The sequence below is a fragment of the Artemia sp. Qi Xiang Cuo genome, chromosome 12 (assembly GCF_049724085.1).
Source record: "Artemia sp. Qi Xiang Cuo chromosome 12, ASM4972408v1, whole genome shotgun sequence".
In the NCBI taxonomy this organism is placed as follows: Eukaryota; Metazoa; Arthropoda; class Branchiopoda; order Anostraca; family Artemiidae; genus Artemia; species Artemia sp. Qi Xiang Cuo.
The window spans coordinates 15,109,799-15,181,887 of NC_142805.1; the positions used below are offsets into that span (position 1 = coordinate 15,109,799).

At 35.5% G+C, this 72,089-nt stretch overlaps 1 protein-coding gene and 1 pseudogene across 1 annotated transcript; both read right to left on the minus strand.

Moving 5' to 3' along the window:
* Positions 1–6,661: 6,661 nt before the first annotated feature.
* On the minus strand, positions 6,662–9,564 carry LOC148945820 (uncharacterized; annotated as a pseudogene).
* Positions 9,565–26,481: 16,917 nt separating this feature from the next.
* On the minus strand, positions 26,482–53,798 carry LOC148945821 (uncharacterized). Its single transcript, XM_089098350.1, has 3 exons — positions 50,157–53,798; positions 30,235–30,405; positions 26,482–27,785 (listed from the first exon to the last, which is right to left on the minus strand). Exons 1-3 carry the CDS (start codon positions 50,197–50,199, stop codon positions 26,710–26,712), a joined length of 1,290 nt encoding a protein of 429 aa, XP_088954476.1. The 5' UTR covers positions 50,200–53,798; the 3' UTR covers positions 26,482–26,709.
* Positions 53,799–72,089: the final 18,291 nt, after the last annotated feature.

Genomic DNA, 72,089 nt, shown 5'->3' on the forward strand with positions numbered 1-72,089 from the left:
ACAATCTAGCTTAAAACGAAACCAAGTATTTTGCTATTAAAGTATAAATGAAACTTCAAACGAGCTGAAATTAAATAAAAAGTCAGTGCGAACAAAACGTACAATATATATTAATGTAAATGAAAAAATAAATCTTAAAACGAGTAAAACTTAAATTGAATATGCAAATAAAGTTTGAATCGAATAAAAATAACTACAAACAAGAGTTTGGGTATCGTCTCACTGCAGAAGCCTAAAACCTACTGCGTCATTTGCGCTTTACTGAAAACGAATTATAATACAAATGTTTTCTTTTGCACTTAATATTGAAAATAAATACTAAAATTACAGTAAAATTTTGAACTGATGAGCTTTTAGCAATTAATATCATTATGCATCAAATATTCAGTTTAATTTATTAGTTCTTTTCAAGATTGGTCAAGACAAATATAGTTTCACTACAAGCAAAATTTGGATACTGCCCCCTTCTTTAACTGTACAAACCTAAAGCCTTCTGCGTCATTGGTGCTTCACTGAAAACGAATTACTCGTATATTACAAATTTGTTATTTTCCAGTTCTTACAGCATTGAAAATGAAAATAAAAACTACAGTGAAAAAAAACTTGAACTGATTGATCTTTCAACAATTAATATAATCATATATCTAATATTCAATTTGATTTTGTTTATACTTTCCAAGACTGTTCAAGACTCATAAAGTTTTGCCATTTTTTTTAACTGTGCCATTTTTTTAAACTAATCGTGCTAGTTTGTTATGAAAACATTCTATGGCTTCTAGGCATTTCTATTTGAGTGGAAAAATGCACCTCAAACTTTGTGGAGCATGTATTTTCTTGTATGAAACACCAAAATATAATAAAATGTCAAGTTTCGGAGTGTTTCACCACTCGCAATCAAGTGCCATTGGTATTTTTGAATCCGCATGGTCAATTTACGGGGTGGAGGGTAGGCTAATTCTCGTAGAAGCCCCATTCCGTCGTGGTATGGTTGACATTTTCAACACCTGGCGTCCGGACTATCTTATAATCTACCAAGCATACAACTACCCCAAATCAGTATCAATAAATAAATGAAACCCAAAACGATCAAAAATTAAAATAAATATTAGAGTCAAATTCAAAACGAGCATAAATTAATGTGAGCATGGTTCAAAACCCCTATGCTTTCTAAAAGCCAGAATATAATTTGTACTTTACTGAAAAAAATTCAAATGAGTTTACTGAAAAAAAAATGTGCATTGTCAATTTAATATACATATGCTGATATTTATTCCCTAAAATCTTAATTAATTTTTGATTTCTTAAAGTTACAAAATTGAAAATATTTCAAAGAATTTTATCAATGAAGTGACGATTTTTGTTGATGAAATGGCGGTTTTTGTGGAAGTGACAATTAGTGATTGTGATCGATTTTTGTCTATATCAGTAAAAAGCTTTACTAGTTAAATAGTTTTCATTAATAGTTAGAGAGGCTAAGTCCCAAGGTCGAACCATAAAAGGAACAGGGACTGAAAAGACTGTGGGGTTCACGATTGCCCAAAGGTCTAGCCACATCTGAACAAATATATAAACATGGTAATATTGGGGGACCCCATATGTGCTATTCACAAACTCTAATTATATTCTTTTAGTATCTGTTTAAGGGAAGGCCGAAAGAACATATATATGTCACGCGAAGAATAACGTATTCCATTGCGAATGTATTCTGCTTTCAAAGTGCCGAGATCGTAGCTTGCAAGTCGGAGATATATTGAAAAAAATTAGGTAGTCAACGGAAGTAATTCCGTGTTTAGACGTACCGATTTTGCATGAAAAATCGATCGTTTTCCAGCGCCATCGCTTTCGAACGTGACCATAAGAAATCAGCCAATTTTTGGCAGAGAACATGAAATATTCGTAAGTGGCAGTGAGAAATTCACAGTAAAATGTTTCAAAATTTTATCTTTCTTTTTTTTTCCTAATTAATATATGATGGGTTATAGAGAAGCTTGTAGCCTTGAACAAGGGTGATCAAGTCAGTAATCTTGTTTACATAATCTAAAATTTAAAATTTTACTCTTCAATCGGCCGATTTCTTCAAAATCTACGAGCGACTAGGAACTTGCTTTAGAAGAAAGTCGGCCGATTTTTTATAAAAACTGCCGTTTTTATAGCCGAATAGTCAATTATCGATAAATAATCAGTCCGTCTAAACACGGCCTAGTAACGGATGAGTAGCATAGATCAAAGATAATTTAAAGGGAAGATATTGCACTGACCATTTTGGATGGCTCCGGAAAGCGTCCAGAACTCAAAATATCAAATCATAAGGTGGTGACGACCAAATCGTAGTAAGTGACGAAGATTTCAACTACAGATGGCTGTTGTCTTTATCCGAACTTTATAGATAAAGTATAGACAGTTTGAAAAATTCGTAATAAGTGATAAATATCCAAGCGAAAGATAGCAGTAATTTCGTGTGCCAATGGACTATATGGGAGTTTAATAGTTTAATTCTCAAGCCCGATATATTTTCAAAACAGTTTCAGTTTGATGCTCATTGTAATGTTCTTGAGTTCAATCCATCCCTTTCTTTTGATTTTTCTTTTTCTGCACAAACATATACGATTGTTACTATGTATCTGGAGCCTAGTAAAGAGCGAACCTCGGCCCATGGTTACCAAAAGTTGAATAACATTCTTTAAAAAAAATTTGGAGCGAAAATATATTCTTATTACACTGATTCAGGAATGGTGACTGTTCATATTTAACATAACATTTTCTTCGTCATGAAAAGAAATCTTCCAAATTTCGCAAAAAGAGCCTGAAACCCCCCTCTCACGTCCACCATTTCCCCAAACACATCCAATCAAAATTTTGAGGTAGCCATTTTGCTCAACGTAGTTGAAAATTCTGGATATTAGGTTTTTGGGAGGACAACCCCCTCACAGCCCTCAGGGCAAGAGTTGTAAGTTATGCCCTGGGGGGCATATAAGGTTTTTATAGAAAGGGTTGTCATAGAAACTTCAAAAAGGGCTCAGTCGATTGGAAATTGAAAAGGCTAGTGCCGTTTTTGACAGTCGGAAGTGATTGGAGGGCAACTAACCCCCCTCTGACGCCCACCGTTTCCCCAAGCGCATCCAATCAAAATTTTGAGATATAAATTTTTTTCAACGTAGTTGAAAGTTCAGGAAATTTGGTCTTTGAGGATGACAAGCCCCCCCCCAACCCTTGGGGCAAGGGTTGTAAGTTATGCCCTGGGGACATATAAGGACATATAAGGACCCCAGCACGGGTCGCATTTGACTTCGACCCCACCCTACACGGATGGAAACGACCCAGAGGACGCCCACCCACTAGGTGGAAAGACAAAGCCGATGAATTCCTCACCCAAGCCCACATCCCAGTGGAGGAAGCTGCGATCCTGGCAAGTGATAGGTTCACCTGGAGGCACCTGGTCTCATCGTTCTCTACGCCAAACCCTCGGCAGGAGCCTTAAGTCAAGTAAGTCAAGTAAGTTGTCGTAGGAACTTCAAAAAGGCTCATTCGATTGAAAACTGAAAGGGCTAGTGCCTTTTTTAATAGTTTAAAGTGATTGGAAATCAACTAACGCACCTCTCACGCCCACTGTTTGCCCAAACACACACAATCAAAATTTTGAGATAGTCATTTTGTTTGACGCAGTTGAAAATTCTGGAAGTTAGGTCTTTCAGTATGACAACCCCATCACAGCCCTCAGGGCAAGGGTTGTAATTTATGTACTGTGGATATATAAGGTGCTTATAGAAAGTGTTGACGTAGAAACTCAAAAAGGGCTCATTCGATTGGAAATTGAAAGGGCTAGTGCCCTTTTCAATAGTCGAAAGTGATTGGAAGGCTTGACATTCTTATAGTAAAGAGCGATGTGGGTACAATGTATATTATATTTTTATTGTTTAGACCAGGGCACTTCGTATTGAAGGAGTTGTCATAGAAACTTCGAAAAGGGCTCATTCGATTGAAAATAGAAAGGGCTAGTACCCTTTTTAATAGTTAAAAGTGATTGGAGTGCAACTAATCCCCCTCCCACGCCTACCCTCCCAATCGCCCATTATGTTTAAAAACTAAATGGTGCCTTAAGATTAAATTAAAATGCACTGTGTTAATGCTAAATCCCAAAAAGGCATCTCAGCAGTATCCCAAGAATCACTGAGGGTATTCTATTCAATCTTTTGGGGTTACTTCTGCTCTTAAAATTTAACCAAATCAAAATAAAAAGTGTATCCAAGCTATCGAAGAAAGTAAACAGATTTTTTCTATGAATGGTATCAAGTTTTGTATTTCAGGTTAACTAGAGGAGGTATGAAACTAAATTAAATCCTACTATTAGTGTCCGGCTTTTTAAAAGGGCGTATGCTGTTAAAAATTGCTGAAAAATTTTCTCCAGCATACAAATAACAGGCCAAACTATAAAGTCTTAAAAAAAACGAAGAGATTTAAACTATTATTTTCTTTTTCCCAGAAAAGACTATGTCAATATAAAAAGAGCAGAAATTAATTAAGAAAAACTTTTTCCACAAGAGTTTTTCAAAGCAAAGTAAAGAACTCCATTAAACCAAAAATGATCAAAAATAAAGTCAAATAATCTTCCAAGCGTGAAACTACCACTAGTCAGCATCGATAAATACATGAAACACAAAACGAACAGAAATTACAACAAATAACCGAGCATAACTCAAAACGAGCAAAAATTAAAGTGAGTAGGGCTCAAAACCCCTATACAATCCCAAGGCCAGAATATAATTTGCACTTTACTGAAAAAAATACAAATGAATGTGCATTGTCAGTTTAATATACATTTACTGATATTTATTAATCGAAATGTTAATATTATTTGATTTTTTAAAGTTATAAAAGTAATAACATTTATATTTTTTTCAGGCTGATTACCCAAAATCCAAGCCAGATTGGATCTCTATATGTGTTTACTGTTTTTGTCTTTTTGTACGCCGGTTACGCCAGGATACTGATTGATGGATATCAGATTTATTACTGATTGATGGATATTATTGATGGATGATTAGATCCAGATGCGACCGTAAGCGGGCCTTTGGCACTACTAGGAAGGGAAGACCAGATCGTGATTCTGTTTCTTCAGAAGATGGGATGTTCCCATTATGGTGGGTCTCCTATGGACGGCTTTAAAAAAGACGATATTTCAGATCGGTAGATATAAAAAAAGGAAAAATAAAATGATAAAAAAGGATAATGATCTGGTAAAAAAAGGAGAGTAGTCTAAGTTTGTGTTTTTTTCCTGCTGTTTTTGGGAAAGTGGAGATATTATTTTTTTTCAAGTTCTGATATTGCGATATGCTCTTTGTAATGCTGCTTAGTATGGTCTTATTTAGATAATCACAAAACTTATCATTCGTAAAAAAAAAACTTTATATTAGCATATCACATCTATGTTTGGACGCCATGTAGATCTTAAAACACAATCTTCATTCTTTCTCATTAAAGCATAGAGCTAGACACATAGTAAACTAAACCTAAATTAAGCCTAAAAAAATAATATTTACGAACCTTTGTTCTCCATACCCCATGGAAAAGACAGATGTTAACAACTCTTCAAAAATACATCAAACTTCAAATGCGTCGAATATGATCAGGGTTAAAAGTACAACTTCTTTTACTACAAGGATTATGTATAGATTCTAAGAAGATATCAGAAATGAAATTAAAGAAAATTGTGGAAAACGACATAATTAGAGAAAATAGTTTGTAGGCGTCAACTAGTCCTGAGTATGCTATAAATTCAACTACGGATATCTTGTGCTCTAATGTGCGATTTTACACGAATAATATACTTCTTGTGTGATTTTCTTATGCTTAATAAAAGGAATTTTCAAGAAAATAGGAATAAAAATGCTTTAAAAAAGGCAAAAATCTTTTACAAGTGTAATTAAAAATATGTTAGCAAGCTGATAAATATGCATTACTTTATATTAGAATATCACATTTATGTTTGGACGCCGTGTAGGTCTTAAAACACAATCTTTATTCTTTCTCATTAAAGCATAGAGCTAGACACTGAATAAACTAAACCCAAGTTGAGCGTAAAAAATTAATATTTTACGAACCTTTGTTCTGCAAACCCCAAGGAAAAGACGGATGTGAACAACTCTTCAAAAATACATCAAAATTCAAATGCGTCGAATATGATCAGGGTTAATAGCACAACTTCTTTTACTACAAGGATTAGACATAAATTCTAAGAAGACATCAGAAATCAAATTAAAGAAAGAATTTTGTAAGAGAACATATTTAGAGAAAATAGTTTGTAGGCGTCATCTAGTCTTGAGTATGCTGTAAATTCAACTACGGATATCTTGTGCTCTAATTTGCGATTTCACACGAATAATGTACTTCTTGTGTGATTTTCGTATGCTTAATAAAAGGAATTTTCAAAAAATAGCACTATATTTAATAAAGATTTTTTAAAAGGGCACAAATCTTTTGCAAGCGTAATTAAAAATATGTTAGCAAGCTGATAAATATGCATTGCTGACATTTAAAAGTGTTTTCATATATATTGCTGACAAAATTTTCCTGATTAAACAAATTAAATATACAGAAAAGTTTTTCTCTCGCATCAATTCTTTGATACTTTGTATCAAAAAAGTTTTGTGAACAAACAAAACCCTTACACACTGACATACAAAAATGGTTTTGCCACAGTGTGAGTTCTTTGATGATTAGATAGGGTACATTTTCGGCGGAATTTTTTATCACATCTATAAGATTCGAAAGTTTTTTCTTCAGTATGAGTTCTTTGATCATTAGATAGGGTGGATCTTAAGCTGAATTTTTTCTCACATCTATCACATTCGAAAGGTTTTTCTCCAGTGTGAGTCATTTGATGACCAGATAGGTGGTGTTTTTCTTGGAACGTTTTCTCAGATATATCACATTTGAAAGGTTTATCTCCGGTATGAATTCTCTGGTGATAAGATAAGCTGTAGCTTGAAGTAAAAAATATCTTACATACATCACATTCGAAAGGATTTTCTTCAGTGTGAGTTCTCTGATGATAAGATAACCCGTAACTTGATGTAAAACGATTTTTACATATATCACATTCAAAAGGTTTTTCTCCACTGTTAGTCTTTTGATGACCAGATAGGTGGTGTTTTTCATAGAACGTTTTCTCACATATATCACATTCAAAAGGTTTATCTCCGGTATGAGTTCTCTGGTGACATTATAACCCGTAACTTGAAGTAAAACACTTCTTACATACATCACCTTCAAAAGGTTTTTCTTCAGTGTGAGTTCTCTGATGATAAGATAACCCATAACTGGAAGTAAAACGCTTCTTACATATATCACATTCGAAAGGTTTTTCTCCAGTGTGAGTCTTTTGATGACCAGATAGGTGGTGTTTTTCACGGAAGGTTTTCTCACATATATCACATTCGAAAAGTTTATCTCCGGTATGAGTTCTCTGGTGATAAGATAACCCGTAACTTGAAGTAAAACATTTCTTGCATACATCACGTTCGAAAGGTTTTTCTTCAGTGTGAGTTCTCTGATAATAAGATAACCCGTAACTTGAAGTGAAACGTTTCTTACATATATCACATTCAAAAAGTTTTTCTCCAGTGTGAGTCTTTTGATGACCAGATAGGTGGTGTTTTTCACGAAACAATTTCTCACATATATCACATTCGAAAGGTTTATCTCCGGTTTGAGTTCTGTGATGATGGGATAACCCGTAACTTGAAGTAAAATGGTTCTTACATTTATCACATTCGAAAGGTTTTCTCCAGTATGAGTTTTCTGATGATTAGATAGGGTGGATTTTTTGCTGAATTTCATCTCACAAATATCACATTCGAAAGGTTTTTCTCCAGTATGAGTTCTTTGATGAACAGATAGGCAGTATTTCCTTCGGTCTGTTTTCTCACATTTATCACATTCAAAGGGTTTTACTTCAGTATGAGTTCTTTGATTAACAGAAATGCAGACTTTTTTGGCTGAATTTCTTTTCACATCTATCACATTCGAAAGGTTTTTTCCAGTATGAGTCCTTTGATAACCAGATAGGTGGTGTTTTTCATAGAACGTTTTCTCACATATATCACATTCGAAAGCTTTATCTCCGGTATGAGTTCTGTGATGATGGGATAACCCCTAACTTGAATTAAAATGTTTCTTACATACATCACATTCGAAAGGTTTATCTCCGGTATGAGTTCTGTGATGATAGGGTTAACTTGAAGTAAAATGTTTCTTACATATATCACATTCGAAATGTTTTTTCTTAGTATGTGAAACCTCCTGTTTTGTCATATCATTTTCAGTAGGAATGTTGCTTGGCACCTGATGTTGACAATTCAAATTCATTTTTTCCTTTGGACACATTCTTGTAAGACCTGGCATGCTGGATAATTCACATCCTTCTTTGCTGATACCATTATCATAGAGCGTTGTAACTGGGAAAAGTAAAATAATATAAAATTCACTAAAAATAAACACAAATTCTTCTATTTTTACCCATTATTTTATTTGGTATAAAACTCAGCTCTTAACAGCTCTAACCTTACACAGCTACCATAACTTTAATTTTAATTACTTTTACCTTGGTTACAAATTTATAAAATCCAATTTGAGGCATCATTTATATTACAGTACAAATTCTTTGTTCCTTTTTTTTGTTTGGTGTTTTAAATTCTTAAGAAAGGAGACTTTAATAAATTATCTTAACAGTGGGTTTGTATAAAAAGCATTGCTTTACTGTATTATTTATATGCTACATTAATTTCCTACTTTTACCAACTATGGCAGTTTCTTCAAATATAATAATCGAATAATTAATTTTTTGTATTTTTGTTACACAACATAATATTCTAAGTAATTCTACATTACATTCAAATAAATTTTCAAGGTTTGTCAAAGCAAACAAGGCTTTATCGTAGGAGCAAATAACCGATTTCTGATAAAACTCTTCTTAATTCAATCTTCTGAAAAAAAGTCTATTTAACATTTCTGAAATATTTTAGTAGCATGACTTTATCACTATTTTTACTACTAGAAATGTTGGAACATTTTTTTTTAAATTTAGGCATTTCTGACGATAAAAAAGCTAATTAAATATTTTATATTAGTAGCCTGAAAAAAACAACTAAAATCTCAAAGAACTTTATCAAGCTAATAAAGTCAAGGTCGTAATCCGCTTTCAATTTTGGAAAAGTTAAAATTTATGGAAAACCCGTATTTCATTTAATTCTAAAATCCTCCTTGCAGCAACAAGGCTGATTCCACTCCATATACATTATCCACTTATTTCGTGACATTGTTGCCATAAAAGCAAGTAAAACCGAAGCCGTGGTTAAAAAGAATGCCATGACGTAGATAGTTTTACTACTGATGACGGTCACTGTATATGTGACCGAAATATCTGGTATTTTTGTGAATTTCTATCATCACTGTCTATTAAAAGGATTTTATCCCTATTTGAACTTTTATTTATCAGAATGCCATGAGTAGGGAGAGACACACTGGCATATTATTTTTATCTCTCACACTACTTGTACACATGTCCATTGTACCCAAAACAACAGAAAATATCTCATATGTTTTAAATTGTCAAATAGTTCTGGAATTATAAAAGCTAGAAAAAAGTTAAAAAAAAATTAGTATATCGCTTTATAGAGGCATTTAATTGGGATGGACAATTTTATGTCCTAGTTGAAACCATCCTTGGGTATTATTTACTATTTTTTTTTTTTTTATGCAATCAGTGCGCTCAGATTCAACAGACACAATTTTACGCCCCAAAACAGATTAAAAAAAAAAGTAATATATACCTTTTCATTTCGAAAAGCAGAAATAGAGAAGATCATCAAACCGTTCGTGGTAACGAACTGGAAGTAAGGAGCAACCTGGCTCAATAGTAACCGAAACTCTAAAAAACGGAATTTTGATGCCAATAGATACATTAAAAAAATTTGATTTTTATGCTGATTTCAAATATACAAGTTTCTTTAAGTTTAGTCTTACCTATCAAAAGCTAAAAGCCTGAGAAAATTTCCCTTAGTTTCGAAAAAAGGGAAAAAGACCCCCTCAGAACATAGCATCTTAATGAAAATCACACTTTCGGATTCAGCGTATCAGAGAACCCTACTGTACATATTTCAAGTTCCCTTCTGCAAAAATGTGGAATTTTATATTTTTTGCCAGAAGAAAGATCACGGATGCATTTTTTTCAGGGGGGATAGTATTGAACCAGTGGTTAAAACTGTCACGAGAGGGCTCATTGGTACGGATGTTAAAGTTTCTAGTGCCCTTTTCAATTGACCAAAAAAATGGAGGGCATCTAGGCCCCCTCCCCCGCTAATTCTTTCCCCGAATTCACCCAATTCAAATTTTGAGATAGCCATTTTGTTCAGGACAGTCGAACAATTTAATAACTATGTCTTTGAGGATGACTTAATCCCCAGAGTTCCCCGGGGGAAGGGCTGCAGGTTATAAACTTTGTCCATTGTTTACATATAGTATTGGTTATTGGGAAATATAGAGACACTTTCAGGGGGATTTTTGGTGGGGGGAGGCTAGGAGCAGGGGCTTAAGTAGGAAGATCTTTCCAAGGAGGATGTTTTCGTGGGGGAAGGGACATTGCTATGAAGAGGGTGCCGAATTTGCCAGCATTTTTTAAAAAACGATCAGAAATTAAATAAAGAGAAACTAATTTTTTCAACTAAAAGTAAGGAGCAATATTAACTTAAAACCAACAGATATTATTGCATACATAAGGGGGTTTGCCCCCCCCCCCCCCATTAAATGCCTCGCTCTTTACGCTAAAGTTTTCTTAGTACGTTAAAATGAGCTACTTATTCTAATTAAACGGCCTTTGTGATTCAGGGGTCATTTTTAAAGAATTGGACCAAAATTTGAACTTTAGTGTAAAGAGCGAGGTATTGACTAGGGGGCAGACCCCCTAATATACATAATAATTTTGTTTGTTTTAAGTCTTAATATTGTTCCTTACTTTCAATTGAAAAAACTTGTTTTTTTTATTTGATCATATCTGAATTTAATCCTTTATCCTCGTCAATATTCGACTCCCGTTTAAGATGGTCAGCACTAAGTTTACAATCTGTAGAGATGTCAGGGGCAACAGCAAAAAGATTGGCTTCATGTTTCATTAATAACATAGAATATGTACTTCCAATAAAATCTTTATCATCATTTGAGGATGTATCTTCAGGTTCTACAAAAAATCAGAGTAAACATCATATAAAAACACTTAAGAAGTTTGTTACTTATAATACGTTGAAACACATTATAAATATTTAAAATGCCACAATTTTAACAGGGTACTCTATGGATGAGTAAAGATGAAATGGACCTTCTTGCATCTAAAGACCTTGTAAATATAAGAGCAAGAAGGGTTGCAAAGAGAGGACGAGCTTAGTAAATTCTTTCAAAACGTTTCTTCACTATGATTGAAGTAATAGCTACTCATTAAAAAAGAAGAAGCTTAAGACATAACTGGAAAAAAAAATGGATGAATGACTCACTATTTGATTGAAAAATAAATAAAGGTGCAAAATAAAAAGTATACAATTGAAATCATCAACGTCAAAATGATGTATTAAAGACTTTATGCCCCCCCCCCTACCAGCAAAAAAATCATTTTTATTTTGTCGCTGATTTGTTCCTTTTTTGGTATTTTATGATGTTTTAGTTTTTGCTCTGAGTCAATTTGTCATCTTTATTTTAGAACCAGACTCCTTGAAGAGATAACCAAAAAACTTCTTATACAATGTATCTTCTTTTTTTTAATATATCTTATCTTGTGACCATAGATACGAGAGTTTCGACAAGAAAAGTTTTTAATATTTATGGGTTTAGGTTTAAAGGGTTTGAAGAAAGAGAATAGAAAAAAAGGATAAGAAAAGTTTAACTGAAGGTGAAATGCTTGACATACTTTCAAATATTATAGCTTTTTTACGATTTTTAATTTATACCTCTCCTCAACTACCTGTTCCTAAAGTAAAAGTAAAAGCTATAAGAAATAACTACAAATTTTAATAAAAACTAAAAGCTTAGCAATAACGAGAGCAGTTCGATCAGTTGAAGCAAGGCTTCTGAATACCATGACATAATTTGCACTTTAATACTATTCCTAAAACATTGTATCTTTTCTATTTTGACAGACTGGATTAATTTAAACTCTTTTGATTTAGTTCAACTATACAAGCAGAACTATTAATAGTGGCAGCCTTGAAATTTTCAATTTAACACCCTCAGTTGGCCTTGTGATATTCATGAGAGGTTTTAATGACAACCAGCATACACATATTGCCATATGATTTAGTTTTGAAGTAACATAACCTTTCCGTGAAAGTTTCTACTTTATACCTTGTTGTATTCCTAAGATATTCGGCCTGGATATATTGACGACCTAGATGCACGGCAGAAGTAGTGGTAGAAGTAGCGGTAAAAGTCACAAGCCTTGAGATTTTCAGATACACTATACACCTCTTTGATAACCCACACGTAAATAGTTTGTCTCCATTCAGTTGAACACCGCCCTTGCCATTTTTAGAAAGTTAAACTAATATCCTTAGCATTAGCACTAGCAGTAGGCATAGCAGCAGAAGCAATAGTATGATCAATTGGACTAGTAGCCTATTAGTGATAGCAGTACTTGTATTATTAGTAAACAGTGTAATAGTATTCATATTAGTGCTTTTTAGTCTGGTGCAATATCCCCGTCTCATCCGCTGATAGTTTCATCTTAATACTTTAAGCCATTTTTTACATATTACTGGTAAGTCCTGTTGATAAGCAGCATGTACATAATATGTTTAGCGTAGCCCAACATCCCCTCAACAGTCCCTGAAAGTTTCGGATAAATTTTATTAGCCTTAGTAATATTAGTACTAACAGCAGGTACAATTACAACTAGTGTTAGTATACACATAGTAGGTTTTTATTAGATCAACATACCCCTTAACCTGCCATGAAAGTTTCAACCTAATACTGAAAATCATTCTTATTATACTGCTGATACGGCCTTTTGATAGCCGTCATGCAGATGTTGTGTTTCAATTTAATTTAACATACCCCCTGAAAACGTCTAACACCCTTAGTCTTATTTGAAACGGTAGAAGTAGTAGGAGTAGTATTCATACAGCGTCTTTTGGCTAGTTCAATGTCCCGCTCATTAAAAAACATCCACCTTCGACGATGTGAACAGCAGAAAATCCAAAACAAACCCTCTTGGGATGTAGAAAAGAGGAGACACTCTTGGGTTCAAACGCAGGCCCACCTTCCTGGGGAATCCAGCACCCATTTTCAGTACACCACCCCTACTATGACACATCTCAGAAGCCTCTTAGATCCCCTCCCTCCTCCTCCCCCACTTCTCCATTTTCATCAACAGCCAATCAACAACCCGTTCCTATCCTATTCCCCCTCCCCTTTACCCCTTTCCCTGCAGAAGGAGAAAATTGTTGGTGACTTCAGTTTAAATAATCCTGTTGCTGTTCCAGTCGTGATAGTGGGCAAGAAATTCCAAAATAAACCTTTTTCCCGGGAGTTTCACGACAAACGTTACGTATTTCCTTCCTTCCTTTACAGCAACGTCGAAAGTTTAAATCTAAAGAAATTTTCTGAACCTCAGACCACGGCTCAAATGCTTGGCTCTTCCGTTATCTGTGTTTCCAAGGTCCACCAACAAGATTTTAATTTATTGAAGGTTCCTAACTTTGCTTCTTTTATTAAACTTCGGCCTGATGACCATCCTCTTGGGAAAAAAGGAGGTGGAATTGTGACCCTCGTGCATAAGATTTTAAACCTCAGCATTTAAGTATACCTTTTCTTGAAGATAATGATGAAATTATTTGGGTCAAAGCCCAACCTAAGCGACTCCCTAGGCCGCTCTCTGCCGTAGCAGTATGCGTTTTCTATTATACACTTGGTTAGCCCGCTGTGGCAAGAAAGGCTTTTTGGGAGAAGCCAAAGGAATCGACAAATTAGGTTCAGAGAACTCACCCATATTTTGGAGTAGTAATGCTAGGAGATGCTAACAAACTCCATAGTAAATCGCTGGCCAGGTCACTTAACCTTAAAACTGTAGTCAATTTCCCAACAACTAAGGGGAGTACTTCTCTGGATATAATCCTGACAAATCTTTCGGAATATTACCAGAATCCAAGTAAACTAGCACCACTTGGTGGAAGTTATCAATATATGCTACATGGAACCCCTTGGAAAAAGTAAAAATTAAGTATTCAGTAACCGAAGTTACTTCAAGGCCGATCACTGACCATGGTCTGCTGCAATTCGGTGACTAGATAACTGGAGAAAACTGGATCGCGGTCTCTTCAGCTAAAGACTTGGATTCCCAAATTGAAAAATTCCATAATAAGGTAAATTTGAAATTTCTCGAGTGCTTTCCCGAACGTAAGACTAAATTCTGTTCTAGTGATAAACCATTCGTAAATCATAGGCAGCGCAATCGCGCTGCCTAAGTAAAGAACGATGTTGGCACAATGTATTATTATTTTTGTTTTTTTCTTTTTCCATACCAGGGCACTTCGTATCGAAGGAATTGTCGTAGAAACTTCGAAAAGGGCTCATTCGATTGGAAATTGGAACGGCTAGTGCCCTTTTTCATAGTTGAAAGTGATTGGAAGGCATCTAACACGCCTTCCACGCCCACCATTTCCCCAAACACGTCCAATCAAAATTTTGAGATAGCCATTTTGTTCAGCGTAGATGATTTCCCGATAGAAAATATGTTTTTGAGGAGGTGACTCCCCCACAACCCTCAGGGCAAGGAATTTAAGTTATGCCCTGGGGCATATAAGAACGATGTTGGCACAATGTATTATTTATTATTTCTTTCCTTTAGACCAGGGCACTTCGTATCGAAGAAGTTGTCGTAGAAACTTCGAAAAGGGCTCATTCAATTTAAAATTGGAGTGGCTTGAGCCCTTTGTAATAGTCGAAAGTGATTGGAAGAAAACAACATCCCTTCCAGGCCCACCATTTCCCGAAACACAGCCAAACAAAGTTTTGAGATAGCCATTTTGTTCAGCGTAGTTGATTTCCAGATAGAAAATATGTTTTTGAGAAGGTTACTGCCACACGAACCTCAGCGAAAGAGCTTTAAATTCTACCCTGGGGGCATATAAGAACGATGTTGAGACACTGTATTATTTATTATTTTTTCCTTTAGACCAGGGCCCAGGGCACCTTGTATAAATGAAGATGTCGATGAAGATTAGAAATGGGTTCATTCAATTGAAAGTCGGAGTGGTTTGTGCCCTTTTCAATAGTCTAAAGTGATTGGAAGGCAACTATCACCCCTTCCCCACCCACCATTTCTCGAAACACATCCAATCAAAATTTTGAGATACCCATTTTGTTCAGCGTAGTTGATTTCCAGATAGAAATTATATTTTTAAGGAGAAAACTCCCCCACAGCCCTCAGGTCAAGGGTTGTAAGTTATGCCTTGGGGGGATATAAGGTTTTATTGAAAGTGTTGTCGTAGAAACTTCAAAAAAGGCTCATTCGATTGGAAGTTCAAAGGCCTAGTGCCCTTTTTAATGGTCAAAAGTGATTGGAGGGCAACTAACCCCCCTCTCACGCCCACCATTTCCCCAAGCATACCCAATCAAAATTTTAAGATAGCCATTTTGTTCAACATAGTTGAAAGTTCTGGAAATTAGGTCTTTGAGGATGAGAACTCCCCCAGAGCCCTCAGGGCAAGAGTTGTCAGTTATGCCTTGGGGGCATATAAGGTTTTTATAGAACGCGTTGTCTTGGAATCTTCAAAAAGGGCTCATTCCGTTGGAAATTGAAATGTCTAGTGCCCTTTTTAATAGTCGAAAGTGATTGGAAGGCAACTAACACCCCTTCCACGCCCTCCATTTCCCCAAACACATCCAATAAAAATTTTTAGATAGGCATTTTGTTCACCGCAGTTTGAAGTTCAGGAAATTATACCTTTGATTAGAATACTCCCCCGACAGTCTTCAGGGCAAGGGTTATAAGTTATGCCCTGGGGACGCATAAGTTTTTATTAAAATATTTGTCGTAAAAACCTGAAAAAGGGCTCATTCGATTGGAAATTCAAAGGCCTAGTGTCCCTTTTAATAGTCTCGAAAGTGATTTGAGGGCAATTAACCCCCCTTTCACGCCCACCTTTTCCCCAAACACATCCAATCAAAATTTCTAGATAGCCATTTTAATCAACGTAGTTAAAAGTTATAGAAATTAGGTGTTTAAGGATGAGAACCCCTCTTTTCAACAGGCAACTAACTGGAAAGTTAGTCGCCATTTCCCCTATCACACCCAATCAAAATTTTGAGATATGCATTTTGTTCAACGTAGTCGAAAGTTCTGAAAATTAGGTCTTTTAGGATGATAACCCCATCAGAGCCCTCAGTGCAAAGGTTGTAAGTTATTCCCTGTGTGCATATAAGGCTTTTACAGTCAACATTATCGTAAAAACTTCAAAAGGGGCTCATTCAATTGTAAATTGAGAGGATTCGTGCTCTTCTTACCAGTTAAAAATGATTGAAGGGCAACTAATCCTTTTCTCACACCCGCCATTTCCCCAAACATATCCAATCAAAATTTTCAGATAGCCATTTTGTTCAACGTAGTAGAAAGTTCTGAAAATTAGGTCTTTGAGAATGACAACCCCTCTCCTCCCAGCCCCCAGGGCACGGGTTGTGAGTTATGCCCTAGAGGCATATAAGGTTTTATTGAAAGCATTGTCGTAGAAACCTCAAAGGGGCTCATTTGATTGGAAATTGAAATGGCTAGTGCCTCTTTTTAATAGTTGAAAGTAATTGGAGAGCGAATAACGCCCCTCTCACGCTCACCATTTTCCCAAAGACATCCAATAAAATTTTGAGATAGCCATTTTGTTTAACGTAGTTGAAAGTTCTGGAAATTAGGTTTTAGAGGATGACATCCACCCTCATAGCCCTTAGGGTAAGGGTTATAATTTATGCCCTGGGGGCATATAAGGTGTTTATAGAAAGCGTTGTCGTAGAAACTCAAAAAGGGATCATTCGATTGGAAATCGAAAGGTCTAGTGCCAATTTTAATAGTCGAAAGTGATTTTTATAGTAAAGATCGATGTGGGTATAATATATTATTTTTGTGTTGTTGTTGTTGTTTAGACCAAGGCACTTCGTATCAAAGGAGTATTCGTAGGAAATTCGAAAAGGGCTCATTCGATTGAAAATTGAATGGGCTGATGCCCTTTTTCATAGTCAAAAGTGATTGGAGGGCAACTAATCTCCCTACCATGCCCACCCTCCAATTTGGCCATTATGTTTAAAAACTAAATGTTGCCTTAAGATTAAATCAAAATGCACTGTGTTAATGCTAATTCCCAATAAGGCATCTCAGCAGTATCCCAAGAACGACTGAGGGTATTATGTTCTAACTTTCGGGGCTACTTCTGCTCTTAAAACTTAATTAAATCAAAATAGCGTAAGTGTATCCAAGCTATCAAAGAAAGTAAACATATTTTTTTTGCGAATGGTATCAAGTTTTCCATTTCAGGTCAACTAGAGGAGGTATAAAACTAAATTAAACAGTACTATTTGTGTCCAGATTTTTAAAAGGGTGTATGTTGTTAAAAATTGCTGAAAATTTTTCTCCAGCATACAAATAGCAGGCCAAACTATCAATCCTTAAAAAAAAAAAAAAAAGATTTGAAGTATTATTTTCTTTTTCCCTGAAAAGACTATGTCAATATAAAACGAACAGAAATTAATTAAAAAAAACTTTTGCCACCAAATTAGTTTTTCAAAGAAAAGTAAAGAACTCCATTAAACAAAAAAGTAGCAAATTAAACAAATAACCCAAAACGAACAGAAATTACAATAAATAACCGAGTCAAACTCAAAAATGAGCAGAAATTAACATAAGTTGGACTCAAAATCCCTATGGCTTCCCAAGGCCAGAACATGATTTGCCCTTTACTGCAAAAAATACAAATGAATTTACATTGTCATTTTAATATACATATACTGATATTTAGTAATCAAAATGTTAATATTATTTGATTTATTAAAGTTATAAATTAAAAACATATAAATTTTTTTCAGTAAAGTGCAAATTATGTTCTGGCCTTGGGAAGGCACAAGGGTTTTGAGCCCAACTTATTTTAATTTCTGCTCGTTTTGATTTTGACTCGGTTATTTATTGTAATTTCTCTTCGTTTTGGATTTCATTTATTTATCGATGCTGATTTGTGGTAGTTTCATGCTTGGTAGATTATTTCATTTTGTTTTTGCTCATTTTTTGTTTAATGGAGTTCTTTACCTTTCTTTGAAAAACTTTTTTTGTGGCAAAAGTTTTTTTAATTAATTCAGAAATAAAGCGACTGATAAAACATAAATTGCACCTAATACAAAAAAGTTAAGAAAACCAAGCAAAACAGCTGGCAAACCAAATAAAATGGAAAATCAAAGAGGCACAAGCAAATTACTATGAAAATGATATTGACCATCTTTTGGAGTCCAAACCTTCGTAGTTCTTCAGTAAAGTAAAAAGTCTGACAGGTAAAAGTTCTCAACCAGTTGACTTCCTGAAGGAAGAGCCTCTAGAGAAAACTGCAAATGATTTAAAATCCCATTTTGCTTCAATTGTGCAGTCTTGCCCCCCTCTTCCACCTGAGGCTCCTTCAGTAAATTTAACTACTCCTTCAGATGATAATTTAATTGCTGATCCGTAAACTCTCTTTGTCAAAAATAACTTCCGTTGCCCCTTTTGACATTCCAGTTGCTCTCATTAAAGCATTTGCTAAAGAGTTATTATTTCCCCTTCAGATAATTTTCAATAATATAACAAAAAGAGGATATTTTCCAAAGAAATGGAAGAAAGGGTTTATTACCCCCATTCCAAAGAAAATAACAGCTAATGATATCTCTGGTGTCCGGCCGATTACAGTTTCGTCAGTTTATAGCAGAATATACGAAAGCTTTGTTGCCACATGGCTGAAGAAATACCTTTTGAAAGTAACAGATCGAAAGCAATTTGGTAACATCCCTAAGTGTTCGACAGTTCATTACATCATTAATTTAATTGATTTTATTTTAAAACACCTGGATCAACCTGGGCAATGGATAAACTTATTTGCAATTGATTTTAGAAAAGCATTTGACCTTGTTGATACCAAAATTCTTTAGAAAACATGGCTGAAAAAAATATACCCAGCTTTATTATTAAAATCATCAAGAGCTTCTTAACAAATAGAGAGCAAACTGTAAAGTATAAAGACCAATTTTCCACTTCTCTGCCAGTTTTTTTGTGGAATTCCACAAGGAACTGTGATTGGGCCGCTGGGCTTCCTCCTCATGATAAATGAATTTGCTGCTGAGTTGGGGGACAGATGGAAATACGTTGACGACTTGTCCTTAACGGAAGTCGTATCTGAGGATTCGAAGACCAATGCTGCTGGTTTCATCGACCAACTTACCTCAGAGGCGGCTGAACTATACATGGTCGTAAATAAAGACAAATGCTCGGTTACGACATTTTCTTTTGTTCGGAAAACTCAACCGTCTTTTGAACCTCCTATCGCTTCCGAGCTAATAAGACATAAAATAATGTTACTTTGTGTGGTGATTTCTTCTAACCTCTCATGGTGGGGGAATACAAAGATAATTGTAAAAAAAGCTAACGGCGCAATCCAAATGCTAGTAACAACTGAAAACATTTTGAATTCCTAAGGACAAACCGAAACTAATATTTTGCACGTTCATCCGCCCCTTAGTTGAATATGCTTGTCCGGTTTGGCACTTTGCCCTTATTCAGGATGAAACTGATAAAATGGAATGAGTTCAGAAGAGATCACTGCAAATCATTTATGGCGGTTCCCCTCTACCTTACTCCTTTTACCTCAAAGAATTTAAACTTCAATCCTTTTCTTCCCGCCGAGAAAAAACTATGCCAAAGATTTGGCTCCTCCCTCCTCCAACATCCCATTTACCGATCATTCCTTCCCCCACCTTTTGTCCTTATAAGATCTCGTCCCCCCAGGGAAGTGAATGAGAAGGTTCCGCGACTAACCCCAATCCACTGTAAAACAATGCGCTACAGTAAAAGCTTTGAACCAAGCTTTGTGAAATATTACAATAATCTCTAGTGTTTTTATTCTTTAGTTTATTTTATACTGACGAAGTTTTATCAGACAATTTTATTCTCAATCTCAAGTGTTTTTATCCTTTAGTTTACTTATCCTGACGAAGTTTTATTAGACAACTTTACTTTGCTATTTATGACTAAGAGACATCATATTTGGGCTTCGCCCACGAGAGCTATGTCTTGTTTTTGAATTAAATGAATTTGAATTTGAAATGACAATCTTAAAATTTCTGTCAGATCCATTTGGGGAAACACTACGCGTGGGAGGGGGATAGCTGCCCTTTCATCACTCTGACTCTTAAAATGGACACCAGAACTTCTGATTGCCAATGTCCGAAGTTTATGTGAAAATCCCTCTTTTAAAAGCCTTATACCCCCATGGCATAACTTACAACCCTTTCCCTGAGGGATGTGGGGGAGGGGTGTTCATCCCCAAAGACATAATTCCCGGACCTTTCAACTTCACTGAACAAAATGGCTATCTCAAAATTTTGAGTGGATGTGTTAGCAGAAACGATGAGTGTGGGGGACTGGTTGCCCTCCAATCACTTTCGACTATTAAATAGGGCACTAGCCATTTCAATTTCCGGTCTAAAGTGCCTCGGTCTAAAAAAAAAGAAGAAAAAGAATAGCCTACATCGAACCCGCATCACTCTTTACTTAGGCAGCACTTTTGACCTGCCGATCGTTACACAAAGAGAAGCAGTATTTTTCAACGGAAACTAAGAAGCAACATAAAACTCAATACTCTTTATGGTTTCATTAATTTTATTTTCTTTTTCTTTTTTTAGCATAAGCTTAAGTGTGTAGAAAAGCCATCCAACTCAATAATTTCGGTTCGTTTTAAGTTTTAATGTTCCTCCTTACTTTCAGAAAAAAAAAATTTAATCTAAAACAGAAATAAAGTGAAAGATTTAAAGCCGAACCGGCCAGCTATAAAAATAAAGAAGAGAAAACTCAAGATGAATATAACAGACAGGATTACAGGCAGTAGAAGGATAATAAAAATAAATACGACACTGATATTTCACCTGTATATATAAGGTGTCTTCAACACAAAGAAGCAAAGATAAAAGCTAAACTAAACCAAAATTGAATAAAATCTAAAACCAAGAAATAAAAAAAAAACAATATCTAGGTATACCTTTTGTTGCTAGTGTGATGGAGCACCACGGAAGCCCAATAGAACTGCTTTAATGAGAACACTGAAACGACTGGATAATATGAAATGAAATATTTAGTTGCTAAGTAATCCTCTTGCTTGCTTGTATGCTGCAATTCTCGTTGGTTTGTATTTATTCTATTCCCCTGGTGATTTTGTAAGTTATTATTACATTTATACATTCCCTTTTCAGAAGAATGTTATAAATCTCATCAAAATTCATGAATTCAAAAATTAGCAAAAATATTTTTTTTTATATTTTATTTGCTTCCCTAACCCACTGTGTCGAGGCTCTAACGTTAGAAATGGCTGCGGCAATGTCAAATTGTACGTAATGATCAGGTGGTGGCAAATGTGTTCTGCCAAAGCCAAAACAAACGTGTCAGAAGGCTTAATAAATTTTAAAGCTTTATCTATTGAGTTAAGCTGCTCAATATATCGTTAAACAAACTGTTGATGGGTTCGGCCAATGTAAAACCTTTCACAAGAACCAGAAATATTATACACACCACTACCCAAATTGCCAGGAGTTCGATCATTTCCAGATTTTCAAACATTGAAAATGGTCTAATTGCCACAATGCCTTATCAATGTTGTATTTGTGTAAAATTCGCTAAAATTTTTCACTAAGACCAGGTATATAAGGTAAAGAAACATAAATTTTTGTCAAATTCAATTCAGAAGACGGTGAAACTGCAGCTGGTGAATTATTATATGTAACGTGTCTATATCTATTATTTCGTTTATGAATTTAATCGGATAATTATTACAAAATAAAATGTTTTTTAAATAGAATAATTCTGAATTACGATATTCCTGGGAAAAAATTCAGTTTTAGTTTCAATTGCAGTTGTTGATGAAACTGCAGTTGTTGTTTTATAATAAATTTTTGTCAAATTCAATTCGGAAGACTGTGAAACTGCAGTATTTGTATTATTAGGTTGGATGTGTCAATTTTCTAATATTTTGTTTATGAATTTCATCGGATAACAATTGTGAAATAAAATTTTTTTTTTAAACACAATAATTTTGAATCACGATATTCCTGGGAACAAACTGTAAAAACCTTATCCACTGATGAAATTACAACTTCTATTTTTACTGAAACTGGGTGGCACGAGTGAAACTTCAGATATATGTCGCTATGTGTTGGTTTTCTATATATTATGAAAAGCAGATGGTTATCGATTTTAATTAACAAAATATTAAGAATTGGTAGTCTGTTATTTCCTTCAAACTCAACTGTATATTTAGTGTATTTATCAAGGGTATTAAAGGGTATTTATTCAAGAAAACAATTTAAGGATTCAAATCCCTATTTCCAAATACAATCTACCTCATCCAGCAATTTACCCCAAAAATAAGTAAAATGTATAAAACCCTGTATAGCAGGCATTTCAACAAATTCCACGAAAAGGTTTACCCACGGAGGTTAGATGACCATTTGCTTTTCACTAAATATAGAAAACCTAAACATAGCGAGAGACATCTAAATTTCTATATCAAGAATTGCAGCATTACAAGCAAGCAAGAATATTATTTCTCAACTAAATTATTGATTTCATATTATTTTATCCAGTCGTTTCAGTGTTCTCATTGAAGCAACTCTGTTTAGATTCTGTCGTGCTCGATCACAGCAGCAACAGCTATACCTGTAGATATTGTTTTTTATTTCAGACTAGTTTAGATTTTATCATTGTTTTTTTAGCGTTGGAGACGCTTTGTTTTATAAAGGCAAGCCATCCGCGTTGTTTTAGTTTGTCTTTTCCTTCTACCGTCTTTTGTTCTATTTGTCTTCTTCAGCTTGAGATTTCTCTTTGTTTCAGAAATAAAGAGTTTGACAGAAAAAGGCTGGTCTTAGATTCAGTTTATTCTTAGGAGCGGCGATTTTGGCACATATTCTACGACGGTGCAAGCAACTTTCATTTTACGAAGTATTTTTTATTAGGGTGAAATCCTGGAGTTCCCGGAGATCCTATAGACGACTTTAAATAAAGACAATCTTTCAGATTGGTAAATATAAAGAAAGGAGAAACAAATTGATAAAGAAAAAGGATAATGATCTGGTAAAGAAAGGAGAATAGTCCAAGTTTGTGTTTTTCCTGCTGTTTTTTGGAAAGTGGAGAGATGACTTTTTTTTAAGTTCTGATATTGCGATATGTTCTTTATAAATGCTGCTTAGTATGATCTTATTTAGAAAATCCCAAAACTATTACCAGAATAAAAGCTTTGTATTAGCATATCACATTTTAGTTTGGAGGCCCCTTAAATCTTCAAAAGCCATCTTCATTCTTTTTTCATTAAAGCTTTAAGCTAGACACTGAATAAACCTGAGTTGAACTTAAAAAATTAACATTTAAAGACCTTTGTTCCAGCGGCGTCATTTCATTCTGAACTAAGGGGGGGGGGGGCTAAGCAACTTCTGTGGGTCCCCCAAAGTGGCCAGATCACAGTTGTTTAAGAGCAACGTTCCTTCACAGTGGTTAGCCCAGGCCTCTCCCCAAATCAACTAATAATAGTAAGAAGCAATTTAAAAGTTTTTAATAAATACAGAGAACTTAAGTTGGAAAGTACTTCACAGTTTATTGGAAAACTGGGAACCATTAAGGTCTCATTTTTCCAAAAATACCAACCATAGTCTCAAAATCCAATGATTCCACACGATATTTCTTTACTAAACACCAACATCGGATCACTGAACCTTTTGTCGCCCATTGTTGACCTTAAATAGGTTTTAATCAGGCTTAATTTAAAAAAGAATCTCATTACAAGCCGTTGTGATAGGCAGAGTAACGAAGATTTGTATAATTTTTAAAACTTCAGAATATGCTATCAACACTGCCTTCACAAAATTGTGAAGTTCGAAGAAATGTTTTGACCAATCGCATGAACAGTCGATATATCTTCTCAAAAGATCCGATTGTAAGGCAAACAGCGTTGTGTCAATACAAACTTCTTTCTAATGCGCTACCACAGTCGCCAGTCAGCTCGTAGCGAGAAAGTGCGACAGATCAAGACCTAATGCAGATTGACTCTAACAGTGAAAAAGCATTCGTGAAGCGGCTTTCAAACTCACAGCAAAATCTGTCTATCACAAGAAAATAATCCCTTCTGAAAGCATCGTTAGTTGATTCTTCCACTTCAGCATGGTCACTTTTTCTTAAAGTCGACACGGTTACAAAATCAGGTAGGCTGGAAGCTTTTTACTGTGCACGCTTTGGTCCTTTTCATGAGGAACCAGAATTCTGAAAATTTTGCAAAAGGTCTTCAGTGAGGCCACACTCACGAGAAAATTCTTTCGCTTTATGAAACATTACATCAAAAGCTTTTTCAGTTTGCAATGTCAATAATTTTATCGCTCGTAACTGCAGTAAGACCAGTAGCTCTAGAGAAAACTAGGTCTACCGCCTACAGTTGGTCAAACAAAGATATTGTGGCAAAAAAAAAAAATTCCGCTAGATGAAGTGTAAATACTAACTCAAATGTCTGAGGACTGGTTGCGAGTCTTTGGGCCTGAACCCACGTCTCAAGAATGTTTTGGTAATTGATGAAACAGTCAAGATACAGTTGTATCTATTCAGTACTTTGTTCACCAATATATATGTGTCTATCAACCTTGCAGTAGATGATTTCTCAAACTGAGGAACAGTTATGCCAGCGGCTTTCTGAGCATTAACAAAAAGTTGGTAGTGTATATTGCTATTTGCGATAAAGCAATACAGCTCTTGAAGATTGGAGGAGAAAGATGCCATTTGTCTCAAGTTCTAAATACAAGCACCTAACACAAGATTGAGTTTATGAGCACGGCGGTGAATGTAAATAGCATGCGGTGCAACTGCTTTAAAACCAGCTTCCATACCTGAATGTGGCTACTCCTGACACTGGCTTGATATTTTCATAGAAAAAGACAACATATTTGCCCCCCCCCCCTCTAGATGTCAAACAGTAAATTCACCCCTCCCCCCATCCAAAATTTTCTTGAATTGACACCAATTGGTAGGTTTCTTATTTGTTTGTTTTTTCATGTTTTTCTTGACTTTTTTACAAGTTGGTTCAAGCCAAGTCCCCCCCCCCGCCATTGATAAGGCCTATCAATTTTGAAGTAGAAATATTAGTCTTTGATTGTTGGTACAATTTCTCTTTAACTGTCCTATTAACAAATTTTGTGCTTTTTCCATATTTTCATTTTGTTATAATCTTGGGTATGTAAGATTAGGTACTGTCCTTCAAAATTTTAATCGATTCTTTGAATTGTCCTTTTAAATACTATATTTTGTCTTATCCTTCCTGAAATCATAAAAAATAAATGGTCTGAAATTTTCACTTTGATTGTCTCAAAATTCAAAAAGCTAAATTTCAAGACAATTCAGAACAGATTCAAGAACACACTCAAAGAAATAAAAGAGTACATCATACGCAAATATAGAGGAAATTACTGCCCCAGAATCGCGTAACTGAGATGTAATATTTTGTTACAGATTCTGGGTCACCCTCTCTTATTGTAATGAAAGTCAGACACCGTGGCTTGTGCAACAAGACAATAAAAATGTGCCCCAAAATTTGAACTAAGAATGCCAACTAAATATGTTTTGGAATGAAGCTGTCAATTAACTGTTGTGAAGTACAGCTATATTAGAAAAGGATTTGTTTTAAGCGAAAACACGGTTTGTTAATGCTCAAGATCACATCAATATAATTCTGACTACTGATTTGGGGCCACTCCTAAAATCAGAGGAGGGCTTTAGCCCCAGCTAGCCCCTCCCAAATGACGCCCCAGCTTTGTTCTGCAAGTCCCATGGAAAAGACAGATGTAAACAACTCTTCAAAAACACACCAAGCTTCAAATGTGTTAAATATGATCGTGGTTAAAAGCACAACTTCTTTTAAAACAAGGATTAGCTATAGATTCTAGAGATATCAGAAATGATATTAAAGAAAAAATTGTGGAAAACAAAATAATTTGGAGAAAATAGTTTGTAGGTGTCATTTAGTTCGGTCATCTTGACTTCGGTCTTCGGTTATCTGAAATGAACTTCGGTGTTTTGAATCTTCAGTTGAATCTGAAATTCAACTTCGGTTATCTTGTGCTCTAATGTGCGATTTCACACGAATGGTGGACTTCTTGTGGGATTTTTCCTATTCTTAATAAAAGAAATTTTCAAGAAAATAGCACTATATTTAATAAAACTGTTTTAAAAAAGGCAAATCTTTTACAAATGTAATTAGAAACACGTTAACAAGCTAATAAATATGCATTGCAGAATATACTAAAGTGTTTTCATATATATTGTTAACAAAATTTTCCAGATAAAAAATTTATTAAGAAAGTTTCGTGAACATACAATACCCTTACACACTGACATACAAAAAGGGTTTTGCCACAGTGTGAGTTCTCTGATGATTAGATAGGATGGATTTTCGGGTGAATTTTTTTTTCACATCTATCACATTCGAAAGGTTTTCCTCCAGTATGAGTTCTCTGATGACGAGACAGGGTGGACTTTAGGCTGAATTTTTTCTCACATCTATCACATTCGAAAGGTTTTTCTCCTGTGTGAGTCATTTGATGACCAGATAGCTGGGATCTTCGGCTAAATTTTTTTTCACATCTATCACATTCGAAAGGTTTTTCTCCTGTGTGAGTCCTTTGATGATAAGATAGGCCGGATATTTGGCTGAATTTTTTTTCACATCTATCACATTCGAAAAGTTTTTCTCCAGTGTGAGAACTTTGATGCCGAGATAGGTCGGATATTCGGGTGAATTTTTTGTCACACCTATCACATTTGAAAGGTTTTTCTCCAGTATGAGTTCTCTGATGACGAGATAGGGTGGACTTTAGGCTGAACTTTTTCTCACATCTATCACATTCGAAAGGTTTTTCTCCTGTGTGAGTCATTTGATGACCAGATAGGAGGGATCTTCGGCTAAATTTTTTTTCACATCTATCACATTCGAAAGGTTTTTCTCCAGTGTGAGTCCTGTTATGATTAGATAGGTCGGATCTTCGGCTAAATTTTTTGTCACATCTATCACATTCGAAAGGTTTTTCTCCTGTGTGAGTCATTTGATGACCAGATAGGTTGGATCTTCGGCTAAATTTTTTTTCACATCTATCACATTCGAAAACTTTTTCTTCAGTGTGAGAACTTTGATGATAAGATAGGTCGGATATTCGGGCGAATTTTTTGTCACACCTATCACATTCGAAAGGTTTTTCTCCTGTGTGAGTCATTTGAAGACGAGATAGGTGGTATTTTTTGCAGAACGTTTTCTTACATATAGGACATTCGAAAGGTTTTTTCTTAGTATGAGAAACCTCCTGTTTTGTCATAACATTTTCATTATGAATGTTGCTTGGCACCTGTTGTTGACAACTGAAATTCATTTCTTCTTTTAGACACATTCTTGTAAGACCTGGCATGCTGGATAATTCACATCCTTCTTTGCTGATACCATTAGCATAGAGCATTGTAACTGAGAAAAGTAAAATAATATAAAATTCACAAAAAATAAATCACAAATTCTTCTATTTTTTACCCATTATTTTATTTACTATAAAACTCAGCTTTTAAAATCTCTAACCTTACACGGCCACTATAAATTTAATTTTAATTACTTTTGCCTTGGTTAAAAGTTTATAAAATCCAATTTGAGGCATCATTTATATTAAAATACAAATTCTTTATTCCTTTTTTGTTAGGTATTTTAAATTCTTAAGAATGAAGACTTTAATAAATCTTCTTAACAGTAGGTTTGTATAAAAAGCATTGTTTTACTATAATATTTATATGCTATATTAATTTCCTACTTTTACCAACTATGGCAGTTTCTTCAAATATTACAATAATCAAATAATTGTTTTTTTGTGTTTTTGTTACACAATATAATATTCTAAATAATTCTACATTACATCAAAAAGAATTGTCAAGGTTTGTCAAAGCAATCAAGGACCGTAGGAGCAAATAACAGATTTCTGATAGAACTCTTCTTAATTCAATCCTTTGAAAAAACGTCTATTTAACATTTCTGAAATACTTTAGTAACATGACTTTATCACTCTTTTTACTACTAGAAGTGTCGGAACTTTTTTTTGAAAAATTTAGGCATTTCTGACGATAAAACAGCTAATAAAAAATATTATATTAGTAGAAGGAAAAAACGAATACAATCTCAAAGAACTTTATCAAACTAATAAAGTCAAGGTTGTAATCCGCTTTCAATTTTGTAAAAGTTAAAATTTATGAAAAACCCATATTTTATTTAATTCTAAAATCATCCTTGCAGCAACAAGGCTGATTCCACTCCATATACATTATCCACTTATTTGGTGACATTGTTGCCTTAAAAGCAAGTGAAACCAAAGCCTTGTTTGAAAAGAATACCGTGAGTAGGGAGAGACACACTGGCATATTATTTTTATCACTCACACTCCTTGTACACTTGTACACATATCCATTGTACCCAAAACAATACAAAACATCTCATATGTTTTAAATTGTCAAATAGTTCTGGAATTATAAAAGCTAGAAAAAGGTTCCAAAAAAAAAATTAGTATATCGTTTAATAGAGACGTTTAATTGGTATGGACAATTTTATGCCCTAGTTGAAACCTTTCTTGCCTATTATTTACTAAATGTTTTTTTTTATGCAACCAGTGCACTCAGATTCAACAAAGACACATTTTTACGCCCCAAAACAGGATCAAAAGAAAAGTAAGATACACCTTTTCATTTGGAAAAGCAGAAATACAGAAGATCATCAAACAGTTTGTGGTAACGAACTGTAAGTAAGGAGCGACCCGGCTCAAAAGTAACCAAAACTCTAAAAAACGGAATTTTGATACAAACAGATAAATAAAAAAATCTGATTTTTATGTTGATTTCAAATATACAAGTTTCTTTAAGTTTAGTCTTACTTATCAAAAGTTACGACCCTGAGAAAATTTCCCTTATTTTCGAAAAAAGGGGAAAACATAGAGCCTTAAAGAAAATCATACCATCAGATTCAGCGTATCGGAGAACCCTACTGTACATATTTCAAGTTCCTATCTGCAAAAATGTGGAATTTTGTATTTTTTGCCATGGATGCGTTTTTTTTCCGGGGGAATAATATTGACCCAGTGGTCCTAGACTGTCACGAGAAGGCTCATTCGAACGGAAATTAAAAGTTCTAGGGCTCTTTTTTAAGTGACCAAACAATGGAGGGCAACTAGGCCCCCTCCCCTACTCATGTTTTTCCAAAGTAACCAAATCAAAATTTTGAGATAGCTATTTTGTTCAGCATAGTAAAAAAATCTAATAACTATGTCTTCGAGGATGACTTAATCCCCACAGCCCCCTGGGGAAGGGCTGCAAGTTATAAACTTTCCCCACTGTTTACATATAGTATTGGTTATTGAGAAGCATAGAGATGTTTTCAGGGGGGATTTTTCTGGTGGGGGTGTGGGGGTCAGTGGGAGGGGTTACGTAGGAACATCTTTCCATAGAAGAAGTTTTCATGGAGGAAGGGATATTGCTACGAAGGGGGCGCCGGATTTCCCAGCATTATTTTAAAAACGATCAGAAATTAAATAAAAAGAAACAAATTTTTTCAACTGAAAGTAAGGAGCAATATTAACTTAAAACCAACAGATATTATTGCGTATATTAGGGGGTTCACCCCCCAGTCAATACCTCGCTCTTTACGCTAAAGTTGTCTTAGTACTTTCAAGAGCTATTTATTCTAATTAAACGGCCTTTGTGATTCAGGGGTCTTTCTTAAAGAATTGGAACAAAATTCGAACTTTAGCGTAAAGAGCAAGGTATTGATGAGGGGGCGAACCCCCTAATATACATAATAATTTTTGTTCGTGTTAAGTTTTAATATTGCTCATTAATTTCAGTTAAAAAATTTTTTTATTTATTTTATCATATTTAAAGCATACCTTTATCCTCGTCAATAATCGACTCCCGTTTAGGATGGTCAGCAATAAGTTTACAATCTGTAGAAATGTCAGGGGCAACAGCAAAAAAATTGGCTTCATGTTTCAACAATAACATAGGATGTGTACTTCCAAAAATATCTTTATCATCATTTGAGGATGTATCTTCAGCTTCTACAAAAATTAGAGTAAACATCATATAAAAACCCGTAGCAAGTTTGTTACTTACAATGCGTGGAAACGCATTATAAATATTCAAAATGCCACAATTTTAATAGGGTACTCTATGGATGAGTAAAGATGAATTGGGCCTTCTTGCTTCCAAGGACCTTGTGAATATATGAAGAACAAGAAGGGTTGCAAAGAGAGGTAAATTTAAAACTAAACAATTTTGCGAACATAATAGCCAATATAGTAAGTTCTGTCAATACGTTTCTTCACTATGGTTGAAGTAATAGCTACCCATTATAAAACAAATCGTAACCTATAGTAGAAAGAAGCTTAAGGCATGACTGGAAAAAAATGGATGAATGACTCACCATTTGGGTGAAAAAAAGAAAAGAAAAAAAAAATATACAATTGAAATCATAAAGGTCAAAACAATGGATTAGAGACTTCATGCCCCCCCCTTACCAACAATAAAATCTTTTTTATATTGTTGCTGATTTGTTCCATTTTTGTATTTTATGACCTTTTAGTTTTTGCTCTGAGTCAATTTGTCATCTTTATTTTAGAACCAGACTCCTTGAAGAGTTTATCAAAAAACTTTTTATACAATATCTTCTTTTTTTTAATGTATCTTATCTTGTGAACAAAGACAGGAAACGTTCGACAAGACAAGTTTTTAATATTTAAAGATTTATGGTTTAAAGGGTTTGAAGAAAGAGATGGGAAACTAAAAAAAGGATAAGAAAAGTTTAACTAAAGCTGAAATGCTTGACATACTTTAAAATATAAATGTTTTTTTTACTATTTTTAATTTATGCCTCTCTCCAAAAACCTGTTCCTAAAGTAAAAACCTATAAGAAAAAACTACAAGTTTTAATAAAAACTAAAAGTTCAGCATTAATGAGAGCAGTTTCATCATTTGAAGCAAGATAGGACTGACACACCCATGCTTCTGAATACCATAACATAATTTGCAATTTAATACCATTCCTAAAACATTGTATCTTTTCTATTTTGACAAACTGGATTAATCTACACTCTTTTGATTTACTTCAACTATACAAGCAGAACTATTAATAGTGGCAGCCTGGAAATTTTCCATTTAAAACCCTCAGTTGGCCTTGAGATACTGATGAGAGGTCTTATTGACAACCAGCATACACATATTGCCGTACGATTTAGTTTCGAAGCAACATAACCTTTCCGTGAAAGTTTCTACTTTATACCTTGTTGTATTCCTAAAATATTCAGCCTGGATATATTGACGACCTAGATGCACTTCTATTTTGATTTAGTTCCATTGTTGTAGCAGAATTAGTGGTAGAAATAGCGGTAAAAGTCTCAAGCCTTAAGATTTTCAGATACACTATACACGTCTTTGATAATCTACATGTAAATAGTTTGCCTCCATCCAGTTCAAAACCGCCCTCGCCATTTTCAGAGACTACTACTACTAACAACTCACCAAGCCGCCTCAGGTCAACACAGCTACGCACGCTCCTCCTCCGTCCCAATCTATTTAAAGCCTCCCTTTATACTCCCGCCCACAAAGTTCGCATTTCCTTTAAATCTTTCTTTATTACGTCCTTCCACGCCAGACGAGGACGACATGCTTTCGGTTTAGCTCTAGACGGTTGGCCGAAAAGAACAATCTTCGGCAATCTGTAGTCCTTTATCCGCACGACGTGCCCTAGCCACCTCAACCTTTCTTTCATTATAGCCCTAGAGATCGGTATTGAACCACATTTTTTGTATAGCCTATTGTTTGAATTACGGTGAGTCAGCCGGGTACCCAGAACAATCCTTAGGCAATTTCTCTAGAAAACATCTAGCAAATCTTCATCCGCTTTTCGGAGCGCCCATGCCTCAGAGCCACATTTGACCACTGTCATCACTATAGCTTCCAATATTCTAATCTTGGTTTGCAGACATATCTTCCTATTCTTCCAAACTTTTTTTAACCGTGAAAAGACACACTGAGCCTTGGCAATTCTACTTTTAACATTTTTACTGCTCCCACCATCTTTACTAATAATACTACCAAGGTAAGAGAAGCTGTCCAACTGATCAATCTTTTCATTACACAACTTCACCTTTTCATCTTCACTTATTCCTAGCCTTAGTGACTTAGTCTTCTTAACATTAATTTTGAACCTTATTCTAGCACCCTGAACTCGCAAAACCTCTAAAACTTCATTCATTTTGCTCACACTTTCATCTAGCACACTTAAATCATCAGCATAATCTATGTCCAGGGGACTTTTTCCTCCCCATTTGATTCTGTGGTCTCCCCTTCCCTTTTCTGGGCTCCTTAAGACAAAGTCCATCAGAATAATCAATATAAAGTGGGATAGAACATAACCCTGCTTAAATCCTTATTTAATACAAAACCAGCTGCTAACCTCATTTCCTACCTTAACCGCAGCAGTGTTGTTCTCGTACATAGCACTAATCACTTTAATGTATTTTTCTGGTATACCATACAAGGATAAAACCTTTACTAAAGCTCTTCTATCAACAGAATCAAACGCTTGCTCATAATCTATAGAACTGAGGACCAAAGCTGTTTGAAAACTCAGGCACTTCTCAGTTATTAATCTAAGGGTGGTGAAAATTTGGTCGACACATCCCCTACCTTTTCTAAAACCGCACTGTGCTTCTCTTAAAGCTTTGTCTACGGCATCTCTCAGTCTAAAAAGTATCATATTACTAAGTAATTTACTCCCTACAGAGACCAGACTAATCCCTCGATAATTATCACACTCACTTTTATCACCTTTCTTATAAAGTGGCTTAACCAAGGTTTTCCTAAAATCGCTAGGTACTTCCAATTTTCAAAAATCATATTCATAATCTTCAGTAACTTGTCTCTAACCTCACAACCACCATATTTAAAAACTCATTTACCACACTATCAGCACCTGGAGCCTTATTATTTTTTAGTCCTTTTAGTACTGTCGCTAATTCCTCCTCACAAAACAAATCTTCCTTCACATCCAATGTATCACAAGCTTTTTCATTTTCCTCTATATATCTTCCTTCAACACTATCTCGGTTAAGCAAATTCTCAAAATGTTTGGCCCATCTCTCTTTAGTTTTTTCCTTATCACTAATTGCGGCCCCATTCATACCTTAACTGGGGCAAGTCCGCATTGACTACTCCCTCTCAATTTATTAACATCCCAGTACAATATTATACTGTACCGTGAGTAAAATGTGATATATTTAAAATACAAAAAAATAAAATCTTTTTCATTCTAAGGATAATTCCGACTTCCTCTAATTAAGTTTAAATCTCGTTTCAAAAAAGAAAAGTTCTTAATCAGCAAAAAGAAAAACTTCCTTTTAGTTTCAGCCAAACCTCGGCGCTAATCGAGGGAGACGGTTTTGAATTTCGCTAAGACATTTGGTAATAAAAAAAATCACTAGATACAGAGAGTTCACAGGAAGCTTAAGTTATAATGTTTAATCATCAGAAATATTTAAAACAAATTATTGGACTGTCAGTGAGCATAATGAAGTGAGTTTGCAAACATAATTACAAGGTAGCGGCCCCCGCCACAGGACTTGGGCCAATCGCGAAATACCTAGTAGAGCGCAGGATCTATACTCATGCGATATAGTTAAGAAAAGTGTTTTTCGCGGGATTATTATGTTCATTATTATTATTGGCATTCAGGCATTGCAATTCAAACTATTAGAAACATTCTTTATCAGAACTATTATGCAGTCATTGTAGAGACTTGGTCATTATTATCTCTGCTTCTATTTGTCGTCAATTGAAGTGAGCACTGTTGTACACTTAAAATGTAAGTCACAATAAATCTATTGCTTTTCTATGTGTTTGTTTCCTTTTATATGTCTGTATCTAATCGCACGGCAGGTAATTAGTTCGTATGCCTCCATCGGTAGCGCTCCCAGGAATCTGATTTCTACATAACATTAGAGGTAATTGATTTCCAGATAACTCAAGGAAAAGAGGTTACGTTTATATAGCTACATATTTTGTTTTCTCGCTTTCAGCGGGTGGCGCGTTCACCCGTTAACATTACTCCCCATTTCTGTGGCGCAGGCCACGATGGCACAATCCTTAGCGCTATAAGTGGCGCTATCGAAGAACTTATAAGGTGTAAATTCACAGCTTTTAAGCATAATATTACATTTGACGCGGTCAATCTTTATTACCACAATTAACAGTCAGTCTATTTTTTATCAGTAAATATGGCACGTTCAGAAGTTGAATGATCAATTGAGAACTAATTTGGCTATAAGCTTTTTAATTTAGATTTAATTATGGGAAAGATACAAAAATATAATTAAATTGATTACGTCTATTGCCGCTAAGCAATTTTGGTATATCTGTTTAGAATATCTCATAGGAGATAATAGACTCCCCCATAATAGGTTAAGTGAAAAAATAAATTTATTTTGAGTTAATTCAAAAGCAAAAGTGTCAGAAGAATTAAGCGAACTATTAATGGCGCAAAAATTGGTTGCGAAAATTTTAGAAATAGCAAAATCTATTCCGCAGTACGATGGACAAGCAAATATCGACGAATTTAATATCCAATTGGCCAAGTTTGTAGAATTAACAAAAACAGAGCTAGAACCTTTAGTCGGCATGCTCCTATTAAGATTAAAAGGCCAGGTCTTAACCTTTCTAAAGCAAATTGAACATACTATAGGTGATGACGCCACCCTGCAAATAAATACGGTGAACAAATTGTTAACGGCATTTAAAGATAGATCTATCGAAACCAGTTCTACAAATAAATTAAAAGACGGAATGGTATGCTTTGACCATTCACAAAATATAAGAGAATATCTTGATAATATACGGATTTCAGTAGAAGCAAAATGCGGAAAGGGTTCAGGAGAACTGTATGAAAAAGTCACACTAAATACCTTTTTGCAAGGGCTACCCCCAAAACTATATAGAATGGTAATATCCAAAAATATTCAGACGTTGGATCTTGCAGTTCAGGAGGTAGAGCGACTGATTTAAGTTGATACAATGGTGGCTAATCGCAGAAAAGTAAAAATAAACTGCCTAGGCAAGTCAAACTCAAACCCGACCTTCAAGGGCGAACAGGCATCTCAAATCTTCCTTTCAAGGGATTAATTTCAAGTGCCACAAAGAAATAAAGAGCAAGAGTCTGTTAGGAAGAAACCAGTGCGTTTTCAGCCTGTAAAAGAAACTACTTGTGAAAATAACACGACAATAATAAGTTGCTATATTTGTAATCGACCTGGGCATATCGTGAAGGAGTGCCGTTATGTCCCCCATCGCACACAAAGGATCGCCATTGGTAGAACGCAAAATTATGGTAGCTATTTGTTCGGAAGAACAAGTTTTAGCACCAGCGTTACATCAGTGTACAGCTATGAACGACTATGGCAATCGGTACTTTACAACGCGTGAAAACCCAATTTTTGTAATCCTCCCCACAATAGACAAAATGATTATATACCTGAAACCCCAAAATACTGGCCTAACCAAATTAAATGTATGAACGGCTTATCGAAATCCCGAAAATTTGCCGACGGGAAATACAAATTTTTCAAGCCGACGGCAAATAGTTAATTGGCCGGCGGGAAATGAAAATTTTTTCAAGCCAACAGCATGGCAGTCAGCGCCAGCAGCCGGCACAGGCGCAAGAAATCCAAACTATCGTAATAATACATGGCAAAGGCAGACAAATTTAAATCAATCAGATATGCCTACGGAATCTCACATCTCAGAATCTCTATTGCAGACACCGACGTTGGAAATAAATCCACGGGGAAACGCGTCAGGCCCCTCAGAAGTATAATTTGGACCAAGATGTCGCCTAAATTGCTCTATGAGTCTAAACCAATAGTAGTACTGTCTTGTAGTGATAGCAATAACAATTTAACTATATTTAATGATTTTTTTTGTAGCAAGTGTTTTCTTTAAAGCTTTGATTGACTCTGGTGCCCCGTTTAGTATCATAAAATCATGCGTATTTAATATGTTGCCTCCGCATATTAGGCTACAGAGGAATCAATTCAACTAGCATGACAGGGTATAAATTGGATGCAAAAAGTTCAATTCGCGTAGACGTGAAGAGGGATAATTGAATTTTTCCGACAAATTTTATTATATGCAATAACTTTCCGTACGAAATCATTAGAGGCACAAATTTTTTAAGGTCTAATAGAGTACTATTAGACGTGGCAAACGAAAGGCTTGTCTATCCGGCTAAGGTAGAGGAAGGAATTTCTACCTTAAGAAACTGTAACAGAGGTTACGAAGAGAACATAACCGTAAATAAAATTTCTGGCTGTATAATGTCACAGTCTTTCTCTCATAAAGTTATTCAAGGAAAACAGTGCCTAATCAGGACGTTTTTAAATTGTTCTCAGAGACATCGTAGAGACAAAGAGAAATTAAACAGTAAATATATTGAATCCGTAAAAATTAAAATTGGAGATGCGCGGCAGCAAAGGTCGAATGAAATCAAGACAATAGTGGAATTATGGAAAAAAGTAGTGATCCCCAATGCAGCTAAGGCAAAGCCAATGTTATTAGCAGATAGCGCCGACCTTAATTTAAGAGACAATAAAAAGAAAGAAAGATATTACGGATCTGCGATACAGAAAACAAAGATACCTCCCAAAACAATGCAAAGAATTCAAATATCACAGATGGTTGAACCAGTAGAAAGCAAATCTGAAATTTGGTTTGCGACCTCGTCAAATGAAATTCCTGAAAATCTGTTATGCGAGGAAAAGATTATATCTTACGACAAAGGAGAAGGTTTTATTTGGGTAACTAATAACTACGAAAATGATACAATTACAATAAAAAAAGGGAACCTATTTAGTGCAAATCCAAGTTATCTCGGAAAATGATTTAAATAGATGGGAAAATTCCAAAAGAAACCTAGTAAATGGCATTAAAACCTCAAATAACAAATACCCTCTAAATAAATCGCAATTCTTAAAAAAATTCAATATGGATCATATTAAGTACTTAGATCTTAAGAAAAAATTACGCGATTTACAAAGGATTTTGAAAGATGTTTTTTCAACATCCGATGATGACATCGGACTGATACCATTTCATGAACAATCAATTTTAACTACTGGTAATCCTGTAGCGAAACAGCCATATCGTGTGCCGTATAAGCACAAAGAGTGGTTAAAAAATAAATTTATGAATTAGAAAAAAATGTAATTATACGCCCCAGTATAAGTCCGTATTCTGCAACAGTGGTCTTGGTACCAAAAAAGAATAGTGATCTAAGACTTGTTGTTGATTATAGAGCCCTTAACAATCAAATAGTTAGTGATAATTTCCATTACCAAGAAAAGATGAAATTCTTGACTCTATCTCGAGCAAAAACAAAATCTTTACTTCTTTGGACCTCACCAAAGGCTACCACCAGGGGAAAATAGCCGAAAAAAATGTCTATAAAACTGCGTTTTGTCCGACCGATTGGGGTTCATATGAATACTTAAGAATACCTTTTGGACTTAAAACAAGTTCAAGCGCGCTATGTAGACCCTTATTACACCTGTTAAGAGGATTGAAGAATATCATCCATTTTGTTGACGATATCATATGCGTGGGAGAAAACGCTGAACAACACTTAGCAACATTAGCTAAGGAGTTCGAGAAATTCAGACAGGGCAATCTAAAATGCCGGCCTGAAAAAATAAATTTATTTCAACCAAAAATTAAATTTTTAGGAGTAGTGGTGACGCAAGGAGAGATATCTCTAGATCCAGGAAAAATAAAATGTGTTCAAAACCTCAAACCCCCAAGAAATATGAAAGAATTGAGAGGAATTTTAGGTCTCACGGGCTACTTTAGAAAATTTGTGCGCAATCACGCCCAAATTGCGAAGCCCCTCACGGAATTAACTATAGAGAACTCCCAAAATGTTACCAGGTCCCAGGAAGCTCAATCTTCCCAAAACCGTCTCAAAAAGGCACTCACTTCTGAACCGGTATTATCACTACCTAATTTCGAAAACGGACAATTTGTGGTCACAACCAATGCTAGTTCAAAGGGCATTGGCGCTATTCTTTCGCAAATAATCCCGGTAGAAAACCCTAATCCTCTAGAGGGAACGCCTAAACAAAACAAATAGAAAAAGTTATATACTATTCGAGTAGAACTTTATCAAAAGGCGGAAGCAGTTATTCCGCCACAAGGTTAGAATTATTATCTATAACCCACCACTTGGACAAAGTTAGACACTATTTAATTGGTAGAAAATTTATACTACGATCAGACCATAAAAGCTTGCAGTACCTGCGCACATTTAAAAACCCCACAGGAATTCTAGCTAGATGGATTATGAAAATCCAAGACCTAGATTACGAAGTTGAACATTTAAAAGGTAAACAAAATGCAGCTTATGACTTATTGAGTAGATACCCAGAAAATATGCCGTCGGACACCGAGGAAAATGAAGTTAACGCTATCAATACCAAGAGAAAACATAAATGTAAGAAAAACAAGGACAAAGACACAGTAAAAGAAAATAAGGATAACTATTGTCCCTTGTCTTTAGAAAATATAAAAAGAAATCAAAAAAAGAACGAAATGTGTGTAGCACTTATTAATTATTTTGTGAATGACGATGGGTTACCTGATAAATTCAAAACTCTAAGAAAAGAGATAATTTTTACAATGATCTTGAGGAAGAAATACTATGTAGAATCGTGACCGCAGAAGCAAATAGAAACCAAACCTCAATAATACCTGTATTACCCCAAAAATTAATAACACCTGCATTCGAATATTTTCATTCAGATATAGGTGGACATTTAGGAGTAGCGAAAACTTCTACATAAATTAAAACAATATTTTTACGTGCCGTCGGAAGTAACAAACCTTAACGAATTTGTAAGTACATGCCAAGCGTGTAACTTAAGAAAAAACCCCAAGCTTATCCTAATCCTCTAATGGAAAAAGTCTCGGTTGCGAGATTCCCCTTCAATATTGTCTCATTTGATTTATATGGAACCAGTGGAGGCTTGCATGTTTTCAACAGAGGCCATACTTGTATTCTTTCAGTTATAGATCACTTTTCTGGATTTACTTTTGCAAAAACATTATAAAATCAAGGCGCTTACGCCACAAGTAAAGCATTAGCGAAATTATTTTTAAAATTCGGCATCCCAAATAAGGTTTTAAGTGACAGCGGAAGCAATTTTGTTTCAAAAGTAACAAAAGACTTAATGAGTTTCCTTAACATAGAGAAATTGGTGACATCGCTATATCATCCACAAGCTAATGGTAAAATAGAAAATAGACACAAAATATTTTCGAATGTATTAAGTATTTATACAAAAGACAACAGGAACGATTGGGATCAATTCTTACCTTATTTAACTAACATAATCAATACTGCTGATTCAGAAACAGCCAAAGACAACCCTTTTTATTTACTTTTTTGTCGCGATTTTAGAATCCCGTATGATGAGATTATTGAGTCCCGGCAACATTACAATAACTCGGAGGATTACTATGATTTTTATGAAGAAATACTATGCAGAATCGTGACTGCAGAAGCAAATAGAAACCAAACCTCAATAATACCTGTATTACCCCAAAAATTAATAACACCTGCATTCGAATATTTTCATTTAGGTATGGGTGGACATTTAGGAGTAGCGAAAACTTTCCATAAATTAAAACAATATTTTTACCTGCCCTCGGGAGTAACAAAACTTAAGGAATGTGTAAGTACATGCGAAGCATGTAACTTAAGAAAAAACCCCAAGCTTATCCTAATCCTCCTATGGGGAGAGTCCCGGTAGCGAGATTCCCCTTCGATATTGTCTCATTTGATTTATATGGAACCAGTGGAGGCTTGCCTGTTTCTAACAGAGGCCATACTTGTATTCTTTCAGTTATAGATCACTTTTCCAGATTTACTTTTGCAAGAGCATAAAAAAATCAAGGCGCTTACGCCACAAGTAAAGCATTAGCGAAATTATTTTTAAAATTTGGCATCCCAAATAAGGTTTTAAGTGACAGCGGAAGCAATTATGTTTCAAAAGTAACAAAAGATTTAATGAGTTTTCTTAACATAGAGAAATTGGTGACATCGCTATATCATCCACAAGCTAATGGTAAAATAGAAAATAGACACAAAATATTTTCGAATGTATTAAGTATTTATACAAAAGACAACAGGAACGATTGGGATCAATTCTTACCTTATTTGACTAACATAATCAATACTGCTTATTCAGAAACAACCAAAGACAACCCTTTTTATTTACTTTTTGGTCGCGATTTTAGATTCCCGTATGATGAGATTATTGAGTCCTGGCAATATTACAATAACTCGGAGGATTACAAACAAGAATTCATAAATAGGATGAGGAAAACTTATAAGATAGTTAGGCAAGAGTTGGAAAAATGTAAAATAAACCAAGAGCTATGAAACCAACCCAAAGTCAAGGGGAGCATAAATTTCAAGATAAAAGATTGCGTCTACCTAAAGAACGAGGCAAAGACGGAAGGCAAAGAACTTGTCGAACAAATATTCTGGACCGTAGAGAATAGTCAAAAAGTACGATGACGATTATACTTTTAAAGTAGTGAACCCTGATACTGGAAGAACTTACAGTGCACATGTTAGCCGAATAAAAAGAGTAAAATTTCCAGAAAGAAGGGTACCGCGTCCCTCGTCTACCGATTCATCAGATGCAGAAAAATTGCCCACTAAATCCAGATTAGCAGAGATAAAACCCTTTAATTTCAAGCAAGACTATTTTGAAAACGAGAGTGATGAAGAAAACTTTGAGTAATTCTTAGCTATGAAAAATCTGGTTATTCCGGAGAGGAAAACCCTAGTACCAGAGAGAATAAAAACACCCAAAGATCCAAGAAGTTCATCATCGGAGAGTGCGGGAAAACTAGGTTATACGATATCTCCAAAAAACCAATTTCTCCCTGATAGAATATCGACCCCTTGTCCCCCCAAAAGATTTCCAGACGATATGGTTTCCCCTGCAACACCAATAGTGAGGCCCCTGTCATTACAGGAGGAACTGAACAGAGCTGTAGAAACTCCGAGTATTATTGTAGAAAAAACTCCTCCCAAAGATTCAATTAAAAAAAATCTGCGAGAAGCTATGGATTTAATAAATTTCCCAATAAAAACGAGTCAAAGTACATTGCCTAAGAATAAAACTCCCAAGGATGACCAGCAAGGACAATATCATGATATAACTGTGTCCAAGGTCAAGCCTAAACAGTGGACTTCATAGAGGGAAACACTAGTGCAAAGAATGCCCTATCCCCCTGAAGACACGGCATTTAAACAGTGGAGAAACCCCACAAACACTTTGGATTCCTCTCAAATGACTCAAGACTCTTTCAACTCTCCCGAGTTGAAAACCCAAAGCTAAAACTTAGAGAACAAACATTCTACTTCCAGAGGAGTTGAAATTAACGAAGGAGGGCGAGGTGATACCTACAAAATTCGAGGTGCAACTTCTAAAAGTTCTAATGCGGAGTCATCGGAAACTAGTTCCGAAGAGTCTGACGGCGAATCAGACCATATGATAGTTAAAGAAATAGGGCAATCAAAACCGACTTCAGCGGCCGCGCACGCGAAAGAAACAAAATTAAAATGGCAAGAATTTTGGAAAAAACAATATAAAAAATTCTATCTCATATCGTTTGCAAAACCGAAAAAGAGAAACCTACAACAAGCAGAAGAAAAAGTAACGAAATTATCGGGCCGATCGGTTAAAAAACCCGAAAGATGGAATTACACTTAATCAGTATAGGATTAAAAGATTTTAATGGATAGGCGTCATAAAGGAGTAATAATTTAAAAACTTTTAGTTTACGAGTAAAAATCATACAATTATAAAAATACTGTAGAGAAATTTTGTTCAACATATATCAGTTCCCGAAAAAAAATTGTAATTAAAGTCATATTGCATATAATTAATACGAATAATTTCCTTTAATATAAAAACTGTACCCGTACCATTCTAGTACGATGTATCCAGTCTAGCTGAAAGAAGCCGTGATAGGAAGTACTAAACGACAAATATTCATAAACCTTAGAAACGAGCTTTGGTTATTTTTGGTTCCAAGAGAAACTGTTGGAACTTTGACTTGTTATAATAAAACAGAAAGAATAAATCCAAGTTACAGGACAGAATTAATGTTATAAGATATGGGTACGATAACCATAAAACAAGGATGTCGACTTGTAACTAAGGAGTTAAGTGTTCGAACGCCATTAATTACCACGACCACAAATATAATAAGTCAAAAAATAATCAATTTTAAGGCAATTAACCTGTCGTACACTATTCCCATTATAGAGAGTGAGGAAATGAAAACCTTGATATGGTCCAAATAGAAAATAATAAAGGGACACTAAGGCTTACAAAAATAAGAGAAGCATTAGACTCCCAGATTCCCCTATTTACAAATGAGAACCAGAGATTAGCGTATGTAGATAATAGATACGGACTATTCTCAACCAATTTTTTGCCGAACTTACTACTGACCGTATGTTCCGTATTCGCGATTTCCCCGACCATGAGAATATTACTGACTCTTAATTATAGGAAAGACCTGAGACTAAGAAGACAAAACCTAAGGCAAGAACACGGGGAAACGGCTGAAATACACAAGCTAAACCCGGAACGCCATGAGAACATCTAAGCCAATGAATAGGGAAGACATTAGAAAACGAGTGGGTATAGAGGTCTCCACTCGCCCTTGCTATGTCTTGTTCCCTCATTGTAAGTGTCGTTTACGTAAAACCGTGTGGCTATGACGCTGCAACATGCATTTCTTAAACATCACGGACGTGCGTGAACAATGAAGGCATGAAATATGTTGTAAAATTAGACCTCAAACTTAATGATGTAGCGTAACTTATATTTAAAGGATTGTTTTAAACCTAAGGGAGAATTAAATAAGTGTTGAAGAATTAAATAAGCTTTTTGTATCGTTGTTTCCTTTCTCAAAAAAAAATTGAAGACATCTCTGTGTTAGATTTACCAATGGGAATTATAGGTATCTGAAACAAATATGATAAGAATGTCGTTTTATCAAAACAAGAGTTTATTTAGTAATGTCAGAACATCTTTTTATATTGTTTTTTAGGGTGATATATGACCTAAGATTGTAAACAACCATAATGCTTGTAGTTCATTATTATAACTTTTTTTAAATAGCGTGTGATTCTGCCTCGTTATTTTCATTACAGGAAGGGGATTGATATAGTGGAAATCAATCATTACAATGCGTAGTCCAGTGCAGATACAGTCTAGTAGCATTGATTTTCATCATACATCAACCTACGAAGAGTACTCACCATAGACTCAGGCAATTTTCATCCTAGCTGATCGGTAAAAATTGTAATTACGTTTGATCGTTGCATCTGCGACCACAAACGATATCGCGTATCAGGTAACATTATATTTGATTTTGACTATGCAGTGCATTATAGAACAATATAATCACTTAAATCCTGAGAACACCATCGACCAGAACAAGAAATAAGTATATAAATATCACCCTTGACTATCATTATGGACCCATGTACCATACAACTGTATAGTTATGATATTTGATTATCCCAAAGATCATTTATGTGTAAAAGATTCACGCGTCGAATCCTTTTCGACAATCCCTCGGATACCATCCTATAACCTCTATCAAATGCGGAAAGTTAATATTTCTGTTATCCCATCAATAATACGAGATAATTTCTAAAAATGGACCTGGAAACCAACCATTGAATTACAGAAACCAAAATTAACCCCAGTGACTAACCCCTCAGTGACAATATACCCCTCCCACAAGTTAAAGACAATATCTTACACTACATATCCAAAGTATTGTCGTACTATTCATTTAATTTAGCGTAGATAGGAAGCAGTTTGCCCTATAGTCAGCAAAATAAAAAAAAAACTTGTAAAAGGTAGAATAGCTAAAAAAATCTCAAAAAAATCTTATGTAAAGGTAGAATAGCCCCAACCTTGTTGGAAATGTAAAAGTCATCAGTGTTAGATGTAGAAAAAAAAAATCTTTAGTATAGTAGCTAGGCTAGAACCATAAATAATCTTAATCCATTAGAATAAACTTTAGAAAGGGATGTATAACAAAATAAGAAAAGTAATAGAGAGAATTTTTAGCACTCCTGATTAAGCTTATATAAAAGTAGAAAATTATACAATGTCAATTAAAATTACGTAGGACCAATAGTAAATAAATCGCGAATATTTCAAAAACCCAAGAGCAAGCAACTCTTAATCACGGGACGTCATTAAATAATGGGAAGGGTAATATGTACCGTGAGTAAAATGTGATATATTTAAAATAAAAAAAATAAAATCTTTTTCTTTCTAAAGATAATTCCGACTTCCTCTAATTAAGTTTAAATCTCGTTTCAAAAAAAGAAAAGTTCTTAATCAGCAAAAAGAAAAACTGCCTTTTAGTTTCAGCCAAACCTCGGCGCTAATCACGGGAGACGGTAATAAAAAAATCACTAGATACAGAGAGTTCACAGGAAGCTTAAGTTATAACGTTTAATCATCAGAAATATTAAAAACAAATTATTGGACGGTCAGTGAGCATAATGAAGTGGGTTTGTAAACATAATTAAAAGGTAGCGGCCCCGCCATAAGATCTGGGACAATTGTGAGATATCTGGTAGGGAGCAGGATCTATACTCATGTGATATAGTTAAGAAAAGTGTTTTTCGCGGGATTATTATGTTCATTATTATTATTGGCATTCAGGCATTGCAATTCAAACTATTAGAAACATTCTTTATCAGAACTATTATGCAGTCATTGTAGAGACATGGTCATTATTATCTCTGCTTCTATTTGTCGTCAATTGAAGTGAGCACTGTTGTACACCTAAAATGTAAGTCACAATAGATCTATTGCTTTTCTATTTGTGTTTGTTTCGTTTTATATGCCTGTATCTAGTCGCACGGCAGGTAATTAGTTCGTATGCCTCCAGCGGTAGCGCTCCTAGGAATCTGATTTCTACATAACATTAGAGGTAATTGATTTCCAGATAACTCAAGGAAAATAGGTTACATTTATATAGCATCATATTTTGTTTTCTCGCTATCAGCGGGTGGCGCGGTCACCCATCAACATTACTCCCCATTGTTGTGGAGCAGGCCTCGATGGCGCAATCTTTAGTGCTATAAGTGGCGCTATCAAAGAACTTATAAGGTGTAAGTTCACAGCTTTAAAGGATAATATTACATTGAAACGGTCAATCTTTATTACCACAATTAACAGTCAGTCTATCTTTTTATCGCTACATTACTATTATGCGGTCTAGCTGCATCTTCCAGATCCTCGATTTTCAGAGAGTTTAATTAATATCCTTAGAATTAGCACTAGCAGTAGGAATAGCAGCAGAAGCAATAGTATAATCAATTAGAGTAGTAGCCTATTAGTGACAGCAGTACTAGTATTATTAGTAAACAGTAATAGTATTCATATTTGTGCTTTTTGGTCTAGTGCAATATCCTCGTCTCATGCCTTGATAGTTTCAACTTAATACTTTAAGCCATTTTTGACATATTGCTGATAAGTCCTGTTGATAAGCAGCATGTACATAATATGTTTGGCTAAGCCCAACATCCCCTCAACAGGCCCTGAAAGTTCCACATTAATTCTATTGGCCTTAGTAACATTAGTACTAACAGCAGCAGTGGTACCACTACAACTAGTATTAGCATGAACATAGTACATTTTTATTAGATCAGCATACCCCTTAACATGCCATGAAAGTTTCAACCTCATACTGAAAATCATTCTTGATATACTGCTGATATGGCCTTTTGATAGCCTTCATGCAGATGTTGTATTGCAATTTAATTTAAAATACCCCCTGAAAACGTCTAATACCCTTAGTCTTATTAAAAGTAGTAGGAGTAGTATTCATACAGCATCTTTTGGCTAGTTCAACATCCCTCTCAACACGCAGGAAAATTTCGCCTTAATACGGCATGTTGTGATGCAGTTCAACTTCCCCTTCAGTATAGTTATAATAGTAGTAGAAGTACAAATAGTACTAGCACTAAATAGTAATAGTACTAGCTGTAGGACTAGACGTAGTACTAGCACTAGTAGCAGCATGCACATATTGTCTGTTGGTCAGTTAAACATCCCCCTCATCAAGCCCTGGAAGTTTTAATTCAAAACAAAAAGCCATTTAGATTATCTGTATGTTCATAGTATGTTTTAACTTAGTTCAACTTCCCCCTTGACATTTTCTGAAATTTTGATCGTAATACTCGTAAAAGCCAGAATATAATTTGTACTTTTTGACTTGACTTAACTTGACTTAATGCTCCTGCTGGTGGTCCAGCGTAGAGAGACACGTGACTCTTCGCCTCCATTCGGAACGGTCTTGTGCAAGCGTGACTGCTTCTTGTATATCAGTGCCGATCATTGAGAGGTACTGGGTGAGGCTGTCCCTCCATCTGAACCGGGGCCTTCCGCAGGGGCGCTTCCGGCCATGCGCAGGGGGATCAAAATTAAAGAGAGTGCTGGCGGGTGTTTCTGCTGGCATGCGGACCAAATGGCCGAACCACCGTAGGGTTCGTGCAGCGACCTGACGAGAATTGGGGGTCTGATCTGATAGTGCCAGCAATCGGGTGTTCGAGACGAAGTCGTCCCATCTGATCCCTTCAATAATTCTCAAGAATTTTTTTGGGCCACGTCTATGGCATCACGAGCAGAAGCAGCAGCCGGCCAGGTCTCAGCACCGTAGAGAAGGACTTGGGTTATGGTGGTGTTGTAGATCTGCATTTTTGTTTTTCGGCTGATGTTGGGCTTTGACCACACTGAACGGCATAGTCGTGCCATAATTGATGCGGCTTTTCCGATGCGCGACTGAACTTCAGTTTCGACTGAGCCGTTTTCCGTGATGACAGATCAAAGGTAGGTGAAAGACTTGACAACCTCGACGGTGTGCCCTGATACGTTGAATGTTGGTGAGTTGGCGGTGTTACCTGCGGAGTCAACGATCATTATTTTTTTTTCTGCCAGCTAATATGTAGTCCCACTTTCAGGGCTTCTTCCGACAGTGTGTTGAGGGCTTCTTCGAGTTCAGCTGTAGAAGTGCATATCAGAGCAATATCATCAGCGAAGTCGCAATCAGCTAAAACTCTGTCGCCATACCTAAGTCCGAAGGGGAGCCGGTTCGTCGTCCGATCCATGACATAATCAATCACCGCGTTGAACAATTCAGGAGCAGTAGCATAACCTTGGCGTACACCGGTATTTATTTTAAACAGTGAGCTTCGACGACCATTAACCTGGACGGAGCTTTTTGTACCAGTGTAGAGCGCCTTGAACAGGTGACAGTATTTGTCCGGGAGACCTGTTCGTTCTAGTATCAGCCAGAGAGACTCACGGTCGACCGAGTCAAAGGCTGCTTTAAAGTCAACAAAGACGAGGTATGCTGTACGCTGGAACTCACGAGCTTTCTTGATGACCTGGCATACAGTGAAGATCTGCTTGGTCGTGGATCTGTTCGGCATGAAACCTGCTTGCTGAATCCGGCGGCACTTACGGATGAACTGGGTACTTCTATCTATCAAAGTCATGGCAAATAATTTGCCCGGAACCGACAGGAGGGTGATTCCTCTGTAGTTGGAGCAATTTGTACTTTACTGAAAAAAAAATTCTTTTAAATGTTTTCACTTATAACTTTAAGAAAAAAAAAATTAATTACGATTTTAAGGAATAAATAACAGCATATGTATATTAAATTGACAATGCACATTTTTTCAGTAAATTCGTTTGAATTTTTTTCTGTAAAGTGCAAATTATATTCTGGCTTTTAGACAGCATAGGGTTTAGAACCCTACTTAGATTAATTTCTGCTCGTTTTCAGTTTGACTTATTTTAATTTCTGTTTGTTTTGGGTTTCATTTATTTATTAATACTGATTTATTCTAGTTGTATGCTTGGTAGATTATTTAATTCTATTTTTGTTCATTTTCGGTTTAATGGAGTTCTTTACTTCTTTTTTTTAAACTAATTTTGTGCAAAAGTTTTTTTTTTATTAATAGTAGTACAAGCCAGGGTCATTACTAGCCAAAACGATTGGAGGGGGAGCAAGGAATTTTATTAAATAGCTTGTCAGTTTCATCAACTGTTTTTTTTTCCAATAATTAGCATAATTTCCCTTTTGAATACAATACAGAAAATCACTACACAAAAAGGTAAAACTGCCGCATTTACCAACCAAGATTGAGATTTTGGTATTTGTCATTTCACTATTTTCATGCTATTTACTAAACCAATTAGAAAATTCTGGCACCATCTGTAAAATCACGACAGGAGTTGGTAAAACTGCTGTGTTTACTGAAAAAGTTCAAGATTTCTTTAGATGATATGTCAGTATTTTTGTGGTTTTCATTTAAACAAACAAAAAATTGGTGGTGTCAGAAAAATTGTGGCACTTTGCGCCATGATGAAACCAACTCATTTTTTACAGTGCCCATAACAGCGGGGGGGGGGGGCGTCTCCCTCCCCCCATACGTGACAACTCTGGTAGTAGCAGTGGAGGTAGTTGCAGTAGATGTACACACACATTACCTTTTGGTCAATTGATCTTTCTCTTTAAGCATTCCTTTACACATCAGGGCCTAATCCATTCCGGAGATACACCCTTTTGATAATCATCATGTAAAATTGTGTTTCAATTTAATTAAATTTAACCTCAATATTCTCTCAAATTTTCACCTTCATAAGCTTAGATTTAATAGTACTAGCATCATAGTCATAGGAGCAGAACTAGAAGTGTTGTATTAGCAGATATAGTAACAGTAGTAGCCAAAGTAATGATAGCAGTAGTAATATGTATATGTTGCCTGTTGGCCAGTTGAACATCTCCTTCATGGTGCCATGAAAGTTTATGCTTGATATGGTAAACTGTTCCAAAGATATTGCTGATATGCCCTTATGAAAAAAAATGTATGTAAATAGAGGTATCTCAACTTTCTGTTCAACATTTCTTCAAATTTTACCTCAATATCCTCAGCCTTGATAGTAGTCACTAAAGAAGCAGGAATTTTTTTTATTTATTTCAACATTCTTTGAAAGGATCACCTGAATGCCCTTTGTGTTTTTGGAAGCAAAAAGTCAAACATGCCACTCTTTCCCAATACCTAATACTATATGTAAACAATGGGCAAATCATATTTTTAGGGGGTTTGGATTCCCATAGAAATGGTTACTGGACAGTTTGACTATGCAGAACAAAAAAGATATCTCAAAATACTGATTGACTGTGTTTGGAGAATTGATGGGCATGGGAGATAAGCTGGTTGCCCTCCAATAACTTTTGACTTTTAAAAAGGCCACTAAAACTTTCAATTCAAAATCAAATGAGCTCCTTCCAAAGTTTCTACAATAACTTTCTCTATACAAAAGGCCTTGGTGAAAAAAAAATATGTTGTCCCCAATTTGCTCTTCACATAGCCTAGGCTGCATTTTTTTTCATTAATTAGCAGCTAATCATATATCAAATAAGACAATAAAACACATAATAAGCAGAACATTAGTTTGAATGATTTTGTTGTGGAAAGTTTTATGGTAATTAAAAATAAACTGGTTTTATAGCTTGTTTAATCTTTTTTTGCATATAAGTAGCAGAAATCATAGGAGAATAGAAATTTCTGTTCTTTTTTTTTTAGCAAAAGCACACCAAATAAACATCATTCAGCTGAACCACCAATAATATCAATTACCTTTTTTAACAGCAGTAATACCAAAGAGCTTGGAGGTTTCCATGTTTCCCCAACTTAGTCAAACACAGTCAGCTTCTCTTGACTACTCTAGGCAATTAGAAATTTATAGAATATAAACAGTTATTGATTTACAATATCATATTTTCAAAAGAGAAGCGCATTTCATATACTTAAGTACAAGTGTAATTAGTATCTTGAGCACCTTGATACTTTAGAATAAAGAGAAGAAGGGTTTGGGGAAATCTGACTTTTCACAGACCCAACTTCAATAAAGGAGCAATAGGAAAGGAATGACCAAAGCTGAGGTGTTAGATACAATTTCAAATGTTTATGCTTTTTTAATTGCTTCTATAGGCTAATTTCTCTTTCTTAGCAACCTCCTCTTAATATTAAAATTTAGAATTTTTTTTAAATTTGACTTTATGTTAAGGAGAAAACAATTCTGTTGTTTGGAACAAGAATGCCAAAACAGAAGAAGTTCTTCCTCACGTTCTTCAGAAGAAGTTCTGACAAAGAGCATGAGGGTCATTCTTTTTTAATCCAAGATTTCAATCCTTAGCATCTGGCTGAATATTTCCAGAGAAATGAATATACAAGATCAGAATTATATTTGTTATTTGGTAAATAACTTTGCCTAATACAGGTTAGCCCTTTGAATATTGTTCTTGGCTCCTAGAACTTGTCTTAGCCAATTCTTATACATTTGTTGTATAAACATCTCATTTTATTTTTGTTGCTTCAGTGGCTGCAATGAACTTTTTTTCTATGAAAATTGGGATTTTCCACCATCTGCTAGCTGTGAAACTGTTTGGCATTAAAAAAATATTGCATAAATGGAGATCAAGAAAAAGAGAGTGAAAACAGAAATTAAGACATTATATTGTTTCTTTTTTCAAAACACAAAAGGCACCTATCAAGTAGGCAAATTTCAAAGACTTCAAAATCAGAAAAAAGTGGACATAGTAGCTTGACATTATCTTCCCAGAGTATGTTTTTGGCCTTGAATTAATTACTGAAACTTTCACTTCTTTGGGTCAATTATACTTTAAGATGGCAAAATACCCCAAAAACTAGAATTTTTCAGACCTCTCCCCTTAACCCTTCTTATATTTATTTGACGGGCAATGCAGAAGTAGACAACTGGTGCATTAAAATACACTTTGTAAGGCTTCTGACACCCAAAATGACCAACCACCCCTCTTTCATTAGCCTATAGCTGATGCAGAATTACACATCACTAAACATAATTAAATGAAAAATCAATTGAGTTAGCTTAGTTTATTAGAATAGTAAGATAAATGTTTATATTAATCATTTCTCTAGTGTCAACTAGTGGCAATGGTGTTTACAAGCAAACCCAGGTGGATCTCTTAAAATTAAACCCTGAATTATAGCCCTCAAATTGTGAGATAAAAATTGTTTCCATATTTTATGTGTTATCCCTGATATATTGGTACCCCAGAAATTAAAATGGTTTACCCTGGTGCTATATTCTATATGTTTGGACTTTGAAATTAAGCAGTGCTGCATTGTTAAAATTTTGATTTGTACAAACAAAGCTATGAAAATGCACTTTTCAGGAAAACAAGTAACAGACATAAAAACTTTTAGCATATGTTGTGCTTCATGCAACACACAAATCTCCCTTCAAACAGTACTCTCTACAAAACATAAAATCCCTCCCTTTCTCTTTTTTATTATTGTTATTATTAATTTATATCCTTCACAACTGAATAATTATCTTAAATAAAAAAGTTGTCATCAATGCAATACACAATACCCTCATCATTTCTTTTCTTTTCTATCATACAAATTGCCAGATTGTCTCTACAAACAAGAACACATGATCTAAGGCTGGGGCTTAACCTACCAAAATTTCAAGATTCTGGGCTTTCTGGGTAGTGAAGCTGGTAAATAAAAAGAACTCCCAGATATTTTTTCACTCCCGCTTTCCCACGTTTTTCAGAGCTTCTACAGTCTTTTTGTTTTCATGTTTAATCAAAGTCACTTTTTTAACTTCTTCTGTTTCTTTCATCACAAAGATATTTTTTCAGCAAAAAAGCTTCCAGAATCTGGAAATGGGAAGCTCAAATGACCCTTTCTTCTGAAATGGTCCAGGGTACTATTGGTCTGGCTTCATATTCCTGATTGTATGCAAAGAACATGTAAACATAGAATCTGGAAGCCCAGATTCTGCCAATTCGGGGGGGGGGGGATGAAGTCCCAACTTAACTTTTTTTTCTTGGCTTGTGCAACTTTATTAGAACCCAAAGGGGCACACTATTTAGGCTTATATATTTTTATCAGCCTTAAACTTCATTTCAGGTAGGCAAAAAAGTATATAAAAAGTAATTATGGCTGTGTTTTAATTGAAGCAATTGGAGGGAACTGTTGAACAAAATAGACCCTAGGTTTTTAAGAACATCTCTTAAAAAAATTTGGTAAATATATACCAAATCATATTATTGAGTTAGCCACTAGTGTCAACTAGTGGCAATGGTGTTTACAAGCAAACCCAGGTGGATCTCCTAAAATTAAACCCTGAATTATAGCCCTCAAATTGTGAGATAAAAATTGTTTCCATATTTTATGTGTTATCCCTGATATATTGGTACCCCAGAAATTAAAATGGTTTACCCTGGTGCTATATTCTATATGTTTGGACTTTGAAATTAAGCAGTACTGCATTGTTAAAATTTTGATTTGTACAAACAAAGCTATGAAAATGCACTTTTCAGGAAAACAAGTAACAGACATAAAAACTTTTAGCATATGTTGTGCTTCATGCAACACGCAAATCTCCCTTCAAACAGTACTCTCTACAAAACATAAAATCCCTCCCTTTCTCTTTTTTATTATTGTTATTATTAATTTATATCCTTCACAACTGAATAATTATCTTAAATAAAAAAGTTGTCATCAATGCAATACACAATACCCTCATCATTTCTTTTCTTTTCTATCATACAAATTGCCAGATTGTCTCTACAAACAAGAACACATTATCTAAGGCTGGGGCTTAACCTACCAAAATTTCAAGATTCTGGGCTTTCTGGGTAGTGAAGCTGGTAAATAAAAAGAACTCCCAGATATTTTTTCACTCCCGCTTTCCCACGTTTTTCAGAGCTTCTACAGTCTTTTTGTTTTCATGTTTAATCAAAGTCACTTTTTTAACTTCTTCTGTTTCTTTCATCACAAAGATATTTTTTCAGCATAAAAGCTTCCAGAATCTGGAAATCGGGAAGCTCAAATGACCCTTTCTTCTGAAATGGTCCAGGGTACTTTTGGTCTGGCTTCATATTCCTGATTGTATGCAAAGAACATGTAAACATAGAATCGGGAAGCCCAGATTCTGCCAATTCGGGGGGGGGGGGATGAAGTCCCAACTTAACTTTTTTTTCTTGGCTTGTGCAACTTTATTAGAACCCAAAGGGGCACACTATTTAGGCTTATATATTTTTATCAGCCTTAAACTTCATTTCAGGTAGGCAAAAAAGTATATAAAAAGTAATTATGGCTGTGTTTTAATTGAAGCAATTGGAGGGAACTGTTGAACAAAATAGACCCTAGGTTTTTAAGAACATCTCTTAAAAAAATTAGGTAAATATATACCAAATCATATTATTGAGTTAGGAGTAAAGTGAATACACCATTCAATGCCTTTTTTATGCTGATTACGAATATAATAATCATTTCTATTGGAAATGAATTTTAGCCCCCCCCCTATAGGCTATATGCCAATTCAGGGTATATATTTCTGTATTAGGGGGGGGGTAAATTTTAAACTTACCTTCCATTTACATCAGAAACAAAATTTGCCCCCACCCCCCCTAATGTGGAAATATATACCCTGAATTGGCATACATAGGGGGGGGGGGGGCTGAAATTCATTTCCAATAGAAATGATTATTATATTTATAATCAGCAAAAAAAAAGTCATCAAATGGTAGATTCCCTTTATTCCTAAAGCAGCACTCACAAGCGTGTCTAGCTAGAATCCCATGTCTAGACACATGTCTATCCAGAATCCAATGTCTAGGCAACAACTGTTCACAAGCAAAATTTGTCACTTAGCTAGACATGCTAGACAAGGCACTTGGCTAGACATTGAGTTCTAGCCTCTAGAACACAATGTCTAGGATTTTTGATTACAGCCAATCAGAATGTGTCAAGATCCACTATTATCATCATTTTGATTACATTTTTAAATTGAAATTAAATTTTTGTTTTCTCATTAATTATTTTTTTCATTCTAGGCAAATACGCAACACCAGACAAAATAATAAAGCACGCTAAGGCAATTGTTTTGCTTTTCTCATCCATTAGCTTGTGACAGTAAAAATAGGGATTATAATATTTGAAAGTTTTGCCTGCATAAGCTCTGTTGATTGGCCAGAAATGACAATTTGAAACTAAATTTGTAGTTTTAGCTAAGCATCAAATTTTATATGTGAACAGTTGTTGCCTAGACATTGGATTCTGGCTAGACACGTGTCTAGACATGAGATTCTAGCTAGACACTGCTGTGAACACTGCTTAACTCAATAATATGATTTGGTATATATTTACCAAAACTTTATCTTACAAATATTATAGTTTATCAATTGAAAGCTTTGAAAGAAAACCTAAAATCAAATTAGTATAGCCTTTACTTCCAATTCCTCCAGCTAAACCACAGCCATAGGTACTTTTTATATACTTTTTGGCCAACCTGGAATGAACCCCTACATAACCAGGAGGAGAAAAGGTAAAATTCTACTTTAGTTACTTTTGACTATCTTGGAAAGGGGTTGGGTTAAGAAAATGAAACTTTCAGGGATGGTTCTACATGCTAAGGTATGTCCCGGGAAGATATTTTGAAGTACCCACCTCCACTCCTTCTCCCTCTAGAGGGTCCTGACCTTTGATGACCTTTAAAAATATGTGAGTTGTAGAAGTGAAACCTTGCAAAATAGATCTTCTGCTTAAATGAAGTACAACAAAATTTTTTTCAGCTTCACAACTTTGCTCAATCCCAATTTATATGGTTTTAAAGATATGCAAATACATTTCCTAAATTTTTGAAATAAACTATTTATATGGCTTAAAATTCTGCTCAAATAACTGAAATTGCATTTTCAGAGCTAAAGCCAGAGAAAAAGAAACTGATAACTGAAAATTAATGTAAAATGTTGTTTTGTCAAAATTTCAATGGGTATAGACCTGTCATGTAGCAAAATTTCAGGACCCTCTAGAGGGAGAAGGAGTGGAGGTAGGTACTTCAAAATACCTTCCCGGGACATACTTTAGCCTGTAGACCAATCCCTGAAAGTTTCATTTTTCTAACCTAACCCCATTCCAAGATAGCCAAAAGTAGCTAAAGTAGAATTTTACTGGAGAAAATTTGAGTTACTCAGATTGGTTTTATTAGAAAAAGATCATGATTTGCTTAGAGACACAGAACAAATCAGTTGCTAAGAAAAAAAAATTGCAAGAAAAGTTTTTAGAGCATCACATCATCAAGGTCTCTGTAAGGTCAAGATTAAAATTATGTTCATAATCCCATGAAAGTCTGTGTAAGCTGTGATAAATTTTAGCGAATGATGTAAATGGTTGTATACATTATGGACAAACTTGTCAAATTCTAGGTGGGGTTTCTATTGAGGTGATAGATGTGCAGAGAGTGAGGCTATGGCAGACATAGCCAACCCCAAAATGTGGATTGCCAACTTTCATCAGAGCCTTCAATCCCTTTATTTCTCCCATATTCACAGAGGCATTATCCCATCCAAATCCTATGGAATTTTTTTGGAATATCTATTGCAAAGCAACTCATCTACTTCTTCTTTTATTATTTAAGCAGTTGCCGATGGCACCTCAACAAGCCCTAACAAGCCATTGCAGACATGTTTCAGCTGAGGACACCAGAAGCAAGGTGCAGTATCCATAGATTTAACAACAGATTTATCTATTGATTCATCAAGCAGGGTTAACAAATTTCCTTTCTGAAGCTTCTCCAAGAGGGATTGATCTGCAGCAGGTGCTAATTTTTTCATAATAATGTTTCACATATATCATGACTGCAAGTAATTGTACCTGCAATCAGGGAACACACTTTTCAGGAGGCCTGGGAGTTTATCCGTGACCCTGATAGGCAGATTATGCTCTACTATGAAGCTGATGAGCTTCAGCTTGGCATTCTCCTGCAACATTACACTCTTCTGAAATTCAACATTATTTGAGTACATCTTTGATAGGACGGGAGTCGTTGATCTTCGGTATCTATTAAGGATCTTTGGGTGCAACAAGATCCGAACGGCTGTAGCAACGAAATGTCTATTTTGACCTACGATGACTTACATGGTTTTAAAGTTGAAAATAATATGTTCAATCCACATGAAAAAACGTGTGATCGCTTCCGCACTATTTTCCTCATCGTGTAATTATCCCTTAAGTTCAGACACATAGGATTTTCCTTAAAGATCCTGTGGAAAAATGTGGCCTTAGAAATGACTGGAGGCCATATTAAATATGGTTTGATTCTTCGTCTTCATGTCTAAGTTTTTGGTGGCGAAACATTTTTCTGGGTTTTTGAAACCTAACTGTGGATTAATTTTAATTCCAATTTTTGGGGGTAATTTGGGGTCACATCGAATCAAAATTAAAATACCATATTTAGCTCCGTTTCTTTTAAGTTTATCTGAAATTTTTTAATTCAAATTCCAATTAGCTTAATTTTTATTCTAATTTGTTTAATTCTAATTTTAACTTCATTATTTTTGTTGAATTTTTCTTTGTATTTTAATTCAAATTTTAATCCGATATGACCTGAAAAGCTCCTTTTCTTTAAGTAAGAACGGCATTGTCTATCAAACAAATTTACTAATTGTTTTTTTTCCTTGAATCAAATGGGTTGTTATCATTTCGTCTTCTTCTTTTTCTTCTATTTAACAGCAGGCGGGCTTTTCAGTATAACTATTTAGCCCTTTTCCTTTTGCTTCACTCTGTGGGCTACAGAGCTACTGGCTTGATTGCCTCATATTTATTAGATATATTCAGATATCTTTCAGCAGATCTTTCGACTCTAGGAGTTCAAATATAAGATGATAGATGTTGATTTCTATGCTCTGTGTGCAGGTATAGTTGGCTAGGCTCTTGGCTGATAGTGGGATTTTGTGGTGTTTGAAGTATTTTAACAGTTTACAAAGCAAGGTATATTGTACAGACGTCAGCATATTACATTCAAATAGGCAATGGTCAAATGTTTCATTATTCATATTACAATGCCTGCAAAGATGGGACAGGGGAATTGAACCACTTGAATTAGAAAGCTTATATGAGAATGCAAGGAAATTTAGTCCATTTGTTCCAGAACGAATTCTATGATAAATTTTAGAAAGATACTTATTGGGAAAGGGGGAAAGGATAGGATTAATCTTATTATTTCGTATAACAGTCACAAGCACTAAACGTCTTCTTCTTCTTCGAATTAATAAGCAGTCGGGCTATTCAGTCGGTACTATTTAGCCCTCTTCTTTTTGCTTCACTCTGTGGGCTACAGAGCTACTGTCTTGGTTGTCCCTTATTTATTAGATAGCCTCATATTTATTAGATAATTTCAGATATCTTTCAGTAGATCTTTTGACTCAAGGAGTTCAAATATAAGATGATAGATATCGATTTCTGTTTTCTGTGTGCAGGTATAGTTGGCTAGGCTCTTGGCTGATAGTGAGATTTTGTGGTGTTTGAAGCATTTTAACAGTTTGCACAGCAAGGTATGTTGAGCAGACATCAGCATATTACATTCAAATAGGCAATGGTCAATTGTTTCATTATTCATATTACAATGCCTGCAAAGAGCGGACAGGGGAATTGAACCACTTGAATTAGAAAACTTATATGAGAATGCAAGGAAATTTAGTCCATTTGTACCAGAACAAATTCTATGATAAATTTTAGAAAGATACTTATTGGGAAAGGGGGAAAGGATTGGATTAATCTTATTAAAATTAGTATCTGATAGCCTCCATCGGTAAATATCTCTAATTGGGATTGGTCTCCCACTTGGCTGGTGAATATTTATAGCATTTTTTGCTATTTCATCAACCTGATGATTACCACTTATGCCAGAGTGGCTAGGAATGTACTGAAAATAAGTTTTTATGCCACTTGAAGCAAGATTATCAATAATACTGAGACAATGATAAGTGTCAATGTCCAACTTATAGTGAGGTGCTGAGGCCAGCAACTCAAGGCTTGATAGAGAGTCGGAAAATATGATAATATTATTAGGATTTGCAATCAAAGGTTGGTTTTCCTTAAGGTGTTCTAATGTCATGATTATGGCATTTAACTCAGCAGACATTATAGATAAATTATTATATAGTCTCTCACCCGTTGCAATTTCCAGGTGAGGAAGGAAAACATCACTGGCAACCTTCTCATTCACTTTTGACACATCAACAAATTTTTGGAAGTGATTTTTATAGGTAATTGTATTAAGTTCTGCAAACTTTTTTTGGACAAAAGCAATGGGGGTTAAATCTTTATTCCACTTTGAGAATTCAATATTTATTATGGGACTTGACCAATTCCATGGGGGGGATCGGGGGAAAGTGGGTACAATATACTTTGCTGGTATGGGGAACTTCTTCTGAATATTGGCATACTCATCTGCAATGCCTCTATACATGGGTGGATTTCTTAACCAATTATGTAATGTGTGTGAGCTATTTGATTCAATTTTTGTAAGATGTTTTGTCAAGAGAAACCTGCGTCTCTCCCTTATTGTTGTTAATCCACTCTCCATAAGCAGAAACTTGGTGCTTGTGGGTTTCCTAAGACCAAATATGACACGTATTATATCATTTTGTGTTGTTTCAATTTTTTGCACCCGGTTCTTTGCACATACACCATAGACGATGAGCCCATAGTCAATATGGGGTTTTATATGTGATTTATAAAACTGGAGTAAGGTTTTCTCCTTACATCCCCAGGGTGTGGAAAGAAGTCTTTTTAGTATATTTGTTTTTGTATAGCATTTTTTATTGTGTTTGAAATGTGGAGGTGGAAATTAAGTTTTTGGTCAAGCATGAGACCTAGGTAATTAATATGATTATCTTCTGGAATAGTTTTTTTATTTAGAGTTTGTTTTGCATTAACATGGTTTCGCTTCCGGTGAAATTGGATTATTTTTGGCTTGGTGGGTGCAATGGGTAAATCTGAATGTTGAGAGAATTTTTCAAACTGGAAAAGTGACTTTTGCAGATTTGACTGTGCTATCTGAAAGGTGTTGCCAGATGACCATAGCACCAGATCATCAGCAGCTTGTAGATTCATGTGGGGTAGGTTCATATCCCAGAGATATAGGGCAAATAGGAGGCAACTGAGGACTGCTCCCTGAGGTAGGCCTTTGGTTATTGTCTTTTGGGGTGAAGCGGCTGAACCAACACAAACGATGAAACTTCGCATTTCTATGAAGGATTTAATAAAAGATACTAGCTTAGGGGGTACTCCAAGGTTTGCAAGTTTGTTTAAAAGGATTTGGTGGTTCACATTGTCATATACCCCTTCAAAATCTAGAAAAGCTGCAACTAGGATATTATTTTTTGAGAAAGATTCATTTATTGCATTTGTTAGCAAAATGAAAGCATCTGTTGAGGAGTGGTGTTTCCTGAATCCAGTTTAAGTGTGAGGGATCATATTATTTTTTTCAACAAACCAGAGGAGTCTGTGATAGATTATTTTCTCTATTATTTTCCCCATCACAGGAGTAATCATTATGGGCCTATAAGACTCAGGGTTATCTTTTGGTTTATTTTTCTATAGGATTGGTAGGAGGGACGAACATTTCCATATATTGGGGAACCTAGAAGATGCCCAAGCGTGATCATAACAATTTAGCAGTTCTTGTTTGTATGAAGCTGTGAGATTCTTTATCCACGTAGGGTGTATATTGTCATAGCTGCGGCTAGTTTTGGTCCTAATATGATGTATTGCATTATTCAATTCCTGGATTGAAAATGGATTAGTTATGTACTCGGATCCTGGGCGTGGTTGGTAACTTGGGTTCATAGGAATTGTGGACAGTTTGCTTTGATTATTTGATGTTAGCTTATTAACAAAAAGAGTCGCAAATAGGTTAGCTTTTTCATTATCATTGTCATAATGGGTATTATTATGTATAAGCTCATACAGGAGTGGGTTAGGGGAAGTCTTTTTCCCACAGATGTGGCTTATGTCTTTACGTATAATTGGCTCATGTGTTTCTCTGGAGATATTATTTGCAAAATTATTCCAGTATTTATATTTAGCATCTATTATAGTCCTTTTTAGATTAGATTCTGCTTGTAATTTTCTTAAATATGTAGTAGGTGATGTTTTTTTTTTATGAATTCTGTCCTAGCTGCCTTTTTAATTCTCCATTTATTTAGGCACTCATTTGTCTACCATGCTTTAGGAATTTGTTTAGGGAATGTTTTCTTAGGTGTTGTCCTGGGGATAGCATGATTAGCTGTATTTATTAGTAAAGATGTCAAGGCTTCAGCACGTGTGTCAACTGTTGTGTTAGAAATGCATGAACTTTGGTTGAAACTTGTAATTTCATCATTTAGCTTATTTTGGAACATAGAACATGCTTTAGTGTTGATATATTTGGAGGTATGAGATAAAGTTTCAGCAGGTTCATTTAGGGAGCAAACTATAGCAAAGTGGTCAGTACATAGATTATCAATTTTATTTATGTAAATTTTGTTCAAAAAATTTAATGACACAATTTGTATGTCAATTGCGGAGAATCTGCCACTTTTGGGGTTGAAATATGTATTCAGGTTTGGAGGGGTAGCAACAGCTAATTCAGTATTATTTGAAGTCATATGCTCAAGGAATTTACCAGCTTTATTTGCTGGTTTATTCCCCACAAAAGGGTGTGGGCATTGAAATCTCCACAAATAATGATATTTTTTAACATATTAGAATTATTTATATAATTAAAGAAATCCTTGGCATCTATAGTTTGACCATTAGGGTTATAAAAGCTTATTATGTAGGTTTTTAAATTATTCAGCCAAACACTGATACCAATTACATCAACAACATTTGCAAAATCTGGAAAATTGATGCCACAAAATTTTATATTATTTTTAACTAATAAAGCTACCCCACCTCCTTTTCTCTCTGAAGATCTATCCTTTCTGAGGATAGTATATCCCAGACACTTAATTTGTTGATTTTGGGTTAAATGAGTTTCCTGGAGGCAAGCAATATTAATGGAATTATTTTTCATAAAAGATATTAGTTCATTTACCCCATTTTCTGTGTGATCTTACATTCCATTGGAATATTTATATATATTGTGTTGTTGATTTATTCTTCATATGACAGTGTATCAATGTTCAGCTTTGTTAAAAGTAAAGCAAGATCTTTTTTGCTTGAATGAGCATATCATCTGGGATGTAGATTTTTGCCAATTCTGCAATGATTTTTGTTTTCTGTAGTTGATGTATGTTCATGGCCTGAACTGCATTATAGTTTAGAATGAATAAGCATATATTTGGGGATTGCATTTTTGGTTGTGCATCCTGTTTGTCGGTTAGGGGATTAGTTCCTGGTAGTGTTTCTGGTTTGTTTCTTCTTGGGAGGGGGGGCCAGGCTAACCTCATCTCACTGGACAACGAGGCTTGTTGGCTTGGCGATTACTTCTGATAGGGATTTGAGCTAGGGGGCTTAGAAGATGGTGTTTTATATGGGGTGCTTGATGCATTGGGGGCTTTTGACTTGGGGGTTTTGGTAGCTCTTTTCTTGTATGCAGGGCATAATGATTTATTTGTAGATTCATGTGGGCCTTTGCAATTGATGCATGTAGGCTGAGTGTTGTTGCAAGTTGTCAGCTCTTTAGGATGGAAAGCTTTACAATTACTACACTCTCGAAGAATTTCATTGCATTTGTTTGTCGTGTGTCCCAGTTTGTGACACTTCTGACGCTGGATAGGCTTAGGTTTGTATTCCTTCTGTGGTTTGATTTGCCCAAATAGGAATAATTTTTCTGGAATATTAATTTTTTCCTTCAGTGTGAATAAGAAGGATCTACTAGTTTTTAGGCTATTAGAGTTAGGTTTGCCAAGTTGGGTAACATCCTCAACTGGGATTGTGTTTCCAGCCCTATCTGAGAGGCCTTATTTTAACTCCTGAGTGGATATCTCTGGGGGAACATTATAAACTACTTTTTTTGTTGGTGATTGTTTTGGGTTCCAATTAGATGCAATAATTGGGGTATTCAGAAGGGATTTTAGGTTAATTATTGTATCTGCTGATTTCTGATCTTCTACAGCTATTGGCAGAGATCCATCATGGTTAATATTAAGAGAGAACATTGATTTTAGCAATTTAAAAATTGCAACTCTTATTGCAGTGATCATTTTTATTGCAAAGGGGGTAGTAGGAGTAATTTTAAGTTAACTTCCTAAATTTTTGGAGGGTGGATCTTGGGCTGGGAGAGGGAAAATGCTTTTGGTTGGGGAGATGGTTTTCCTTTTTTTAGTGCTTCTAGAGTGGACCTCCTGCAACCCATTATCATCATTTACGGTTACATTAGCCCCTACACTTATCATTGTCCTAGTCTCCGAATTAGAGCTATCATTTGAACTTTGAGATAGTGTGCTTGACCAGCCAAGATGGGTATCTTTCACTATGGCAATTTCACTGTAATTTGATTTGGGGTCTGGTGGTACTTTTTTTTTGGAGGAATTATAAACATTGTCTATTGGAAAAAGCTTGAAAAAAAAAAAAAACTAAAACAAGAAGGGAAAATAGAATGATATCAAACCGTCTGCACTATACTATGGGGAGGAGAAACACCACAGTATAGCCCTGAGGATGAGTTGAGCAGGATTGGTTTGATACAACTGCTGATTAGAAGCAATAATAATTCACAAGAAAATATATTTTAATTTTCTTATAAGGTTGCTGTTGTAATGAACGTCATTTCGTCATCAAGGAGAATCCATCTTTTCTTCAACTCTTCGACAGCCATAACATCGACACCTCAGTTCATCGGCAGTCACAATCGCTACCCGTCTCATCTTCGACAACCATAATATCGACACGTTATTTCATTGAAAGTTTTTTTATGTGAAATGACGTGTCGATGCTATAGCTGTCGATGTTGGGACGGAAATTGATTGTGAAAGTCGATGAGTTGACGTGTCGATGTTATGACTGTCGACGATGTGACTGAATTGTGTGGATGAAATGACGGATTTTGTCAATGAAATGATGCTTTTAGTCGATAAAATGACGGTTTTTGTCGATGAAGTGACGGTTAGTGATTGTGATGGATTTTTGGTCAATATCAGTATAAAACTTTAAATGTTAAATAATTTTCTTTAACAATTAGAGAGGGTAAGTCACAAGGTTGAACCTTAAAAGGAAGAGGGACTAAAAATGTTGTAGGGTGTACGAGTACCCAAAGATCTAGCCACGTCTGAACAAAATTATCAACGCAGTAAGATTAGGGGTCCCCAGATATGCTACGCACAAACTCTAATATTATCGTTTTAGTATCTGTTTAAGGGAAGGCCGAAAGAAAATTTATGTGTCACGCGAAGAATAACGTATTCCATTGCCAATTTATTCTGCTTTCAAAGTGCCGAGACCGTAGCTTGCAAGTCAGAGATTTATTGAGAAAAAACAGGTAGTCAATGGAAGTAACGCCGTGATTAGACGGACTTATTTTGAATTAAAAATTGACCGTTTTCCATTGCCATCGCTTTCAAACGTGACCATAAGAAATCGACCGACTTTTGGCAGAGAACATGAAATATTCGGAAATCGCAGTGAGAAATTCACAGCAAAATATTTCAAAATTGTATCCTTCTTTTTTTTCTTTTCGTAATGAATATCTGCTTGGTTATAGAAAAGTTTGTACCCTTGAACAAGGTGGATCAAGTCAGTAATCTTGTTTACGTAATTTCACATTTAAAATTTTTACTCTCGAATCGGCCGATTTCTTCAAAATTAACAAGCGACTAGGAACTTTCTCCAGAAGAAAGTTGGCTGATTTTTGTAAAAACGGTCGTTTTTATCGCCGAATAGTCAATTATCGATGAATAATCCGTCTGTCTGAACACGGCCTAATTAGGGATTAGTAGCATAGATCAAAGATAATTTAACGGGAAGATATTGCACTGAAAATTTTGGATGGCTTCGGAAAGCGTCCAGAACTCAAAATTTCCAATCAATAGATGGTGTAGCAAACCATTGATCTTTGGCTCGTTGCATGGCTAAACTATGGGAAGTACGACCAAATCGTAGTAAGTGACGAAGATTTTAATAACAGATGGCTGTTGTCTTTATCCATACTCTATAGATAAAGTATGTAAAGTTTGAACAATTCGAAGTAAGTGAAGAATATCCGAGCCTTTAATGGTTGTAATTTTGTGTGCCAATCTACTGTATGGGAGTGTAATATTATGTTCTAACGGAATTATCTCTGGCATTGACCAGTGAAGTCAAATTCTCAAGCCCGATATATTTTCAAATTAGGTTCAGTTTGATGTTCATTGTAATGGTCACGAGTTCAATCAATCCCTTTCTTTTGATTTTTCTTTTCTATATAGACATATACGATTGTTACTATGTAGCTGGAATCTAGTAAAAAATGAACCTCGGCCGATAGTTACCAAAAGTTGAATAACATGCTTTAGAAAAAAATTTGGTGTGAAAACATATTCAAATTACACTGATTCCGGAATGGTGACTGTTTGTTCCGATTTAACATAACATTTTCTTTATTGCGAAAGCAAATCTTCCAAATTTAAAAAAAGAGCCTGAAAAATGCAACGAAGTTTTAGATTTATGATTAATAGATTTCGTTTCAAAATCACTAAAAATAATCCGATAATGTGAGCTCAACAAAATTAAACTTTTAGCAGAAATTAGGTCATATAAGGAATCTTTAGCACAAAAACCTTTGACTTTCTACCATTCAGCAGCAAAAACCTGTGAACCCTTGACCATCAAAAAAACCTGTGAAGTTTCACAGGAAACCTGTGAAGTTACACAGGAAACCTGTGAAGTTTCACAGGAAACCTGTGACCGTGGCAACACAGTAGTCAACTGGTTAGAAAATAAAATTTTTGCTGGGGAAAAGTTTCTTGTCAATTAGTTGGCAAATATAGATTTATCCTATAGGGATGGGCAAAATTTTCTAACTAGATTGCAAAAGTATTTTTAATTACAAGGAGATTGGATAGTACCATTTTATATAAGCTTATAAACTAATTTTTTCCAATAGTCAAAGAGTGGATATCCCTAAAATTCGGGTAAGGTTTATATTAACAGACTAATCAGTTAAATAAAAAAAAAACTACCACTAGCATCAGAATTTCATCCTGAATCCAAATAGCCTACGACAGTCATTTCTGTCACAAATTATTTTCAAAATTGCTTCTAATCTACTTTAAGTTTCTTCAATTTTTCTGTTTTTTTTTTCACAGAAATGTCATGGAGGCAATTCAATTTGAAAAAATACTAAATTTTGCTGAAAGCTGCAATTTGTATTGAAATATACTAAATCTTGTTGAGCAGTGATTTGATATGAAAAATACTAAATCTTGTTGAGTGGTGATTTGATTTGAGAAATACTAAACAGTTTGAATTATTCATTTTTTGGGGAAGAAAAACTTACCACTAGCTTCAGAATTTCATCCTGAATCCAAATATGACATTCATTTCCGTTTCATATTATTTTTAAAACTGCTTTTAAGCTTTTTTAAAAGAACCAAAACTTCTTTCATCAAAGCAAATACTTTATGAAAACTACACATACAATTTTATAAATATCAGATAAATAGACCTCGCTGCCAAGAAACTAATCACCTCTACCTAACTTCATCCTCACTTTCTAGAGCATTAGGGGTGTGACTGACTGGTGCTTTAGGAGCCCGATTAATTCCAAGGGGATAGAGCTTTGCAGCTTAAATCAAAAATTTATGAAGTTGGTCTTATCCCTTGGTTCGTGAGTGGCATACATTTGAAGTCTCTAACCACTTCGAGGCTCTCCAGCTGTGTTCAGATAGCGAGTCAGCATGGACCACTTTCAAAGACAATGTTTTCAGAGCAGCTACCGAAGCTGTCGGCTCGAAGCCGCAAAAGAAGAAAAAGTGGATTAGCAGCCAGACGTTTGAAATAACTGAGCAGAGACGGCGAGCGAGATTACGAGGAGATAAGACACTCTGCAGACAGCTCAATAAACTACGCAACTCCTTGCTTCATAAGGAAAAGAAAGACTTCATTGCGGGTAAAGCCGCTAAGCTCGAGCAAGCTGCCCAAAAGAAAGACATAGGCGCAACATTTAAGATCCTGCGCGAGCTGACTGGCCAACATGCCATGACGTCCCAAGCCTGAAAGAAGTGAATGGAGAAACTATATACGATCAGTCTCAATGCGTTGGTCTCTGGGAGAAACACTTTAATAAGCTGCTAAGCTCAGATTCGCCCGACAGCATTGACCCGGTGCTTATTGCCACAGCTGCAGAAGCTACCTCTGCCTACGACAACGCCGAATTTTTTCCTAAGGGGATTAAATCGGCAGCGAGTAATATTAATAACAATAAAGCAGCTGGCACCTGTGGCATCGCTCCAGAGCTACTTACTACGGGGACCCCTGAATTCATTCTTTGGCTGCAGATAGCTTTCAGCGTAATCTGGCACACTGAAGTTATACCGTCAAACTGGAAGAAAGGAATCATCGAGTCAGTGTTTAAAAGCAAGGACAGCAAGACGGATAGCAGCAGCTACCGTGGTATCACCCTACTCTCTGTTCCTGGAAAGCTGTTTGCAATGCTCCTGTTGAAACTTGCAATAGGTTTCTTACATGCTTTGTGCCACTCCCAACAATCCGGATTCATGCCAGGAATATCGACGGCTGAACAGATTCATACGGTTAGAAAAATCGTGGAGACGACACTGGAATTCAACAAGAAAGCTTACATAGCTTTCATTGACTGTCGTTCTGCCTGTGACACTGTTGACAGGCGGTCCCTTTGGCTAATGCTGAAGGCTCCAGGCCTACCAGCAAAGATAGTCAGCTTCTTTAAAGAGCTCTACCGCAGCACAGAAAGCGCTATCCTTAATAACGGGAAGCTTTCTTCTTCCCTTCCAATCAAATACGGTATACGACACGGATATGGGGCTGTACCTAAGCTGTTTAACTGCGTCATCGACCACATTTTGAACGAGACACACCTTGTCCACCCTTAAAAGACTTCATCGGTGTCACCTTTAACTGTTTTGATCAACAGCCATGCTGTTGACGTGGTAAGGCAGTTCACCTATCTCTGATCGGTTATATCATCAAATACCACACTTGACGCCGAAATCTCGGCCAGATCAGCCAAAGCAAACTTTGTATTCGGACGGCTCCTGAGAGCAGTCTTCCACAAACCGCAAATTAGTCGCCTTACAAAAGCCGTATCTACAAAGCCACAGTCTCAAGCATCATGCTGTAGTCTTCTGACACATGGCCGATAACCCAGACACAGCTAAGAAAAGTCGATGCCATCCAAACTATACACCTGCGTCGAGTTGAAGGCTTCATATGGTGTGACAAGATCCGCAATACTGAGATCCTGAGGACCTTCAAGTTGGTGAACCTCTCCTCCCATGTAGAAGCTCGTTCTCTAAGATGGTACGGCCACTTACTCTGCCTCTCACCAACTACCCCTGCAAGGATCATATCGGACTTCAATCCCTCGATTGTCTGGAAACGTCCTCGAGGGAGGCAGCGCACCAGATGGGCTGATGTTATAAATAAACGCCTCCTCAACCTCAACTTCGAAGCAAATGAGGCCCCATACTTAGCCTTGGGCAGGGTTGCTCGGAGAAGACTGACAGCGCTGTTAACCAGTTCCCTCTACGCTCGTGACCCTGCTGAGTAAGAGCAATAAGTCAAAGTAAGTCAAGTCTTTTTGCTCAAATTTTTGCAGAAATAAGAAGCACAACACATACTGCTCCATGTATGCTGTTTGCAGCCCTGGTCTTTTAGAGTGCTTTTTGAAGCATCTCCACAGACTATCTATATTTTGAGTATAAATAGAACAGTCCTATGGATCAACAAAATTGGCTGATTGATTGATTCGGTAATGAGTATATCCATGGCTGAACAATGTACTATAAACTCCCCATTTGTCACTGTAAATAATGCTTCCAGGCTTAATATATTTTTTAATAACAGGAATTAAAGCTTCCTTGTTTCTTTGGAGGCCTTCTTGGCCATCAGTCAGGGGTACAATAATTTTTCTTTTGTTCTCTCTCTCTATTCCACGAAAAACCCAAACTTGCCATGAAATCTTTCCCCTGTTGTACTTTCTTTTTGCCATTAAAGTCTTATTGATTTCAACTTCAACACCCTTCCCTCCTATAGGTTCTTGGTTTCCTTTCCAAGCCATCAGAACTTCTGAGCAAATAGACCTCCAGTCAAAGCTTGTTTTTTTACTTATCTGGAGTTCCTCAATAACTGTTTGATGGTCCCAATGATCCAACAGAAAGTGATTTATAAATATCAGGATTTGATGAGGCTTAATCCTGGCCTGATGCAAGAAACTCCCTTTTCTATTGGATACTGAATAGCTGCAAATTGTTCTCTTTTTGGTCTTTGGGATGACATAGTTCTTGCTGCATTTCTACATATTTTCAGATGCGTAATAGTTGTAGGGTGTATTGCAGCTTTGGCACATTACTAGTGATGGTAAGACACCATGAGTCCTGAAAAAGTGGTTGCTTGCTTTATCATTATTTATAAATCTGTTTATTACAATATAGTATGACATTTCACATGACTGGCACATAGAAATTTTCTAATAACTGGCAATATACAAATCAGAAAAGGTGAAAATGATATTTTTCTATCTGAGTAATCTGAATTTTTTTTCTAGCTTTCAGCCTAAATGTAACCAAAGTCCAAAGTCTAAACTGTATCTTAGTTCTGAATCAAGAACAAACTAAACAGGGAAGACCTATTTTGTACAGCTTCACCCAAAACTAGGTTAAGGTATGAAACTAGGTCAGCATCCAGTTTCAGACAGTTTGTGGTAGCAAACTGGGGGTTCTCTGATTTGCTGAATGTGATGGTGTTTTCATTAAGATTCTATGACTTTTATGGGTTGTTTCCCCCTTGTTTCGAAAATAAAGCACTTTTTTCAGTCTTGTAAAGTTTGATGGGTAATACTAAACTTAATGAAACTTATACATTTGAAATCAGCATAAAAATCCGATTTTGTTGATGTTCTATTGGTATCAAATTTCAGTTTTTTAGAGTTTTGATTTTTATTGAGCCGGGTTGCTCCTTACTTACAGTTTGCTACCACAAACTGTTTGAAACTCGATGCTCATAGTGCCACACACGCCGCGTGTGGCGCGCCGGTGGCGTTGCAACACTTGGGGGGCGGCACCGTGATTGGGTGATTTTGGGGGATTTGGGGAACCAAATTTTTTTCACGCCGGCGGCATTGCGACACTTTGGCGGTGGTCAACCAGGCCTTTTATTGGCAGTGTTCAGTTGATGTGCTGGAGTGGTGCCAGGGTCTAATGCAAATACATACCACTAAATAAATTAGGTCACTTTAAAATGAACTAATTAAGGGACCTAGTTTCATAACTGTTCTTGATTCAGAACTAAGATACAGTTTATAAGTTGGACTTTGGTTATATTTCGGCTGAAAGCTAGAAAAAAAAATTAAAATTACTCAGATAGAAATATATCATTTTCAACTGTTTTGATTTGTATATTGCCCGTTATTAGCAAATGTATATATGGAAGGCATATGAAATATCTTATTATACTGCAATGAACAGATTTATAAAAAATGATGAAGCAAGCAACAACTTTTTCAGGACTCATGGTGTCTTACCATCACTAGTAATGTGCCAAAGCTACAATACACTATGCACATATTACGCCTCTGAAAATATGTGGAAATGCATAAGGAGCTATGTCATCCCAAAGACCAAAAAGAGAAGATTTTGCAGCTATTCAGTATCTGATAGAGAAGGGAGTTTGTTGTATAAGGCCAGGATTAAGCTCATCAAATCCTGATATTTATAAATCACTTTCTGTCAGATCATTGGGACCATCAAATGGTTATTGAGGAACTCCAGATAAGTAAAAAAACAAGTATTGACTGGAGGTCTTTTTGCTCAGAGGTTCTGATGGCTTGGAAAGGAAACCAAGAGCCTATAGGAGGGTAGGGTGTTGAAGTTGAAATCAATGACTCTTTAATGGCAAGAAGAAAGTACAACAGGGGAAGGATTTCACGGCAAGTTTGGGTTTTTGGTGGAATAGAGAGAGAGAGCAAAAGAAAAATTATTGTAGCCCTGACTGATGGCCAAGAAGGCCTCCAAAGAAACAAGGAAACTTTAATTCCTATTATAAAAAAATACATTAAGCCTGGAAGGGTTATTTGCAGTGATAAATGGGGAGCTTATAGTAAATTGTCCAGCCATGGATATACTCATTACCAAATCAATCACTCAGCCAATTTTGTTGATCCGCAGGACTGTTCCATTCATACTCAAAATATAGAAAGTCTATGGAGATGCTTCAAAAAGCACTTTAAAAGACCAGGGATGCAAACAGCATACATGGAGCAGTATGTGTTGCGGTTCTCATTTCTGCAAAATTTTGAGCGAAAAGACCAACTTTATAATTTTTTAATTGAAGCTGCAAAGCTCTATCCCCCTGGAATTGATAGGGCCCCTAGAGCACCAGACAGTGACACCCCTAGTGCATTAGAAAGTGATGATGAAGAGTTAGATATGAATGATTAGTTTGTTTACATCAAGTGCTATTTATTTAATATTTATAAAACTTTATATGTAGCTGCCATAAAGGGTTTGTTTGGATGAAAGAAGTTTCGCCGTTTTTAAAGAAGGCTAGAAACAATTTTGAAAATAATTTGCAATGGAAATGAATGTTATATTTGGATTCAGGATGAAATTTTGAAGCTAGTTATAAGTTTTCCCCCCAAAAAATGAATAATTCAGACTTTTAAGTATTTTTCATATCAAATCACTGTTCAACACGATTTAGTAATTTTCATTTCAAATCACTGTTCAACACGATTTAGTGTTTTTCAATTCAAATTGGAGGTTTCAACAAAGTCTAGTACTTTTCAAATTGAATTGCCGCCATGATATTTTCGTGAAAAAACAGGAAAATTGAAGAAACTTAAAGAGCTTAGAAGTAATTCTGAAAATAATTTGCGACAGAAATGAGTGTTATCTTTGGACTCAGGATGAAACTTTGATGCTAGTGGTATGTTTTTTTTATCTAGCTGATTAGTCTGTTAATATAAACCTTACCCAACTACTCAAATAACCGAAATATCATTTTCAGAATTAAAGCCAGAGAAAAAGAAACTGATAACTGAAAATTAAGGTAAAATATTGTTTTGTCAAAATTTGAATAGGTATATAGACCTGTCATGTAGGCTAGGCAAATTTAAAGACCCTCTAGAGTGAGAGGGAGTGGATTTAGGTACTTCAAATTACTTTCCTGGGTTACACTTTGACCCGTTGACCCATCCCTGAAAGTTTCATTTTCCTAACCTAACCTCTTTCCATGATAGCCAAAAGTAGCTAAAGTAGAATTTTACTGCAATTGTTCCTGATAAGTCACCTTATATACGACCTATTCCTAGTCAGGAGTATTTACTTTAGAAGGCATCTCATCTAGAGGAGGCAGTGCTGTTAGCAGTAGGCCTAAGCTAGCCTAGCCTAGCAAAAACTCAGATGTGCCAGCTCTATGGGAGGCACAGCATCAGTGTGAATTCCTAGCCATTGTAGTCAGACAAGGTGTCTCATGTTTTTATTATTGGTGACATCACTGCCTCCTCTAAAGTAAATACCTTGGACAGTTAGTAGACCTACCCCTACTGAATATTCCTGATCTGATTAAGCA

What these genes read in the sequence shown, in the direction of transcription:
- LOC148945821 (XM_089098350.1), bottom strand. Translation starts at nt 50,199, where the DNA reads ATGGAAACCTCCAAGCTCTTTGGTATTACTGCTGTTAAAAAAG. An exon ending in TATTACTGCTGTTAAAAAAG is followed by an intron (nt 30,406 to 50,156) that starts GTAATTGATATT and finishes TAATTTTTGTAG; the next exon opens with AAGCTGAAGATACATCCTCA. An exon ending in GATTATTGACGAGGATAAAG is followed by an intron (nt 27,786 to 30,234) that starts GTATGCTTTAAA and finishes TACTTTTCTCAG; the next exon opens with TTACAATGCTCTATGCTAAT.